Source organism: Caretta caretta, chromosome 4 (assembly GCF_965140235.1).
Source record: "Caretta caretta isolate rCarCar2 chromosome 4, rCarCar1.hap1, whole genome shotgun sequence".
NCBI lineage: Eukaryota > Metazoa > Chordata > Testudines > Cheloniidae > Caretta > Caretta caretta.
In genome coordinates, this window is record NC_134209.1 from 89,605,638 (window position 1) to 89,677,726 (window position 72,089).

The window sequence follows — 72,089 nt, forward strand, 5'->3', positions numbered from 1 at the left end:
GAAGAAGCTAAGTGAATGACAGAGCATCAGGCTTAGCTTTTTCTTTTATTAGGCATGTCTACACTGCAATTAGACACCTGTGGCTGGCCCATGCCAGCTGACTTAGGCTGTGTGTGGCTCAGGCTGCTTCACTGTAGACCAGCAGTGTAGGGTAGTGTAGACTTCTGGGCCCCAGCTGAAGCCCTGGCTCTGTGACCCTGGGTCCTAGACATATACTATAGCCCAAAGCTACAGGTATCACCACTAGCCACCCGTAATCACTTGTGAAAGATTCAAGTCACAATTGAGTCTGAGCCACTCCAAAGCCATTTTTTGAGGCTGGAATCGGGAGCAGCCTAACATCCATCATGGACTGATGCCTGAAACACTGAATGGGAAGCTCTGACTGGTAGAGTAGGCCAAAAAAAAAAAAAAAAGCTGGGGAACTCTGCCAGAAACTGTAACACCACCTGCAGAACCATTGTGGTGAGGTTTGTACATACAAGACTAGGGAGGGGTTAGAGAGGCAGATAACAGAAGTGGTACAATGTCATAGTTGTTTCATGTAAATGTGTGTACAGAGCTTTTAAGAATGTAGATTATTTACCTGCTAAAAATTAATGAGCCTATTAATCCCTCTTTAAGTGCTTGTCTTTGGTACGTTATCCTAACATTTACCATCCATGATACAGAGGTTGCTGCCAAGCATGAATGCCAGCATGCTCTAAATCTGTATGAAATGTATATTGGAAATTCATTATTTACTTGACATACTCAGCAATGCTATTGAAAAGTGATTTGAGTATTTTATAAAACAGTTAAAATGCATCAAAGCTCTGACCATCACGATGCTCCCTTGAGACATTTTTCATCACCACGTCATGATACTGCATCGTGACTCAGCAGCACCAGGCTGTGAGACTCACAAAATTGCATTTTAACACAGGTCAGATATTTACAAATGTAAACCTTAGCACTGATCCTAGTACTACATTTTAGAAAGAGTTTAAAAGGGTATTTTAAACATACAGTTGTTCAGTTCTCGGCTCATACTTACTGCTGGCTGAAGTTAGGCGCTTTAAGTTTTTAATACAGCAGAGTTACAAACCCTTGAAAATAGGGGAGTACAGTGGAAACACTGATAACATTAATTGTAGCAGTGATGAGGCACCATTGTATGAAACAAGATATTTTATGCAAATACTTCTGCTAACCTAACCAAAATTATACAGTTGCTTAGGCAAGTATTGTACCAGTTTGTAGGAATCTATCTGTACCACTGCTCTCTGTTAGACACAAGGAGAAAACCCTCAAACGTTTGTTAATTTTAAGCATGTTGCCCTGTGATGAATCAGACTTTAAAGATGAAGAAAACTGACCTACATTGGGTCATCCAGACCATCTCTTTATCAATATGGGGTTGCTTCCTAACACTATATTTAAGGAAAAAAGCAAGAACAATTTTTCTAGTTTAATTTTAAATAAAAATAATGGAGGTGGCCACCATAGAGATTATTTCATATTCAAATCAATTTCACTCTCAGCTAATTTTCCTGATATTCATTCTAATTGTTCCCTTCCTAGCTATAACCCTCTTAACCAAATAGTTCCTCTCCTCATCTTTGAATACTTTTTGGCAATTCTATGTTTGGGTTGCCAACCCTCCAGGATTGTCCTGGAGTCTCCAGGAATTAAAGATTATTTCTCAATTAAATATATGTCATGTGATGAAACCTCCAGGAATACGTCCAACCAAAATTGGCAACCCTATTCTATGTCTCTGCTTTGTCATTGTTTACACCAGTTACAGTTTTAGCCTTTTCCTCATAAGGTCTCTAGCATCCTAACCATTTTTTATGCTGTTTTCTAAATGGCCTATAACAATGTCTGTCTTGTATGGAGGTAGCTAGAAGTGGATTCAACAGAATCACCAGCGGCATATAGAGGATGACAACTCCAGGATTGCATACTATGACTTTTGGCCTTTTCAGTGGAAACGTCTCTTGAGCTTGCTATCCTCATTACTGTTTTCCAAATTTTTCAATCCCAGCGGATCTCTGTGTTTCAGATTACTTTTCCTCAGATGCATTAGTTTGTTCCCCCTCCCCTTCCCAAAATAATCCCACTTTCTTATTTCTTTACCAGAACTTTATTCTTTCTAGATCCCTTTATATTCTCTCCCTCTCCCCAGCAATGGTCACAACTCCCTTTCATTTTAGTATCACCGTGAATTTCATTAACCTTCTATTACTCTCTCTTACAGATAATTAATGAGCATGCTAAATAAGACTGGACCTCATACAGATCCTTGAGAAACCCAACCTTGTTTCAGGATGTAAATCAATCACTAGCTGCCTGCAGTTAGGGAAAAATGTTTCCGATAAATTTTATTACATAATTATTCATTACACCTTCACCTGAAGCTGCCCACCACTGGAAACAGGACACTTGACTAGACAGATCATTAGTATGCTTAGCACACCTGATTAGGTGGGACAATTCTTGTTCCCAGAAAACTCACCTAAAGTAGACCTGGCCTATGGAGTGGATAAAAGTCCCAACAGTACCAATAGCTAGTGGCAATTCCCCTTTACTTCAAGCAATGCCTGTGTTTTTGGAGGAGAAAGTCACTGAGGCTTTGTCTACACTTCTGTTTTGTCGGTAAGGGAATGTGGAAAGAAGAAAACCCCACACCCCTGAGCAACATAAGTTTAGCCGACAAAAGTGCTGGCGTGGACTGTGCTATGTCAGCACGAGAAACTCTCCTGCTGGCAAAGAGCAGCAACACAGGAGACCTTTCAGCTGTACAGCTTGTGCCACTGTAAGATCCAGTGTAGACATAGCTTGAGTCTTCTTTTCCACATTTTGAGCTGGTCGTTGAGCATCCAATGGGTCTCTCTCTAATCACAGCCATTTATTTTCTTGTTCACCTTCCCATTATTTTTAAAGGTTTTTTTCCAGTTGAGACTGGTTATTAAATTTATTCTGATGAGAGAAATACCACTCTTAATAGGGTGTAGCTATAAATGTAACGGACAGCTTGGATCATGCACACATTACCAGGCGGATTATGCATTCCAAGGGTAGTTAGAAGGTAGCAGTGGAAGAGGTTCTCCAGGTTTCCAAAATAGTGAAGAAAGTTATAAAAAGAAGTGTATTCGGCATGGAATAAAATGTGTTCCAGATATGCCCTTTGTCAAGAGATGGGTCTTGTAAATATACAGTGGGAATTTGCCATCTACAAGAGAGGCTGTAACAACCTATGCTTCCACTCAGGGTTACACTGACAATGTATAAGCCAGAAATATCAGATAGGAAGCCCATCTGGAGCAATGAATCTTCAGTCTTGACTGAGCAGACATGAAAACTGAAATATCATCCCAGTTCAGTAGAGGGTGATGCTTTAAACTCTGCATTAAAATGTGCGGGCAAAAGGTCAGATAGCACGTATTGTACCTGCCCATATCAATTCAGATTTATTCAGTAACTGGGAAATGCATTCACCTCTGATGTGCAGAGGGAGGTGACTTCACTTAGCACAATGATGGCTCAGAAGGCTAATTCTCTATTTAGTTTGATAAACTATTTTGCTGAGCAAGCAGTTTTCCCTCTTGCTGGTGGGTAATGAGCTTGCATGCATGGATCTGTGCTGACATTAGGTCTTTCAACTAGTCTTGAAAGCCGCTTCTGCTTTGTACAAGATGCAAACTACTGACATGTTGGGCGTGGGAGGGGTTATAGTACTAGTATAGCCAGTTAATCAGGGCTGTGCATTTAAATCAACACTGAAGTTAATGGGAATTACTCTATTGTACATAACTGACACTTGTCTCAGCTGTGAGTACAATCCCCCTTCTCAAGTTGAGCCCCGAGAGAGAGATTTAGGACTGCAGTGTATTTACTGACTTGGCAGGGATGGAAGGCTTAGAAACAATGTGGCACATATTGCCTATGTCCAATCTTTGACAAACAACTCACCTGTCCCTGACTAGGAGCCGGATGGGGGAGGCCATGGAGCTCTGTGCACTGCCCCTGCCCCAAGCACCAGCTCCACACTCCCATTGGCCAGGAACGGGCCAATGGGAGCTGGGGAGACAGTGCCTGTGGGCAAGAAAAGCGCACAGAGCCTACTAGCACTGGACCTGCTGGCGTGCGTGCAAAGCAGCGTCAGGACAGGTAGGCAGCCTGTCTTAGCCCTGCTGCACCACTGACTGGGAGCCGTGCAAGGTAAGCCCGTGCCCCAACCCCCTACCTTAAGCCCCCCCCCCCCAACCCAGAGCCCCCTCCTGCATCCCAAAGCCCTCATCCCTGTCCCAGAGCCCATACCCCCTCCAGCACCCTAACCCCTGTCTCAGCCCTGAGCCCCCCAAAACCTGGAGCCCCCTCCTATACTCCAAAGACCTCATCCCTGGCCCCAGCCCAGAGCCCTCACCCCCTCCCCATGCCCCAGCCCAGTGAAAGTGAGTGAGGGTAGCGGAGAACGACCTACTGAGGGAGGGGAAATGTAGTGAATGGGGGGGAGGGCCTCGGGAATGAGGGCTTTGGGATGCAGGAGGGGGCTCTGGGTTGGGAGTGGGAGGGGACACAAGGTGTTCTGTTTTGTGTGATTAGGAAATTGGCAACCCGAGTATGGTTGGAAGGACCAGGCCTACTGAAGTCTCAGAAGACTGAGCTAAAGCTGTGATGAACTTGTAACCACAAGGTATCCCACTTAGGTAGGGTGTAACAAGGTACTCCACTCACTGCTTGGCGGCACTTCCTTGTGCCTCACCTAGGGAATTCTCTCATCACTGTCCCTGCCCTGTCCTTCTGTCAGTCAGTCCAGTTGTCTCAATTACTCATTCTGCAGCCCTTCTCGCAGTAGTCAGGAGCTTCAGCACCTCTCCTTCATGGCCTAGCTCTCCAGCCAAGTCACAATCGTACTCCCCTTCTGGAGTCTACAGCATCTCTTTCTACAAAATCTCAGGCAGTCTGCACATTCACTGCCCTGATTGTGCCACTCTTACAGTAGTTCTTAGGGGAACCTGAGTCCATCCCCCACGGTTCCAGTCCAGGTATCCTCAAACCAGCAGTACAGGTCTGTACGCTCTCAGACTTTGCAGCTCCTTTCCTGGACTATTTCCTACACTCCTATTATAGGCTACTACTCTCCCCCACTTGTATCTGGGAGCATGGCTGCAGGCTTCCTCACTGCAGCCCTCTTCCCCTTCTCTGTTGCTAGCTCACTGGCTTTACAGAAGCCCTGCCTGTTTCTACCCAGGTGCGCTTCATCCCCAATTAAGCCTAGCTGCATCCTAGCTCCCCTCCAGGAATAGCCTTTGGCTAATTGGCCTCTCTTTGGCTATGTTAACCCTTCCAGGGCTAGCGTGAGGAATTTGAAGGACTGCTCCTGCCAAAATCCACATGAGAGTTGGGATGAGCTCTGGGAACTTATTAACATGTGTGCAGGTTCTTTTATTGATTTTAATATGTTTTCTCTGTAGAGTTTTTACTTTAAGAATAAAGTAGCCTGCATAGGAAGAACTGAGGTAACTTAGCCTTGATCAACACTAGGAGTTGAGGTAGAATTTAGCAGCATTAAATCTATTTAACACTGCACCCGTCCACATGACGAAGCCCTTTTTTTTTACTTAAAGGGCTCTTAAAATCGATTTCCTTACTCCACCCCCGCCAAGGGGATTAGCACTGAAATCGGCCTTGCCAGGTCGAATTTGGGATACTGTGGAAACAATTAGACGGTATTGGCCTCCGGGAGCTATCCCAGAGTGCTCCATTGTGACCGCTCTGGACAGCACTCTCAACTCAGATGCACTGGCCAGGTAGATAGGAAAAGGCCTGCAAACTTTTGAATTTCAATTTCCTGTTTGGCCAGCGTGGCAAGCTGCAGGTGACTGTACAGAGCTCATCAGTAGAGGTGACCATGATGGAGTCCCAGAATCTCAAAAGAGCTCCAGCATGGACCGAACGGGAGGTACAGGATCTGATCGCTGTATGGGGAGAGGAATCTGTGCTATCAGAACTCCGTTCCAGTTTTCGAAATGCCAAAACATTTGTCAAAATCTCCCAGGGCATGAAGGACAGAGGCCATAACAGGGACCCGAAGCACCGCCACATGAAACTTAAGGAGCTGAGCAAGCCTACCAGAAAACCAGAGAGGCAAATGGCCGCTCCGGGTCAGAGCCCAAAACATGCTGCTTCTATGATGAGCTGCAGACCATTTTAGGGGGTTCAGCCACCACTACCCCAACCGTGTTGTTTGACTCCTTCAATGGAGATAGAGGCAACACGGAAGCAGGTTTTGGGGACGAGGAAGATGATGAGGTTGTAGATAGTTCACAGCAGGCAAGCAGAGAAACCGGTTTTCCCGACAGCCAGGAACTGTTTCTCACCCTGGACCTGGAGCCAGTACCCCCCGAACCCACCCAAGGCTGCCTCCTGGACCCGACAGGCGGAGAAGGGACCTCTGGTGAGTGTACCTTTTAAAATACTATTCATGATTTAAAAGCAAGCATATTTAATGATTAATTTGCTCTGACATTCGCGACTCTCCTGGATGTACTCCCAAAGCCTTTGCAAAAGGTTTCTGGGGAGGGCAGCCTTATTCCATCCACCATGGTAGGACACTTTACCACTCCAGGCCAGTAGCACGTACTCGGGAATCATTGTAGAACAAAGCATTGCAGTGTATGTTTGCTGGCATTGAAACAACATCCGTTCTTTATCTCTCTGTGTTATCCTTAGGAGAGTGATATCATTCATGATCACCTGGTTGAAATAGGGTGCTTTTCTTAAGGGGACATTCAGAGGTGCCTGTTCCTGCTGGGCTATTTGCCTGTAGCTGAACAGAAATGTTCCCTACTATTAGCCACAGGGAGGGGGGAGGGATGAGGGGCTAGCCAAGCGATGGGGAGGAGGCAAAATGCAACCTTGGAATGAAAGCACATGTGCTATGTATGTAATGTTAACAGCAAGGTTTACCATGAAAGAGTGTACCCATTGTTCTATAAAATGTGTCTTTTTAAATACCACCGTCCCTTTTTTATTTCCTCCACCAGCTGCACGTGTTTCAAGGATCACAGGATCTTCTCCTTCCCAGAGGCTAGCGAAGATTAGAAGGCGAAAAAAAGGCACTCACGATGAAATGTTCTCTGAGCTCATGCTGTCCTCCAGCACTGACAGAGCCCAGACGAATGTGTGAAGGCAGACAATGTCAGAGTGCAGGAAAGCACAAAATGACCGGGAGGAGAGGTGGCAGGCTGAAGAGAGTAAGTGACGGGCTGAAGAGAGGGCTGAAGCTGAAAGGTGGCAGCAGTGTGATGAGAGGAGGTAGGATTCAATGCTGAGGCTGCTGGAGGATCAAACTAATATGCTCCAGCATATGGTTGAGCTGCAGGAAAGGCAGCTGGAGCACAGGCCGCTGCTACAGCCCCTGTGTAACCAACCGCCCTCCTCCCCAAGTTCCATAGCCTCCTCACCAAGATGCCCAAGAACGCGGTGGGGGGACCTCCAGGCACCCAGCCACTCCACCCCAGAGGATTGCCCAACCAACAGAAGGCTGGCATTCAATAAATTTTAAAGTTTTAAAAATTTTTAAAGTACTGTGTGGCCTTGTCCTTCTCTCCTCCACCACCCCTCCTGGGCTACCTTGATAGTTATCCCCCTATTTGTGTGATGAATTAATAAAGAATGCATGAATGTGAAGCAACAATTACTTTGATCACCGCTTGCAGAGGCAATAAAGGGAGGAGGGGAGAGTGGTTAGCTTACAGGGAAGTAGAGTGAACCAAGGGGTGGGGGGGTTTCCATCAAGGAGAAACAAACAGAACTTTCACACCGTAGCCTGGCCAGTCATGAAACTGATTTTCAAAGCTTCTCTGATGCGGATTGCGCCCTCCTGTGTTCTTCTAACCGCCCTGGTGTCTGGCTGTGTGTAACCAGTGGCCAGGTGATTTGCCTCAACCTCCCACCCCACCATAAACATCTCCCCCTTACTCTCACAGATATTGTGGAGTGCACAGCAAGCAGTAATAAAAGTAGGAATACTGGTTTCGCGGAGGTCTAACCGAGTCAGTAAACTGCGCCAGCGTGCTTTTATACATCCAAATGCACATTCTACCACCATTCTGCACTTGCTCAGCCTCTAGTTGAACAGCTCCTGACTGTCCAGGCTGCCTGTGTATGGCTTCATGAGCCATGGCATTAAGGGGTATGCTGGGTCCCCAAGTATAACTATAGGCATTTCAATATCCCCAATGGTTATTATCTGGTCTGGGAGTAAAGTCCCTTCCTGCAGCTTTTGAAACAGACCAGAGTTCCTGAAGATGAGAGCGTCATGTACCTTTCCCGGACATCCCACGTTGATGTTGGTGAAACGTCCCTTGTGATCCACCAGTGCTTGCAGCACTACTGAAAAGTGTGGTTGTGGTTTATGTACTCACTGGCTTGGTGCTCCGGTGCCAAGATGGGGATATGGGTTCCGTCTATGGTCCCACCCCAGTTAGGGAATCCCATTGCAGCAAAGCCATCCATTATGGCCTGCAAATTTCCCAGTGTCACTACCCTTGATATCAGCAGATCTTTGATTGCGTTGGCTACTTGCATCACAGCAGCCCCCACAGTAGATTTGCCCACTCCAAATTGATTCCCACTGACCGGTAGCTGTCTGGCGTTGCAAGCTTCCACAGGGCTATTGCCACTTGCTTCTCAACTGTGAGGGCTGCTCTCATCTTGGTATTCTTGAGCCTCAGGGCAGGGGAAAGCAAGGCACAAAGTTCCATGAAAGTGCCCTTATGCATGCAAAATTTTCACAGCCACTGGGAATCGTCCCAGACCTGCAACACTATGCGGTCCCACCAGTCTGTGCTTGTTTCCCGAGCCCAGAATCGGTGTTCCACTGCATGAACCTGCCCCATTAGCACCATGATGCCCACATTACCAGGGCCCGTGCTTTGAGAGAAGTCTGTGTCCATGTCCTGGTCACTCTCGTCACCACGCTGACATCACCTACTCGCCCGGTTTCGCTTTGCTAGGTTCTGGTACTGCATATACTGCTGGATAATGCATATGGTGTTTAATGTGCTCCTAATTGCCAAAGTGATCTGAGCGGGCTCCATGCTTGCCGTGGTATGGCGTCTGCACAGAAAAAAAGCACGGAACGATTGTCTGCCGTTGCTCTGACGGAGGGAGGGGCAACTGACTACATGGCTTACAGGGTTGGCTTACAGGGAATTAAAATCAACAAAAGGGGTGGCTTTGCAAGAAACAGAATGGCCCCCTCAAGGCTAGAATTCAAAACTGGGTTTAGCAGGCCGTTGATTTCACGGAGGGAGGGAGGAGAAAATGAATACAAAACAAATCTGGTCTATTTCTTGTTTTGATCCACTTCATCTATCTTTATACATCTTGATGGCAGCAGACTGTGCAGTACATCCGCTAGCCATCGTCATCTCCTGGGTGCTTGGCAGAAGACAGTGCAGTATGACTGCTGGCCATCGTCTTCTGCTGGCTGCAGATTAAAAGACAGTGCACTGCCAGTAGGACTGAAACGAAACTTAAAAGGGAAATGACTTCGCTGAATCACTCCCATGTTTGCCCAGGCGCCCTTGACCTCATTGAGGTCGGTTAAAAGAGTACCCTGGACTACGTCGACAATGGCTACCAGCCATACTGCACTGTCTGCTGCCAAAAGGCAATAAACTGTTGCTGTGTAGCAATGCAGTACCGCGTCTGCCAGCACCCAGGAGATATATGGTAACGGTTAGCTGAGCGGGCTCCATGCTTGCCGTGGTATGGTGTCTGCATAGGTAACTCAAGAAAAAAGGCACAAAACAATTGTCTGCCCTTGCTTTCATGGAGGGAGGGAAGAAGGGAGGGAGGGAAGGGGGGCCTGACGATATGTACCCAGAACCACCTGAAACAATGTTTTAGCCCCATCAGGCACCGGGATTTCTACCCAGAATTCAAATGGGTGGCGGATACTTCGGGAACTGTGGAATAGCTACCCACAGTGCAACACTCTGGAAGTCGATGGTTGCCTCGGTACTGTGGACACACTCCACCGACTACATGCACTTAGAGCATTTGTGTGGGGAAACACATAATTGCCTGTATAAAAATGCTTTCTGCAGAACTGACTTCTATAAATTTGACCTAATTTCATAGTGTAGACATACCCTTATAACCACAGCAATTACACATGTGAACCATCTCTGAAGAAAGAAAAGGAATACTTGTGGCACCACAGAGACTAACAAATTTATCTGAGCATAAGCTTTTGTGAGCTGCAGCTCACTTCATCAGATGCATGCAGTGGAAAATACAGTGGGGAGATTTAGATACACAGAGAACATGAAACAATGAGCGGGGGGGGGGGGAAGACGACGACGACACACCTTTTGTAGTGATAATCAAGGTGGGCCATTTCCAGCAGTTGACAAGAATGTGTGAGGAACAGTGCTGGGGGGGGGGGGGGGTGGAATAGGAAATAGTTTTACTTTGTGTAATGACACATCCACTTCCAGTCTTTAGTCAAGCCTAAGTTAATTGTATCCAGTTTGCAAATTAATTCCAATTCAGAAGTCTCTTGTTGGAGTCTGTTTTTGAAGTTTTTTTGGTGGAGAATTGCCACTTGTAGGTCTGTAATCGAGTGACCAAAGAGATTGAAGTGTTCTCCAACAGGTTTTTGAATGTTATAATTCTTAACGTCTGATTTGTGTCCATTTATTCTTTTACGTAGAGAGTGTCCAGTTTGGCCAATGTACATAGCAGAGGGGCATTGCTGGCACATGAAGGCGTATAACACATTGGTAGATATGGAGGTGAACGAGGCTCTGATAGTGTGGCTGATGTGACTAGGCCCGATGATGGTGTCCCCTGAATAGATATGTGGACAGAGTTGGCAACGGGCTTTGTTGCAAGGATAGGTTCCTGGGTTAGTGGTTTTGTTGTGTGGTTGGTGGTAAGTATTTGCTTCAGGTTGGGGGGCCGTCTGTAAGCAAGGACTGGCCTGTCTCCCAAGATCTGTGAGAGTGATAGGTCATCCTTCAGGATAGGTTGTAGATCCTTGATGATGTGCTGGAGAGGTTTTAGTTGGGGGCTGAAGGTGATGGCTAGTGGAGTCTGTTATTTTCTTTGTTGGGCCTGTCCTGTAGTAGGTAACTTCTAGGTACTCTTCTGGCTCTGTCAGTCTGTTTCTTCACTTCAGCAGGTGGGTATTGTAGTTGTAAGAATGCTTGATAGAGATCTTGTAGGTGTTTGTCTCTGTCTGAGGGGTTGGAGCAAACGCGGTTGTATCGTAGAGCTTGGCTGTAGACAACGGATCGTGTGGTGTGGTCTGGATGAAAGCTGGAGGCATGTAGGTAAGCATAGAGGTCAGTAGGTTTCTGGTATAGGGTGGTGTTTGTGTGACCATCGCTTATTAGCACCGTAGTGTCCAGGAAGTGGATCTCTTGTGTGGACGGTCCAGGCTGAGGTTGATGGTGGGATGGAAATTGTTGAAATCATGCTGGAATTCCTCCAGGGTTTCTTTTCCATGGGTCCAGATGATGAAGATGTCATCAATGTAGCTCAAGTAGAGTAGGGGCATTAGGGGACGAGAGCAGAGGAAGCGATGTTCTAAGTCAGCCATAAAAATGTTGGCATACTGTGGGGCCATGCGAATACCCATAGCAGTGCTGCTGATTTGAAGGTATACATTCTCCCCAAATGTGAAATAGTTATGGGTGAGGACAAAGTCACAAAGTTCAGCCACCAGGTTTGCCGTGACATTATTGGCGATACTGTTCCTGATGGCTTGTAGTCCATCTTTGTGTGGAATGTTGGTGAAGAGAGCTTCTACATCCATAGTGACTAGACATCCATAGTGTTTTCAGGAAGATCACCGATGGATTGTAGTTTCCTCAGGAAGTCAGTGGTGTCTCGAAGATAGCTCGGAGTGCTGGTAGCGTAGGACCTGAGGAGGGAGTCTACATAGCCAGACAATCCTGCTGTCAGGATGCCAATGCCTGAGATGATGGGGCGTCCAGGATTTCCAGGTTTATGGATCTTGGGTAGCAGAAAGAATACCCCTGGTCGGGGTTCTAGGGGGTGTGTCTGTGCGGATTTGTTCTTGTGCTTTTTCAGGGAGTTTCTTGAGCAGATGTATAGTTTCTTTTGGTAACCCTCAGTGGGATCAGAGGGTAATGGCTTGTAGAAGCAAGCAGGTGTCCTTGGGCAGCTTGTCTGTGCTGGGAATAATAGTGAAGGCAGCCTAGGATACCCCCATTAGAAGAGAGAAAAATACACATCTCCACCCAAGTGAGGTGATGGCCAGGGGAAGTAGGAGCCTGACAATGAGTGCCCTTGCTGGATGAACTGAGGGGAAATACATGTGTAGTGGCACTGAACTGTGACACACATGTCTAGAGGAGGGGGAATAAGGGAGACAAACGATCAACTAACTTCTTTATTCTTCAGCTGTGCTTTTGAGCAACTGTGTAAACCAGTGGTCACCAACCAGTAGATCGTGATCAACTGGTTGATCCTGGAGCCTCGGACAGTCAATCACGATCTCCGGCCGCTAAAACTCCAGTGGTACAGCCACTAAGACAGACTCTCTGCCTGCCCCAGCGTCACGCTGCTCCTGGAAGTGGCTGGGAATGGGGAACTGTGGCCAATGGGAGCTGCAGGAGTAGTGCTTGCAAACAGGAGCAGTGCACAGAGACCTCGGCCCCCTCCCCAGGGGCCGCAGGGGTGTGCTGGCTGCTTACAGGAGTGGCATGGGGCTGGGGCAGGCAGGGAGCCTACCTTAGCCCCGCTGCACTGCTGCCTGGGAGCTGTCCGAGGTAAGTGCCACCTGGTGGGAGCCTAAACCCCTCCCGCACCTCAACCCCCCAGCCCTGAGCCCCTTCCCAGAACCAGCACTGCATACCCGCTCCTGCACCCCAACATTCTGCCCCACCTGGAGCCCCCTCTTGGACCCAAACTCCCTCCCAGAACTTGCCCCCAACCCCCTACCCCAGGCTCAGCCTGGAGCCCCCTCCCACACTCCAAACCCCTCAGCCCCAGCCCAAAAGCCCGCACCCCCTCCTGAACCCCAAACCCCTGCCCTAGCCCGGTGAAAGTGAGTGGGGGGAGTGGAAGGGGGAAAGGGAGTGAACAAAGCAGGGCCTTTGGGAATTGGGGGGCAGATCCTGGGTTGCACTTAAATTCAAAAAGTGATCTTGTGAGTAAAAAGGTTGGAGACCACTGGTGTAAGCAAAGCCCAAAGCCTTACCTGGCAGATTGATCCCTCCCCCACACATTATTTACCCCATCCTCCTTCCTTCACAGCCCTAGTCATCTAAGATTCAATGCTTTTACTGCCCATGGTCTTTGAAATATCTTCCGCTCCTCAAGAGCAGAACTTGGTCTTAAAAGGTTGGTTGTTTTTGTTACCTTCTAAAGGGTATTAATTTGTTGTTTTTAAGCCTATCCCTATAGCTTGTTAATTTAGAGTCTTAAATGGTGGTTCTAATCATTTAAAATATATTCAATTTTTTCTCTTTAAGAAAAGCTCTCTTGCTCTTAGGTAAATAGCCTAGCAGCAAAGAGAGACAGAATACAACTTCTCTAGTGAGGAAGAGGGAAATAATGTGTTTAGGATGATGCTAAAGTTAAAATGTTTGTACTTGGCACATTAATATCTGAGTGATTTATGCAATGTATAATTCATATAATAATAATAGATATAACTATAATAATAATGGATATTAACTATAATAATATTCATATAATAATAATGGATATAACTATTCTGACCTCACTAGTGAAGCTGGCAGGAGGAACCACAGCCTCAGAGAATAGAGGAACCTTGATGTCGTTTCTAGACAACCCTTAATGGATACAGTGGAACTTTGGGCATCCCACAGAGATTCACGCTGACTCATAAATATGAAACCGACATAGTTCTACAGCCTTTTTCACAATACAATCTCAAAGGTGGGGAAGGATCCTATTTTACAGGGAAGAAAGCAAGTGCAGAGGTCAAGAAACTTGACCAGTCAGAGTCAGTAGCAGAGTGGTGAAGAGAACCCCAGTCTTCAGAGTTCTAGTCTGATATTCTAACCACTAGGCTACTCTGACTTCCCAACTGCTAAATGGACACAGTGAAGACATTTAAATCGGGGGCACTAGAAGCATCTCCTTCACTATGCTCCTTCCAGTCCTCTCAATTTAATTCTCTGAGCTTCTTCCATATTGCTCTGTGTAGTTGAAGAGCCTCCCACTTCTGTCTGCTAATCACCCCCTCCTTCAAATCCCCCACTCTTTCCGTGTTTGTGTTATAGCATGCTAGCTCTTCTGGTCTGATCATTTTGCGAAGTATGTGTAGAGCTACAGTGTTAGATAAATAATACATAATAATGAGCCCATACAAAATTATACTTTTACAAACATTTTAACTTAACTTATTTTAAGCATTCAAGAAAGAATCTTTCCCTCAATCATTATTCCCAAATCAGGATTCTGTGACTTAAGAATTAGTTTCAGGACTGCGTTTTTCACCCATAGGCGGCACTAGCAAATTCTACATTAACTATGATTAAACTTATTTGGCTAGCGCACATTATGCTGAAACATCTCTTCAATTACACTTGGTAACTGAAGTAACATTTGTCTGCCATCAACAAAAAGGCTCATTAAGCTCAGCATCATTCCCTCCCCCCTTGCTTTTACTCCTCCCTCACAGCGCTCAATACCATGGTAAAAGGGTAGCCACATCAAAACCTAGCTATAACTTGCAGGCTCCTGCACTGTGATGAGATTCACTAGCTGAGAAGGGTTGGACACTATTAAAACAGCCAGAAGGGAAAGGGATTAAGTTTCCACACCCTCACTCATGGCATGGAAGACTCAGTGTGAATATCACGCTCAGATCCCACAAGTAGGAGCATGTTGTGCTACTAATAGTCTGCAGCGCTGGGCCACAAGAATACTAAGAAATGTGGTGTAATTTTGTAATCTCCACCTAGATGAATTTGAAAACCTGGATTTAGGTTCTATGTATAGCTTTCCACAGCTCCTCTTCTTTCCTCTATTCTTCAGTACACGTAACTTTATCTTTAGGGTAGATATAAGCTGTATTTGTTAAAGATTTGAACTTCTTGAAGTCTGAGAATGCCCCCCCAAATAAAGTCTCAATCTGCTTTCCTTAAATATAGCTCTTGGCTCTTTTTAGAGGCTTCCTTTCCAGACACTAGGCTCTGCTGCAGCTTTCCAAGTTTTCCCCCCCAAATTGGAACAGACAACCCATATAGGTTGACATGCTTTTGCAATGCTTGCTGCTCACATCAGAACATAACTAGCCAAAACTGCCTAGATTCTGAGTCTATACAGCCACCGAGTGGAGGAAAAGGGAGGTGTCGGTGGTACAAGCATGCACCTTAGACAGGACCATTTTGACAGGTATCAGTAAAGTGTGGGGAGGGGGGTGGAGGAGAAAACAGCAGGTTTACACGTTTATAGGCACCAAGACTGAAAGGTCTTAACACAGAAACACATGAGGAAACATAAAATACTTCAGAATGTAATTTGCTTTAATATAAGGAAATGCAAAGACACATTTGTGTCTGTGTGTTCTGTTCTATCCCAATGAATAAGATTCCATCATTCACATTAATGGGAGTTAGGTCTGTCTTTTCTACACTGGGCTAAAACAAGTTAAATTTGCCAGCCCAATGGAGATCGCTATGCCTTATCTTTAAAAGGTAGTGTTTTGGGTTTAAAAAGAAAACAAAATGCTTTTCTAGACTAGGAGGTTAGTTTAAACAATAAAACCCACTACACTGCTAAGGTCTCGATGCTGAACACAGTCCCTCTGACTTTTCTGAGAATCTACATATGGGGCACGATCATGAGCTAAAACAACTGTGGCTTTTTCCCTTAGGTAAACAATGCCTTAGCCATGTTAGCCTGCGCTAATTTTTAGAGCGCATTTAAAACCAGTTTAGGAAATACTCTTAGCCCCAGCATGTGGAAAGGGCCTTGAATCAGAACATGCTACAATATTGCTAAAACATCACTGCTTTGGAGTGAAGGTGGTTATAATTATTCTTTTCATAGCTAGTATCTTTTGGGGGCAAGAAGGAATTTAGCTTCCATCTCTGTATAGGCCCTAATTCAGGAATGCACTTGAACACTGCTTAATTTTAAGCATTTGCTTAAGTCCCATTGACTTCAATCAGACTTTGGCACATACTTAAGTGCTGTCCTGAATAGGGGCATAAAATATTGCACAATCCCTCTGTTATAAGGTGCTTATTCACTTTGGTTTACAGGGAACTAACTTATTATGGAGGAAGGCTGGGATTGGTTTTCTACTAAGCAGTATACTACACACTACTGTCAAAGGCAGGAGACTGGACAAAAATGAATAGTTGTAGCATAGAACATCCTACTATATATTTTTTATAATCAACACACAAAAACCATTCTTTTGGTTAGCTTTAAGCCTAACAAGAGCCACCACAGATTCCAGTAATCTTTCTGTAAACAAAGAATCATATCCCATTATCAGTCAGATGTGATTTAAAGACCAGAAAGGACAAAGACATAAAGCCAGATTTTCAGGATTTATAGTAGAAACTCATTTTTCCCCACACTGGCATTCCAACTACTGGCCAACAGTCAATTATGTAGTAAGAGCCAATACTATAATATGCCATTATCCAAACGTAACTGTCTAAATGCAGTCTTTTTTAAAAGGAAATATGTGGATTAACCCTGGATTCTGACTGTGGAGTTCTCTCTAGTCACATTTGACAGCTCTTCCAAGAAATATGAAAACACCTCATTATATAAGTTCATCATTATTAGGTTCTTTATTTCTTGTACTGTTATTAAAATGCCATAGTGTAAACACAGAATTACAATTGTAATCTTAATCAGTACTGGGTAGCCAGCGGTCTGCTGATTAGTGGTAACAGCTGATTAAATATTTCAGGGAAAAGACCACGCTACAGAAAGGCTTTCACACAAGCTGACAGAAGAGCTACCTGAGTTATGACTGAGATCAGCTAAAACGTGTGTTTGAGTCTTTTTGTCAAATAAGTTGTAATATATTAAAGTGGTGGCTTGAATATACTCTATTTCCCTTCCTTTGGTGTGTTGAGACCTTTTGAACCCATGGATGAAGGGAATGGAATACACATTGTCTTAAAAAGGGAGGTGGGGTGGGACGATCATGAGTAAGGTATCCCAGGAAGCAATATTTGGTAGTCTCTTTTTATTATCCATATTCTGCTGATTGGGCACATTATTCTTGTTCTGTTTAGGACTTTGTTTTATTCTAATTAAGGTGCAAAGAGAAGCATAGAGTAAACTATACAAACAACCAGGAAGCAGCTGCAGGCTTCCCATTTTGATTGTCTTGTGTCTCACTTTTGTGGGGAGTAAACAGTGGGAATACACTGGCTGAGACCAGGTTTTCTATGAGTCCTTAAACACACACAAAATATTTGGCAGCTGTCCACTCACATCCCCACTCTTGCCTTCCCCCTGAAAATCTAGCACAAGCACAAAACAAGTCAGTGTAATTAAACTGCTCTCTTCCTTGTGTTTTCCTTTTCAATGCTACCCCACTGCTGAACAGTTCACAGAAAGATGGTGTCCTTATTGTTACTTATTGGTGATGACAGGCAGCAACAGTGCTCTCAGATATAGTCCCATTATGACACAATTATCTAGTCATGCCTTAAAGGCACAAAGCTACTCAAGACTTCTTCCTTCTGGAATACTTCCCCTAAAGGCAACCAGTTCAAAGTATACCCCCTATTAACTGGAACACTGACATCTTCAAAACATTTCTGGACAGCATAATTCCACTCCTCCTGCAGATCAGTACCCTTAGGAACTAAGCTACTATGAATAAGCTCCTACCACAGCAAAAATCAAACATTTCGTTTTTACATATGTTGATTAAACCATATGCTTCATTAAAGCCTTCACCACCATTTAACAAAATAGCTGCAAATGCCAAGGAGATATTGTTTCTCTGAATAAAACTGTAATACATAGACAACTCACCACAAGCTCCTCTTACAACCCTTCTCCCCAATTCCCCTGAGCTTGATGAGTGGAAAAAAAAACAACAAAAAACCCCTCAGCTCGTACAAAAGGACATATTAATTGAAACCATAACTAGAGTTACTACTGCAATGAGAATCTATCTTCCTCATGCCCCACTGACACCCACCTTTCAGTAACTGAGTGTGAGATCTTAGAACAGATTTGGAGAAAAAAAATACTTGACCAAAAGCAGATTTTACCTCCATTCTGAGTTTGCAGGGGGGAGATTTGCATTAAGCTCATCATTACACCTGACTTTCAAAGGGAGTGGAATTCTAGAAACCCACCAGAATAGGCTCCTGTAAAATAAACCTTCTGGATCATCACCCCCAGAAAGAAAAACAAGACACTAATTGTGTAGAAGCCTGTTCCTACCTGTAAGATGATGAAAAGAGACTGTAGCAAGCTAGAAGGTTCTCACCAGCTGTGGTAATCTTCCAGGCTTTATTCTTGAGTCTTATTATGGGTACCCATAACAGAAGAAAACAGAAAAACCCATTTGGGTTAACAAAACAATCTTCTAGCAACTGAGTACAGCACTCTACCTCTTCAGAGACCTCTGGGTGCTTGCCAGCCAGATGGGTTTTTTTCCTTAATTTCCTGTATTCTGGATGTCTGCTTCAGTCCTCAGTCCCCACCCTGTACACCTGTGTGAGATCAAGTAGGGAATTAACCTGCTGTTTACTGGTGATCAGATAGGGACTCTGCACCTGGTCTCATTCCCCTTAAGAAAGACACCACCACACACTACTTTAAGGACTGAGTCCAACAGCTACAGCTCTTCTTTTCTGGCCTGTTCTTGTTACCTTAGAACCCTTGGCAAGATGCAGTTGATTAGTGGCTGTCACAGGGTTAGAGCATTCATTCTGAGCATTGTACCTGAGGACCCTCTAAAATAGGCCTTTCCAACCTTTTCCTGCAATGACAATGGTCATTTTGGTGCCAACAGCGCTCTCAAGGGTGTTTATAAAGTCTTTCTAATATACAAAGTAATAAAGTGATATTACTGCACAACCAAAGTTACTTATATGAAGATTATTGCCGCTGTACAACAAGCCATATTATGAAAAACCACCACCCTCCCCTTTCTTGATGAGACTAAGAATAGGATATTGCTGGTTTCTTAGATTTTTTTTTTTCCAGTTTCACAGTGTGCATGTCAGGGCAGTATCTAGAATGAAAACTTAAGTGGGGCAGGATTAAATTTAAGGTAGTTTTAATCTATATGCCCAAAATGCATTGAATCCTATTCACTTGAATGACTACCTCACTTTCCAGCCAACACTGTTGAAGCTACTATTAGCTAAGGCGGAGTGGCCAAACTGTGGCTCTTTTACAGTGAAAGTGCAGCTCACGGAGGCCCCCCCCGACCCATTCTCTCCCTTCCAGACCATTTAGGGGAGCTCAGGGCTTCTGTCCTGTGGCAGGATGGTGGGGTTAGGGGCTTCTGCCCAGCAGGGAGAGGTGGGGAGGGGCTAGGGGCTTCAGCCACACTGGCGGCACCTGCTGGGGCTCAGGACTTCAGCCCTGCCCCTACTGAAGCCCTGAGACCCCCAGACCCTGCTGAGCAGAAGCCCCTAGCCCCAGCTCTTGGACTTCTGAAGATTGCCATATGCAGCACAGAGAGTCAGTAAGTTTAGCTATCTCTGAGCTAAGGTGCTCGAAGTAACAGCTCCCATGGCTTAGATGGGGAGGGGTTGGCAGAAGGGAGAGTCCTTGGCTTTGGAACTTGCTTGCTATTTTGGCTTCCTGAACCTAGGTTTGGCAACCTTCATGATACACTACAGGACTTCATTACAGGACATACTATTAGGACTTACCGGTTGCACCAGGTTTTTCCAGGGGGACTTGGTAGTAAGAGGAGGCAGGTTACAGAGTCTTGCTCTTGGTCAGGAAGGTATCTAACAAGTTGTATTTTTTGGCATAATATGCACTGAAAGTTTTAGACAGGTGCAAATGGAAAAGTAAATAAATAAAATGATCAAGTGTGGGGTTGTAAAGTGCAGTCTGACTAAAGCTAGGGCTTGTGTAAAAAAGGAGCAATGAGACTGGAAAAAAAACACTCAAAGGATTCACTGTCTTCTGAAAGAGAAATGTGTGATTCTCCTCAGCTGTGAAATGTTACACCTGTTGTAATAATTACCCACTCTAAAGCTGAAAAGTTCCTTTACTCGCATTTCATGTAACAGCCTCACAGTTCTACAGATGCTTGGACCAAGAATCAAGAACTCTGATTTCACATCTTCCAATGACTTGTTCTCTGGCTTAATTTAGGTCACGTTATGTATCTCTGCATTTCCACTGAATGCATCTGATGAAGTGAGCTGTAGCTCACAAAAGCTGATGCTCAAATAAATTTGTTAGTCTCTAAGGTGCCACAAGTACTCCTTTTCTTTTTGCGAATACAGACTAACACAGCTGCTACTCTGAAACCTGTCTTTATGTAATTCAGTTCCCCAACAGCAGAATAGGGATAATACTTCCTAACTCACAGGATTATTGTGAGAATTAAGTTTTATTCAGCACTTTGAAGATGGAAAATTCTGCTATGGATTGTGCCTTGTTGGAATATTAGTGCTAATGTGCTGCACCTGGAATAAAGATACTGATTTTAAGAAAGTTTCCACTGGTTCAGATCATAGCCATTCTATCTCGTAACAGCCAAGTTTCTTTGAAACAAAGGAACTATCAACATCAGAGCAAGACTTGTTAAGCAGAGAGAGAGAACCTTAAGCTGCCTTTGCACCTCCACCCTCTGATCCTAGGCTACTCTGGGAGTTGGAGTGGCCCCTGGCATACTGCATACTGCCCTGGGGGCATGTCTAAGCTACTGCACTTTCCCTGGGTTGCAGCACTGCATGAATCATAGAGTATCAGGGTTGAAACGGACCTCAGGAGGTCATCTAGTCCAACCCTCAAAGCAGGACCAATCCCCAATTTTTGCCCCAGATTCCTAAATGGCTCCCTCAAGGATTGAACTCACAACCCTGGGTTTAGCAGGCCAATGCTCAAACCACTGAGCTATCCCTCCCCCCTGGGCCCTCCATGCCAGGCACACTGCAATAGCAAGTGAGAAGGACAGAATCTCAGACACACTCCCAGAACCACCCGCGTGGCCCCCCCGCCCCCGGTGGTGATTTACATCTCTCCCACTGCTCCTGATGCCCAAAACTATTTGCCCATTCAGGACTGCTGCCAGGGAGGGGCACATGACCCCTCTCATGGCTTCCCCGTCAGAATCTATTATTCTGTGGTGAAACAAAAAAATCTGCAGGGTACATGAATTCTGCACCTGCGCAGAATTCCCTCAGGAGTATATGATTTACAATAAGCACAACTATTGTTTATTTGGAAGTCAAAGTCATGTAGTGTTTACAAATGTATTTTCTTCTGGATTAAAGGACTGCAAGCAAGTATCCATCCTACTCTAAACAGGATATAAAAGCTTGATATGGTCTAAATGCCTCTTTAGGGTTTGCCTCTACTGTTGAACAGCACATTAACTTCTCAGACTAAGCTCTCTCTTCAGCTTGGCTTTGGTAGCATACCATATGTTACAATGTAAGACTTCCAATCTGCCCTTTGCTTTTTCTATCCCCTTTTATATGGAGCTGGCTTGGAGCTCATAGGACCTACCTATCAACATGAGTAAGCTGAAATTACTCTGCAAGCTTTACACAGGGTTCTAAGATCTTACATTACAGTGACTCAGCAGAAGAGGCCTATTCTCCTACAGAGGTCCCAAGAACTTCCCATCCTGTTACATGGTGATTCAGAGTCAAATGTTTTGAGAAATGCACTATGAAAAACTAATCTATTCCTAGACTAAAAATTTCGTCATGTCAAAATGTTGTTTTAAAAATGGAGGGATGAACTGATGTAACAGCAGATACTGTAAAAGATGTGCAAGAGAAAAGTCATTCTTCAGACCATTTATTCACTCTGAAATGGAGCTCAATTTTTTTTTTAAGATCATGTTGTCAGTATTATGTCTTTTCTGTTTGACATGATCCAGACACTGTAGAACAATAAATATGTTGTTCATAAGATATAGAGAACTCCTTGTGATATTTGCAACAATTGCATTTTAAAATCCAAAAATTCATTGTTGCAGTAACTACAAGAGATTTTCCCCCAATGATCAACCCAGGATAATTTGACATACCTCTTTACATTTCATCTCTTACAGACATACTGAAATAAACATGGAGCTCCTAGTACAAGCCGTTTGAGAACTGAGGTGGGGGTAGGAAAATTAGAAAGTAATTTTTAGATGCTCAAATAGTCAGTCCAATCTACCTCAAAATTAGCACATAAAAAAAACCTCTTGATTTCAGACCAAATTTCAGGTGAGAAACAATTATGGAAGTTGGAGGGAGTAAGGGAAAAGGTCACAAATAACTGACATCTTACCATTACACCATAATGTCCCTTTAGGAGCCAAGTGGTTTTTGAACATTACACTTTATGTAATGACATCACAAATGTACAAAATATGCTTTGCATATGATTGCAAAAACAGCAGCACTCTGGAGTCTAGCACATGTTGTAATATTATAATAATGAGTCTACTTCAGCATAGCAGATTTTAATAATACTTAATAGTACTGGTAGGAAGCCAAATTACATAATGTCCCAAAATATGGAACAGAAAGCCTTTACAGAAAAAAATAAAAGCTTACTGAAATATAACCATATTTAAAAAAAATATGATTACCTCTGGGATAAAAAAAATCTTCTAAACAAAGCCATTAGGCATATTTAATTTAAAAAAAATCAAATTAAAGAAAAGGCACTCAAATCTATTCCCAAACCTCAAAATAAAATTAAAAAGGACATTATTTTAGGCAACATTTGTGAAAATGAAGGCACTGTGCCAGCATTAAGAAACAAGCTAAAACCACAATTACTACTTTTGGCATAGACAACCTCAACATGGGTTGAATATCTCGTTTCTCTCTGAGGACAAGAAATTATTCAGTTACCTTACAGGTTAATTCTGAGATGGAACTGTATTGGATTGTCTAGTAGAAACTTAGACCAATAAACTAACTTCCTTTTAGGCAAGAAAATCAACTCCAAATAAGGTCCCATAGGTGAAAGTCCAATGATTTATTCACTTAGCCCCCATTAAGTTCTTGGGAAAAAGAATTTAAAGCCCCTCTAAACCGAATCCAACACAGAAAATTCTCCAAACATATCTAAAACACACACACACACACCCCATATATTACAATGTAAGACAGCAATTAAAAGAAAAATCACTATCACATCTGCAAATAAAAGTACATTGCAACACTATAGTTTGACACCACAATATTTTAATCTAATTGTTGTAACTTTTTAACAAGAATATTCTAGTAATTCTGTAGATTGAATATCAATATTTGCATGGACATCTCCTCTTACACTTCATGTGGATTAGCTATTTTGATCCCTGTGTCCAATAAGGACAGATCCATATATGTAAGTGAGGTTTTCCAGCATGCTATTGCCTACAATAAATACTACTGTTAGACTGTCTTCAATGATTCTGACTCCATTTAATAGAGCAGATGATGGACACAATAAGAATTAAAACCATTTTCTTGCAGTACATATGCAGTACTATGTTTCTTCTATATAGTTCTAGATTTTAAAGCAGGCTTGAAAAAAATGCAGCAACCAAAAGTTTAGATGTAGATTCTGTACGACAAGGCTGACAGAGAAAAATTTCAGGCCTTACATTCTTCAGATGTCTACTTTGGCTGTAGTGGCTATTAAAAAGTTATGTGTGACTTCAAGATGAAAGGCATTAGCAGCTTCTCAGAAAAGGATAATCACAATCTTCTAGAGATTTAATGAGACGTAACTCACAGAGGCTTTTGACTCGGTCTGCCGTTAATTGAATCAAAGTCAATGATGATCTTATTGCACTTTGGTTTGAATTTCCTGAAAATAAGAAAAAATATGGATAGATATTAGCCAGTTAGTAGTTAAATATTTTGTTTGCTTTGGCGCCAACTAAATTTTTTTTTGAAGAAAATTTCCTTGGATTCACTTAGCGTTTTTTCTCTATAGGAGCCAATTATAGTGCACTATACAGAGAGAAACCCGGACAAGAAAGACTAAGACAAAAAGACACATGGGGTTGTTTAATCTGTATATTCTTCAGCTATTGGAGTTCATAAATTACCCAGGAGTCAAAGGATTTCTAACAACTTAGCTGCAGGAGGTGGCATCATGTTACAAGTTTTTCTGCAAAATTTTATCTCTTTTCTTTCCTGCCAAGTTTTCACAGCAAACTTTAAAAATACACTTCAATAGTTTTTGAGCAAAGGGAATAGATTGCATTATGCATCATACAAGAAATAACTAAACTGGTTAAGAAGGAATCATTTAAAAATTATAACTTTAGAATTGTAAAATTAATATTGCAACAAAATGCATCCTTTTACACCATTAGAGCATCTGCTACTGCAGTTAGTAAGGAAGGTATTTGGGGACTAAATATATAATTTACAATCTACGAATAAACAAAAGGATTATGCAAATAGTGTGAATTTAGTGTCTCATTAGGCTCCACAATTCAGTTCCAGAGATTCGTTAAGTACAACTTGTATCCTTAATAATCAATACAACAGGTGAAAACAGTAAACACAGTAAAGGATATGTTGTTGACTACAGAAACCTTGAAGGATTATGATACCCATTTTGTCCAGACCAGCAGTCTGAAAAGCAAGTAACAACACTCACCATGGGGAAACTGTAGTAAGATTTCACTTGTAAAGGAATGATTTATGCCTTACTTAGCCAAGTAGCTTTAGGGGAAGGAAATACACTGACTTTAAAAGTGAATTTCAAATACTGCTGCACTGGTTCATGGGTGTTTCTTAGCCCAGCAGGTAGCTTTCATCGTAAAATTTTCTCTGTCAGAATTGCTGTACTTGTAAAATTTAAGAAGGTTTTATATTAATATTGTAAAACTTTTTGGAATTTTAAAGTCTCCCCATGATTGCGTAATTAGTCTCACCCATAGCATGTTATTTGTATCAAACTAGCTGTCAGACAGATTGTCTTGAGATATCTCCGTCACTACTCTTAACAGATCATTCAGATCCTCATTACTTCAGGACAGATATTTCAGGTTTTATTCTTTTCTTTTAAGAAAGCACACTGCGGAAGACCAGATGGTGATAGGGACTGATAAATGATTATACAAGAACGTCTTACCCTATGTGGCTGTGTGGTGGAGCAGCTGCCCCACAAAGCTAGATGGAAGGTTAAAGCAGTCCTCAGGGAGGCTGCGCAAAACCCAACCAATGGGAGGCGGGCATGTAGAGAGCCAATCAGCAGAAGATTTGTTGGAGCAGCCAATCAGGGCCAGGGAGGCCATATAAGAAGAGCTGCTCAACAGAGCAGGGGTAGTCTCTCCCTGGACTGCAAGAGAATGACTGGTTGCCTTAGAGGTGTACCTTAGCTAGAGCAGAGCTGGGCAGGGTCAGGGGGGCAATAGGGAGCTCCAGCCTGAGGACTGCCAGAGCGAGGCCCCTGATAAAAAGGGCCAGGAAGGTGCTAGGGCTACGGGGAAGTGGCCCAGGGAAATAGGCGGTAGGAATTAGAGGAGCAGCAGCACGTGGTCGCCAGCTAAAGGGTCCCTGGGTCAGGGCCCGGAGTAGTGAGTGGACCCAGACCCCCCTCGCTCCCAGTACCCTCACTTGTCACAGAGGGGGTGGCCAGTATTCAGACTGCAGTTATCTTGAGGTGAGGGACTAGACTGAAGGCTACAGTAGGCCGCAGCAGCAAGTGGATGGACTAGAGACAGCCAATTCCCCTGAAAGGGGGGAGAAAGTGGAGTGGGGCACAGCCTGAGGGCCATGCCCAGAAGAGGATGCCACGGTCTGGGGAGCGATGCGCATCTTAGAGGTAGAGCAGAAGTGATGGTAGTGAGACACCACTAGAGAAAGGCGCATTGGCAACCAAGAGTTAATTCCCAGCAAAGCCAGCAGGAGGTGCCAAGGTGGTGAGTCCTGCCCTATCACAAGCTGGTTTAACTCCAGCTCAGACTGGTTGCGACGGAAGGTTATTACCCTTCCAACAGGGCTCCACGGTCTACATAAAACAAATTGGTGGTTCCAGTCCAGCTCCTATGAGTACACACTCACCAGAAACCACCACCCCAATTGGCAATCTTGATGGCAGTCTCAGGAGAAAGGCCAAGGATTGAATGAATATTGGGGTGAGAAGGTAGGTCACTCCCAAGTCCACGAGATTGGACTTAAAGCACATTGGCAGGGCACAGTACAGAAGCATCTGCTGCTGTTCTCCAGGGAGCACATGGTCAAAGGCTATCAAAGGAGCTGAATTGACTGGTACTAAATCTGCATGAGAGTTTTTGTAAGAGAATTAACTGTACCACAAAAGTTACATAACATAAGGAGAAAATAAAGCTTTTGCCTAAAGGTTGTCTTCCTCATACAGCAATTTCTTCATCTTCACATTTAAAATCAACCACCACCACCAGTCAAGACTATGTCTTACCTGTAAATAATTCCAGCTAAATCAAACAGGCGACGGGCAGCTGTCATTTCAGGGCTATCATGGTATTTGTCAGACATAAAAATAACTTCTTTTATACCTAGAAATATTTTATCAAGAGACATGCTAGAATTACAAGCAGAAATAAATATGGTAGGGAAAAATAATTTAGATGTATACAGGCTAAAAAGGGCACCTATCCATACGCTCTACGTGCCACATCACATGAAAATGTATTATAAATTGTACCCTAAGAGTGGAGCAGTACAATATAGAACTGTTCAGAAAATAGCTTCCCCATGAAAAATTTTTGGTGAAAATAAAAAAATTGAAATTTTCCATGAAAAACTGAAAACCAAGAAATTTCAGCCAAAACCTGAAAAGTATGTTAAAACAACAACAACAACAAAAAACAACAAAGAGCTGAAGTTTTCCATGGAAAGCACACACTTTCTGTGAAAATTTTCATTTAGTTGAAAACACAATTTTCCATCACAAACAATTTTGATGGAAATTTTTCACTTAGCCTTTGTACAAACCAATGTGACTCATCATAGTTAAACCAGGAAGCAATTCCCCATTTTTCAAATACAGGCCCTACATATGGGTAACTGACTGTGCCCCAGCTCTTAATTAACTACTCTTGTCTTAAATATGTCAGAGGAGAAATGAAGAGGCAGAACCAGGAGTGATATTTAAATATTTCAATGGCTACCACGTTTTCTCTGTTAAAATGCTCTCCTAATTAGGATGACTATTAACACTTAACTATTTAACTACTGATCAAAGCACATAAGAAAGAAAATGAACAACTATATTGTGAAGAGCTGCGAACCTTTTATTTTTGTGTCACAAATGAGTACACCTTGGTCTGGATGCAAAACACCATTAGTTCTTTTTCACACCAGTTTCAATCCCTGTAAAGTTCAGAACGCATTAACTATGGATTAAATTTGGTTCTTGTAGAATCCTGGTCATCAATGTCACAGTTACTCTGCCCCCTCCTGGTCTCTCTGTGTGCCCCTCTACCCCTAGGTCTCAGAATGGAATCACGTGATTCTCCTGCTCTCAAACCAAGTACTGGAGCGCAGACTCCTGTGTCAACCATGATCACCTTAGAGGTCTAACACACCCTGCTGTTCTTTTTCCTCCAGGACAATGACAGTGGTAATCAACAATCAAAGCAGAGCATCATTTATTTAGAAGAAAAAGCACTACAGAAAAAAAAGTGTGTCTTAAAAACAATTAGCCAACCTAAATTCTATGCTTGGTTTTCCTTAATGCTTACCATTCCCTAGATCTGGAAAGGCCAATTCCTTTAGACTCCTCCCAGAGTCTGTCTCTACGTGTCAGCAGCTTCTGACAAGTACCCCGACCTTCACAGGAATCAGACTTTTTAACTTTGAAGTCCTTTTATCTGCTAGATCCCAGTATTACCAAACAACATTCACAGCATATGGGACACAAGTTATAGGATCTCTGAAACTAAAATTTGGGTCCTCTTGTCTGTCTAACATATATCTAAATGCACTTATTTAGGAAGCCATTGTATTACTTCCTTGTTCGTTTTTCTAATAGCCCCAATAGAAATCAGATTAATGCATCTAGAATAACTTCTCCTCACTGACCTGGTCAAATGTAGGACTTTGGCTATATGAACACTGAGTTTGCAGAAAGCCTGGTTGTAAATATACTCCACACTAAGCCTGCCATGCACTAAGTATCTGAGGACTTTCCTACTGTGCACTAAAAGTTCCTTAGTGCACTCTAATCTACTCCGGTTTCAAAGCAGGACAGATTAAATCGTATTAGGGGACTTTTAGTGCATGGCAGCAGGATCCACATGAACATTTAGTGTCACTGGTATATGGGGTGTTCACTTCTCCGCAGGGCTAATCCACAAAATTTTCCCCAGAGCCAAATTCCATTCTCTGCCCTGCCCCCAAGTGTGCCAGGGGTCCTAGTCCCCTTAGGCAATTCCTCACCATGGAATCCAGGGTGAGGCAGTGGACTGCATCCTTGCCCCCTGGGTTTGCACTCTATGATGACTGTGGAGTGCCTCTTTTCCCCGCATGTGTTGGGGTGAGGCAACCAGCACTTCCTCCCATCTGCCTCAGGTCCATTTACATTTTTATAAATCATTGCAGTTATAGATGAAGGAACAAATATCTTTCCCTCTCCCTCCTGCTCTGGTGGGTACCATATTGTTAGGAACATTCTTTACCAGTCAAAGTGTCCCTTCTCTCAGTGAAGTTTGGACGTACAGTACCTTTCACCCACTTCTACTTGTGACTGGCTACAGCAATGTTCAGCTCTGTCTCAGTTTCCTTGGTAAGGATAGGCAGTGAGCTAGCTTCCCTAGTCACAGAGTCAGGCTTCAGAGAATTTACATGTGGGCCTGTGTGACTGTCATCTCCCATGCAGAAATGGATAGAGGTCCTTCTCCACCCTCCACTTTATACACTTGTTCATAAATGCTGCACATGTAGCTTCACTTTAAGAACCTATCCCTATTGTCACAAGTAGGTGTAATTATACCCCCCCTCCATCCTAGCTTCTCCATTCAGATTTTGGATGACACCTTCACTCACTCTTATGGCCAACTGGCAGCACCTGATACCAGTCTTTTGTTTGTACAGGGAAAAGAGCAGGATTTTGGCTTAAGCATACAATATATCATACCCAAGTAATACATCAAAACGTGTATCTTCTAGCATCCCAAATACCAACATTCCCTAACCTTCCTGGGTATGTATAGGAAGGTGGACCAAAGGCAGGACAAAGGGCTCTACCTTGGGTATCCTCCCAGAATTTGATGAGATTTCACTACATGAGGTCTGACTATAGTTCAGTGAGTCCCGGAATCCCTATACCCGGTAAATGTCTCCCCATTAACTTTCACCTTTTGCTCTCTCAAGAGATAACTCCTTTATAAATACATTTTGCTAACTCAGAGTTTTAGGAACTTAGGGAGGGAGTTTTATGGAACCAAAGTCTACTGCAGTTACACCAAATAATCTGAAAAAAGGCAAAACATTCAGGCACTTGCTGTAGTGGTCTAGATTTATAACAATTGTAATGAAAGATATAATTAAAGTAGGATCATAGAAGTCTTATGACATTTATGAGCAAAGATATTTTAAAATCTTAAAATATCTACCATGTATTACATTAAAATTAAAATTTCATGTATATACTCCCAACAGACCTCGTGTCAGGCAGAAGTTTATTTCTTTTCCCCATACTCTATTCTGTGTGTCAGAGCACAGTAAACTGACAGTAATGATATGCAGCTCCTGGTCTAAGAAGTTGTAAACCTAAATTAAAAACATGCTAAGAATCACACAGGATGCAATTAGCACTGGAAAAGCTTGGCACCACTCAAATGCAAAAACACAAGAAGTATCTTATGAAGCTGATAGTGCAATTAATTTAGATCTAAACAGCAGCAATTTAAAATCAAATAAATCTGTTATAAGGTGCTGATGAGCAAGCAGTGCTGCAACTCTGACAAATCAAGCTGGTATCTTTGCTCCTTACCTGCCTGGATGATGAGCTTTGCACATTCATTACACGGAAACAAGGCAACATACATGCTGCAGCCTTTCACATCAGCTGAGTTTTTGTTCATAATGGCATTCAATTCAGCATGGCACACTGGATTTTAAAAAAGTAGAAGAAAAATATTCATAATACTGTTCATTAAAATGAGTCAATCTAAAATTAACTAAGTGTTAAAAGGTAACTGCTTGTATTCTTTCAAAGTCAAAAAACCTGACTTATTCATTATAGAGGGAAAAGAAAAAAAATTAAACCAGAAATACCAAGATTAATGAAGGTCAATTGTTCTGACCAGGCTGCTGATTAGGAATGAAATCATTAAGCACATTAGCATTGCCATTTCCTAGCACCTATAGTAGGCAACGAAGCTCTAGGGCTGAAACTACTTAGTCTTCAACCACCTTAAGTATGGCAATATCTCACAGCTTCACAACTCTCTAGAGTATCTAATTGCCAATATAAAACAGCTCATTTATTGTTTACATGCACAGATAGGAACATTCTTATGGCTATACACGTGCCATGTACACTCTTAAGGGCAGGAGAATCATGAAGTAAAACTGAGCAGTTTTGTCCTCAGGGTGTCAGAACTGCTCAGCTTTGCTGCATGATTCTCTCACCCTGAGAATACACAAGAGACACTCATAACCACAAGAATGTTCTTATCTTTAATGTTAAGTGAGCATACTGATCATGAAAAGATGCCAGACTTCCTGAATGAAAAAACAAAGTCCTCTATTTCTCTACAGCACAAATATAGCAAAGGCAGCAGCTTCACTGTACCATTCCACCAACGTGCCTCAGCTCTTAAGAACAAGCCACATCTATAGGTCTAAATTCTCATACTGGACACACCAAGATGGTATTTAATGTCTTGCAAACTGGAGTATATTTCAGTCTCCCTAGACATTCAATCATTCAAGGCCCCTGGGCAGTGCAGTGATGTGTGCAATATAAAATACTGGATAGATGAATTAGATGGCAGTTCTAGCAGAGTACCCTCTGCTAAGTAATTTCGAGAACAACGTGGATTTTGTGATTCGGATACCTGATGACTAGGAAAAGGACAGAGACCACCAACTTATTATAGAGATAGAATTCCAGGAATGCCACTCTGTGGGTCTGAAGCCTATTATGACTGTAGAGTCAGCATGAAGTGATGGAAACAGCTATAAGCAGGGTTAAGAGATCCTTTTGTTCAGAATGTCACCAGGCTCAATCATCTCTGGGTTCTGCAGTCTGTTACTGTCCAGTTTTAAGTCCTCAGCCATTTTGATGTTCCAAAATTACACTGGATAGCGTACAGCTACAGTAATGAGGCATTTATTTATGCCATGCCAAGAATCTCAGGCCTGGTCTACGCTACACAGTTAGGTTGACATAAAACATCTTAAATCAACCTAATTAGGTCAGCGTACACACTACAGCTAATGATGTAAGTGCCTCACTATATTGTCCCACTGATGTAAGTGCCTCACTGTATTGACATAACTCCATCTCTGCAAGAGGCATAGGGCTTATGTTGGTGTGGTTAGGGCAATGCAATGTGTATGTGGACACTGCATTCCTTACACTGGTTGTTGTCCGTCTTATCAATTTCATGGCACTGTTTCTCAAACTATTGGGAGGTGCGAGCTGTATTTTTCTTTTCTTTTCTTTTTTTTTTTAAGGGCTCCAGCTGTCAGCCCTGGGTGATTGAGGCTAGTGCAGAAGGGTTGTGCACATCTGAGAGGCAGGGGGGAAGAGGATAAAAGGGACAGCCAGACCCCACCACGGCTGATAGTCTGAGCCCCACCACCCTGGCTTGGACTCTCCTCCTCTGCTCCCAGTCACTCATGGGGAGGCAGCCCGTACTCTCCTTCTGCTCCTCCCTCGGTCAGTCAGCTGGAGGTGGCAGTGGGGCTCCGACTGAGAGCCTTAAGGCTGCAGCAGCAGCACAAAAGTAAGTGTGGCAAAGTGGTGCTAAGTTTGCGTAAAAAGTGATATTGATACTTTTTAACATGGGCATAGTTTGAGGGGACAGGAGATAGCGTTTCCCCCCCAAACTGCAAGTTTTGGGCAGGGGTGCCGCCACTCCATGCCTGCCAAGGCTTGAAGTATGTGGGGGGGGGGGGTGAAGGGGCACGGAGGGAAAGAATGCTGCCACAAAGCTCATCCCCTGCAGGTGCCTCGCTGCTCATCCCCCAAACTACACCCACATTAAAAAATGGGGGGCATAGCCCCTAGGCCCCTAGTTCTGGTACCAGTGGGCCCCCCCACCACACACTTCTACAATGGTTCCGGCACCCTTGCCTCCATGCCATGATAAGACACTGGAAGGTGAACAGTCTGGTTAATGTGAAATTCAGAAGGCACCTTAGGGATGAATTTGAGATGTAGGTGCAAAAACACTTTGTCCTTGTGAAAAACTGTGCATGTCAGGACTGCCACAAAGACCCCAAGCTCCCCCACTCTCCTAGTGGAGGTAATTGGCTGTCAGGAAGGGAACATTCATAGACAGGTGAAGAAGGGAACAGGAGGCCAAAGGCTCAAATGGTGCTCTTATAAGCACAGAGGTAGAACCCTACAAATCCACGGATACCTGCTTTATAGGATCTCAGAGGTAGGAAAGCAGCTGTCTGCAGCTCAAAGCCTATAAGCTGCTTCCCCACCTTCCAGATCCTATACTCCCTCTCCCCATACTTATTTACTTTGCAGAAGCAGCTGCCTCCTTCTCCAACTGACCTGATATGGCAATGACATCAGAAGAGGTTTCCTAAATTGCTTGGCTGCTTACACCACCAGGATCGGAGCATGGGGGATTTTGTTCCCTGTCTTGACCTGTGATCACCCCTTTCTCTCTATACAGGGGAGAGAGAATACAGGATCTCAAAGGTGGGGAAGCAGCTACATAGGCTATGAGCTGCAGACAGCTGCTTCCCCACCTTTGAGATCCTATATACAGTACACACGCATGCACACAGATGCTCCTCCTGAGAGGCACTGAGAGATAGTGTGCTGCTGCAGATGCAGTGCACATGTAGATACAGATAAAAGATAGGGTGTGGATCCCAAGTTGAATACAAGCTGATTCTTGCAGATGTGGATTGGATGCGGAGCCACATTTTTGTATCTGTGCAAGGCTCTACAAAGAGGACAAGGTTCAGATGCCATGTAGGGACTGGTTTAGAACTGGAAGGAATGTCCTTATGATATCTTCAGGAACCTTGCAGTAGTGGGATGTGTAAAGACTAAGCATCCCTCCACACATGGCCTTCTAACATTCCCCCAACCTCACCAAGCTCTTCATCAGAGGCAAGGTCCCCACAGACCAGAGCAAAAACTCAAATCAGCACCAGACCCTACCAGAACAACAGATGCAAAACCTGCATACATATCTCCACTACTATAATGATCAATACCCCCCCGCCCCAACACACCTTTCAAGATTCATGGGTTCTAGAGATGCCTATGATGGCATGTGGTGTACATCATCCAATGTAGCAAATGCCTCAACAACTGAAATCAGATAATCATTATGCTCTCGAATGAACGTGCACAGGAAAATTATAAGAGACAAAAACACTAATCACCCGTAGGCAAACAATCACTCCTTATCTGACCTCTCAGTACTCATCCTCAAAAGGAAACCTGCATAAACCCTGCATAACAAGTGATCCCGGGAACTTAAAACATAACTCTGCTGGACACTAAAAACCATGGACTCAGAGACCATGGTTTTATGACTCCTTACATCAGTTTGTAAACAAATCCCACTGCTTGCTAACCCCTAGTTGCCCGCTTCATTTTAAGTGATCCCCCCTACAAAATGTGTTAACCCTTTATGCTTAACAATCTGTCCCAAATTGTATTTAGTTCAGACACACTGATTTCATTCTTGAAACCTGAGGAAGAACTCTGTGATGCTCGCAAGCTTGTACTTTCCAACAGAAGTTGGTCCAAGAGATGATATTACCTCACCTGCCTTGTCTCACTTATATAATAGATGGTAAAAATATTGTCTGATTTGACCTGAATGTGCGTAGACCAGACAGTAAGTAGAAATGTTTTGAATGCCTTGTGGACTGCTCAAAGCTCAAGCAGGTTGACACGCAGCCTGGATTCCTGCGGGAACCAGGAACCCTGGGCTCTCTGGTCATCCAGATGCGCTCCCCGTCCTAGAGATATATTTGTGATGAGTGCCTTTGTAGGTAACGAAGGAATAAAGAGAACTCTCCCAAATACTTTGAATTCCCATGTGAAGGATGTCAGTATGTTCTATGGAAGTGAGACCTTGCTGTTCAAGGAGCCCCTGTTCAAAGTGAATGCCGTGCTGAACCAGATCTGGAGGCACCATAAATGCAGACGTAGGTGACGTGCATGTAGTGGTCATGTGACTGACATGCAGCTCAAACACCCAGAACTGTAAGCCACTGTGTTACCCCAGAGCCTCATCAAAAGTGAGCTTTGCTGGAGATTACACTGTGTGTCAGCCACACCTGTCTGTCTGATTCACCAGCAAACTCCTTGAGATTCTTCCAGGCCAACACTTGCTTTGCAAGTAACAATCAGTGAACCCCATTTCCCAAGATCCCCAGATGTCTCCCTGTGGCATCCACTCCCTCTCACTGGACACTTACAGAAGTTACGTTTGCTGCCTCCAAAGAGACAGCGCACACACCAGCTTGTTAGTTTAGTTGAGGACTCACACTTATATTGAAAAGTAACAGCACTAAGATAAACTTAATCTTCAGGAAAACTAAGACTATTAACAAAGAACAGAGATTTCAGTAACACTAAGCAAGAGGAAAGAAAGGTGTGGTTACAAACAAAACAAATACAAAAAACATTTTCTAGTGATAAACTTAATTTTAGCAAATTACAATCTTTGTCTAATCTTTCTTACATCAAGTTAACAGCATCTCTAGCCCACAAGGCTAAGGGATCCAACTTTCACAGGCTCAGAAAGTGCTGTCCCCTAAGTGACAAATATTTAAAAATTTGTATTTGGTCCCCTTGTGTTGCCCAAAGTCCATAGTCTCGGCCTCAAGAGCCAGAAAGACTTCCTAGGATGCAGTCTGTGTCTTGCTTTGTTTACTTCATATGTAAATGCACTTTCATTGTCCTCTGGCTTCACCTTGTTAATTTACACTGGAGACACAGGAACAAAACATTTTTTTGTTTAGCACAGGCTGGGTTTATGCACTGCCTCCCAAACATTTCCAGAATGCATATGTAAGTTTTTGTACACAACTCATACACTCATCACACAAAAAATGACAAAGGTGTAATGTGGAGGTAGTTGCGGCTTGCACCTCCTGGTATAATTGACCTGTGAGCAGTCAATCATCCAAGTAGGGAAATATCAGATTGCCCTGTCTGCAAAGGTACACAGACGCCACCACCACAAGCATCTTCGTAAAGGCCCTTGGGGCCATCAAGAGGCCAAAGGGGTGCACTTAGTAGTGAAAGAGCTCTGGGCCTATGGTGAAATGCAGGAATCCCCTGTGAATGTCCATATGAAAACGTGTCCTTCAAACGGAGGGCCTCAAATCAGTCACCTTTGCTGAGGAAGGGTATTATTGAGCCAAGGGTAGTCATCCTGAACTTCGAGTGACATATAGAGATTTAGCTGTCTGAGATCCAGGATTGGTCTCCAGCCTCCCTTTCTTCTTGGGGGAGAGGAAGTATCTTGAGTAAAAGCCATTCCCCTCATGACAAAGAAGGACAGGCTCTATTGCCCCCAGCTGGAGAAAGGAATCCATCTCTGCTTGAGAATCCTCTAATGCAGGGGTCATCAACCTTTCAGAAGTGGTGTGCCGAGTCTTCATCTATTCACTCTAATTTATGGTTTTGCATGCCAGTAATACATTTTAATGTTTTTAGAAGATCTTTCTATAAGTCTAGAATATATAACTGAACTATTGTTGTATGTAAAGTAAATAAGGTTTTAAAAATGTTTAAGAAGCTTAATTTAAAATTAAATAAAAATGCAGAGCCCCCCCGGGACCCGGGCAGTGTGAGTGCCACTGAAAAATCAGCTCATGTGCCGCCTTTGGCATGCGTGCCATAGGTTGCCTACCCCTGCTCTAATGAGAGGGATTCCTGAAAAGGGACAGGGAGGGGGCAGACAGTAACTCTCACATAAACCCATTTGATATAATATCCAGGATCCATCTGTCCAGTATGATAAGGTGCCTCATTGGCAGAAAATGTGCCAGGCAGCCACTGAATGGGATGGCAATAAGCAGTGTGGAGACCGGTTGGCGGTTCTGATGCATCTCATCAAAATGACTTTCTGGGACTGAAGAGAAGGGACCAGTTGGGCTGGGTGCCTATCACACAGGAGACCTTTTCTGGAAAAATGGATAGAGGTGCTGGGAGGAAGCTCAGAGGAGGCCTAGAATATTTTCTCCAGGGTACAGAGAGAGTGAGTGAGTGAGTGTGTGTATTTATTATGTATATCCCCAGAGAGCGGAGGGTAGACCAAGAGTCCTTAAGCGTAGGCAGGGAGTCATCTGTTTTCTCACTGAAAAGGGGAGGGCCTTTACAGTTGTTTGAACCTCTTTGGGGAACACAGGCCTGGAGTCAATCTCATGACAAGGGAGTCATGGAGCATGATGCCATCTCCACCATAACAAGGGACACTTTGAGGGAAAGATCTGGTGACTAGCTTGTTATGAGGAGTAGGCTTGAGCTGGTGCAAACAACCTAGATCCCTAAGGAGTTTGGGTGAGAAAACAAATATTCTGCCCCTCTGGAAGGAACAAAGTACCTCTTCTCAGCCCTCTTAGGGGATAGGGTGCAAGTGGCAGATGTATGTCAGATTGCTTTAGTAGGCTCCACTATGGCTTTGTTAAATCATAAGTGCCACTCAAGAGAAAACCACAGCCTACAGAATGTCCAAGAGCTTATGTTTGAGATCCTGAACCACCTCAGATGGTATCTGAAGAGATTCTGTAATCCTTCTGAGAAGGTCCTGGTACTGCTTATAATCACCCAGCAGCAAGGGAGAGGCTCATGACACTGCCTCATCTATTTTTACAGACAGAAAGAGACTCAAGGGATTGAACTGATTTTACAAAAACTGTCAAAATAAAAATATTCATTTAGGTGAAGCTCAAGCAAGAAAGCTTTCATTCCAAAAGCAATGTGTTTGAGAAAGTCTTGAGCAACTGAAAAAGCGAGGAAAGAGCTAGAGCAAAATATTTTGCTTTGGCTGATCTGAAATTGCATTGATTTAAAGGATCTGCATCCCTCTCAGGTGGTATCAGTTTACCCCCTTTATACACAGTTAGCCTATCTGTGCCTTAATTTACCTATGTGACTGGTTTAATTTCATGTGACATGTCAGTGGAAGAGCCAGAAATTGAACCCAGGAGTCCTGACTACCCTATGTTAATAGGTAAGTAGTTCTCCCTAGTTTTCTAGCATCTTGATACCAACAGGCTGGGAACGTCCACCATTAACAACAATACATATTGGATTACAAATCCCAGTTTCAAGCAATAAGAGATTAACTCCTCTATTCATATGAATTCTGCACAGGTATATAATACAACATAAGGTTTCCAAAACTGAGACTGTTAGAGCTACCAATTTTACAATATCCTGTGGGGAAAATTCCACCCCCCTTTCCCTCCCTCCGTACACGATAGCAGGGTCAGAAAAACATGTTAAGTTCTCATTACATGGTTATTTCTACTGCTAACCAAGTCTTTGGAGAATATTTTCCAAGCCACTTTTTCAGAATGGAAGCCAACATTGGAACCTTATCTACAGTGTTGACTATTTGTGAATGCTTTAATAAAAAAAAGTGTGTGTGGGGGGGGGGGAACTAACCTCACTACTCTTTAGCAAGAATATATTTCTTACTACTATCTTATTGCCTACCATATCACATTTCTACTACTTTTCACCTTGCACCATATTGTCCCATGTTGAAGGTCTGATCTAGTGTTAGGATCTAATATTTAACCCAAAGTCTTTCCTACAGTACATCAAACAAAAGAGGCCTTTCTTCACACTATTCCTGTTGCTTTCTGCATATCCTCTATCCTGCCATGAAAATGTCCTCAGTGTATTGTAATGTCAAAACTACTCTTCCCACCTAATAAAAAAGTGTTTGGCCCAAACAACACTAATAAAAAGAACCATATGAGCATTAATACGTTGTTTACTTGCTTGACCAAGAAGTTTGATAACAGATCACTACAAAATTTCACGTAGTAAGTAGCAGTCACAAAGGAAATCTGGTGCAAAGTTTGACTTTTCTATGTTACCATGCATTAACAATTACCTTTTGAAACAGACACTAAAGTGTTTTGAAATATTATGCACTAGAAATGGAACTGTATATATATAAAATGCATTATGTTATAAACTTTTGTTTTACTATAAAATAGAGTTAAATAGTAACACTTGCTTTATTAACAACAAAAAGAAAAATGAGTACTTGTGGCATCTTAGAGACTAACCAATTTATTTGAGCATAAGCTTTCGTGAGCTACAGCTCACTTCATCGGATGCATTCAGTCAGACTAACACGGCTGCTACTCTGAAACCTTTTATTAACAACGTGGTTAGTTGGGCAGTATGAGAGTTTATGAACTGTGTGATCCTTATATGTACCTTAAGTGAATGTATTGCCAACTTTTGTGGTTTTAAAGCAAGTGTCATATTTGGTGCGCTTCCTGAAAGTCCCAGCTCCTGGAGTTGTGAATGTGTGACAATCTCAGCTCTCATTAAAATAAAGTAAGTTTCTAGCTCTCCTGGTTCTGTAGAAAAGCTTGAAAATGTAACTTGAGTGTACCCTAGAAGTTCAAAAAAATCAGAAGGCAAATAAATTCTTAATAATTCATTACTGGGCACAGCAAAGAGAGAGGGAGGTGGCGCTAACAGTTTTTGAATGCTTACAGTTGTAAATACAGAAATATAATTAACAACATCAAATCAGGTTTTACCTTGTCAGCTTGTTAGGGGATCTGGGGGTCATAGTGGATCACAAGCTAAACATTAGTCAACAGTGTAACACTGTTGCAAAAAAAAAAAAAAACGCAAACATCATTCTGGGATGTTGTCAAGGTTCCTTCCCCACTCTGAACTCTAGGGTACAGATGTGGGGACCTGCATGCTTACTTTTACCAGCTTAAGTTAAAATTTCTCCAAGGCACAAACTATTTTACCCTTTGTCCTTGGACTTCCACTGCCACCACCAAACTTTATCTGGGTTCCTGAAAAAACGGAGTTTGGAAACGTCTTTCCCCCCCAAAATCCTCCCAACTCTTGCACTCCACTTCCTGGGGAAGGTTTGGTAAAAATCCTCACCAATTTGCATAGGTGACCACAGACCCAAACCCTTGATCTTAGAACAATGAAAAAGCATTCAGTTTTCTTACAAGAAGACTTTTAATAGAAGTAAAAAAGAATCACCTCTGTAAAATCAGGATGGTAAATACCTTACAGGGTAATTAGATTCAAAACATAGAGAATCCGTCTAGGCAAAACCTTAAGTTACAAAAAAGACACACAGACAGGAACATTCATTCTATTCAGCACAGCTATTTTCTCAGCCATTCAAAGAAATCATAATTTAACGCATATCTAGCTAAATTACTTACTAAATTCTAAGACTCCATTCCTGTTCTGTCCCCGGCAAAAGCATCACACAGACAGACACAGACCCTTTGTTTTTCTCCCTCCTCCCAGCTTTTGAAAGTATCTTGTCTCCTCATTGGTCATTTTGGTCAGGTGCCACCGAGGTTACCTTTAGCTTCTTAACCCTTTACAGGTGAAAGGATTTTTCCTCTGGCCAGGAGGGATTTTAAAGGGGATTACCCTTTCCTTTATATTTATGACAGATGTATTAGCAGGAGTGTTGAGAAGCAATTCATCGAACTCTACTCCACAATAATTAGGCCTAAAGCGGAGTATTGTGTCTAGTTCAGGGCGCCACAATTGAGGAAAGATGTGGACAAATTAGAGAAAGTCCAGAGCAGAGTAACAAAAATGATTATAGCTCTAGAAAACATGGCCTATGAGGAATATTGAAAAAATTGGGCTTGTTTAGTCTGTAGAAAAGAAGGCTGAGGGAGGACATAAAAGGTTGTTACAAGCAGGAGAGAGAAAAATTGTTTTCTTTAACCTCTGAGATCAGACAAGAAGCAGTAGGCTTAAATTGCAGCAAGGGTGGTTTAGGTTGGACATTAGGAAAAACTTCCTAACAAACTGTCAGGGTAGTTAAGCATGGGAAAAAATTGCCTACGGAGGTTTTAGAATCTCTGTCATTGGAAATTTTTAAGAGCAAGTTAGACAAATACCTGTCAGGGATGGTCTAGACAATACTTAGTCCTGGCTGAGTGCAGGGGACTGGACTAGAAGACCTCTTGAGGTCCCTTCAAGTCCTATGATTCTATGAAAATAATGAACCCTTAACTATATATTTTTAAAACACTTGCTTAAAATATTTTTCAGAGGTTAGTATCTGAGATTATTTACAAAAGAGCCCATCCGCCCTAACAAAATTATAATGCCGATACTTCAAACATAAAGACAGTTTGTTTCATTTTACAAAGCACATACAGTGGAATGAATGCACATTTGTGTTTTATACCATGCACATTAAATCTGAATCTGTAAATATTTGAAAATAGGTTTGCTCAATTTATTCTTTATATTATGGCACAAAGGTTTCCTATATTTGCAAGTCTTTTTGTCTCTAATTAAATTGTTTGTCACACAAATATTCCTAGATTACTGTGGAGACAGAGGACTTTAAGGGAATAATCAACAAGCATTAGTATAAAGACATATGCTGATGTGAGAAAAATGGAGTACTTTAGGTTTGAAGTGAGAGGACATAGTAAGTCATCAAATCCATAGATTTGTTTAAAAAAAAAAAAAAAAAAAACCACAACACACACCAGAGGGCATTCAGTTTCAACCCCAATTGAAAGCAAAAGTTTTATCTAATTATGAAGAAGCTTCTGCATGTTGTACTGAACATATAGCTTTAGGTTCAGCTTTCAGCAAACTCTTAATAAATCAGCCATTCAAGACTAACCACTCTCACTCACACTCACACACAAAAGCATTCACTGGCTGAGAGCCTCAAACACCTGAATTGGCAAAAGTCCGAAGGGTAAAGTGCCTCCCTGTGGGATACTGAACACCCTCCTCTGGAAGAGTGGAGGGCACCCAACAGCTTGCAGTCCCAGGCCCTATTAAACCACTAAATGTTTCTCTGTTTAAAGACATGGCTACTGAAAGGAGATTCATAGTATCCAACTTCAAGAATCACTGCAACACATTATCCAGGTACTATGGTGCTCCACCACAATCACTATCGTATCCGAGTGCCTCGCAACCTTTAACATATTTATCCACACACCACCCGTCAGGTAAAGCAACTACAAATTATCCCAATTTTACCATCTCTCATTGTACAGATTGTACCACTATACAACCCAGTTCATTTAGTGACACTACAATATAGTGCTTGTGACATGGAGATAAGCACCTCCACAATGAGGAATTGTAATGTAGCAAGCACTGGGATTTTATCATATTTGAACAAATGAGTCAGGAGGAGCAGCAAGCAGCCAAGGATGAAAGGAGAAAGTTTTAGTTTACACACAAACACTGTCATGATCACCAAAAATAAAAAAAAAGGGGGAGGGATTTCAGGCATACTAGTTCAGCTGTTTCAAACAAAGTTAGGGGGGAAAACACTGTTTTGCCTAAGTTACAAAATTCTGGTGAAACTTTTCTTTGAGAAATTCTAATGCCCCCTTACTTAGAGCAGGGCCCTGACATTTGACAGGGTGTGGCCTTTGTGCTTTTTGCTGTCCTTCTTAAAGTTCTCCCAAGTTGTAAGCCTGCGGGGGAAAAACATGCAGTGGAAAAAAGTAGTATGTGATGAGGCAATTAAACACTGTAAAGACGAACATGAGAAAAACAGCACCACTTACACCTACTGTAACCATGTGCTATAATAATGGAAGTTTAGTTGACTTGTTTACTTTACTGAGTCAAAATTAGAAATGTGGAAAATTGTTAAGAATCTTAAGCGTTTATTAAAAAAAACCCACCATCAGTGCATTACTAGGAAGTTGTAAAATACAAGATGATGCTGTTTGCCCCTCCTACCAGCTCTGCAGAAAGAGAGCTAATAAACACTATTTCTAGAGCTGTGATTTCATAGTGGTATACTACCTGCATATCTGTTAAAGTCAGCCAGGCTGAGGGGAAGTGGATCAATATTTACCACGCTGGGACATCATTTGGACTCTCATATTTAAATGCTGAATGCTCTAATTTGCAACACATAGGAGGCCTTGCTTAGAAAGTGTTCCTTACCATAAGGATATTTTGTGTCTAGCTTACTCTGTGCTGTTCTTGTCCAGGGCAACAAATCATCACTGCAACCATTAGGCATCCCATTATATCCAATTCCAACAATCTTGTTTTCTGAATTCACAATGCAAGCACCAACCTATATAAAACAGAGATTTACTATCATTTATGGGTGTCACACAATTAAAAAAAAAAAAATAGCAGCAATTATTCATGAGATTTAAAAAATAGTCATGATTAATCACGGTTTTAATTGCACTGTCGAACAATAATAGAATACCAATTGTAAAGTATTTTTGGATGTTTTTCTATAATTTTCAAATATATTTATTTCAATTCCAGCACAGAATACAATATTTTTTATTACAAATATTTACACTGTAAAAAAAATACTATTTTTCAATTCACTTCATACAAGCACTGTAGTGCAATCTTTTTATTGTGAAAGTGCAACTGACAAATGTAGATTTTTTTTTTTAACGTAACTGCACTCAAAAATAAAACCATGTAAAACTTTAGCATCTACAAGCCCATTCAGTCCTATTTCTCATTCAGCCAATCGCTAAGACTAACAAGTTTGTTTATATTTGTGGGAGATAATGTTGCCCGCTTCTTATTTACACTGTCACCTGAAAGTGAGAACAGGCATTAGCATGGCACTGTTGTAGCCAGCATTGCAAGGTATTTACATGCCAGATGTGCTAAACATTTATATGCCCTTTCATTCTTCAGCATAAGCGCTGAAGTTTTACATTGCACTCAAAAACAAAACAATGTAAAACTTCAGCGCCTATGCTGAAGAATGAAAGGGCATATAAATGTTTAGCACATCTGGCATGTAAATACCTTGCAATGCTGGCTACAACAGTGCCATGCTAATGCCTGTTCTCACTTTCAGGTGACAGTGTAAATAAGAAGCGGGCAACATTATCTCCCACAAATATAAACAAACTTGTTAGTCTTAGCGATTGGCTGAATGAGAAATAGGACTGAATGGGCTTGTAGATGCTAAAGTTTTACATGGTTTTGTTTTTTGAGTGCAGTTATGTTAAAAAAAATTTAAATCTACATTTGTAAGTTGCATTTTCATGATAGAGCTTGCACTACATTACTTGTATGAGGAACTGAAAAATAGTATTTCTTTTGTTTTTTTTACAGTGCAAATATTTGTAATAAAATATAAAGTGAGCACCGGACACTTTGTATGTATTCTGTGTTGTAATCGAAATCAATATTTTAAATTGTAGAAAAACATCCGAAATATTTATAATTTAAATTGGTATTCTATGATTGTTTAACAGTGTGATTAAAACCACAATTAATTGTGACTATTTTTTTAATCTAGTTAATCTGTTTTGAGTTAAATCGCTTGCCTTAACTGCAATTAATTGACAGCTCTACTATTATTTAATATATGCACCAGGAGTATGCAAGCCAGTTTACAGACAACAAGAGAAACTTCATAAAACTTACAATTGAAGGGCCTGGTCCTGCAAACCCTTAATCATGTAAGATTGCAGGCAGAGAGCCTAAGGGACCGATCCTAATCTGTTATAAATCGGTTTAGTTCTAGCGATTTAGGTCTGTTCTACACACAAATTTGCACCAAAATACTAGACACCTGTTTTAATTCTCATCTTTTATTATATCACTCCAACTGTGCATGCTGGACTTATTTTGGCATAAAAAAATGTCCTATTTCGATTAAACCCAAGTCTCTAAACGTACAAATTAAAAACAATTTTGTTATTTTTATGCAAGTTAAACACAGATGAGCTCTTAGATAAGACCAGTTGAGGATTTGGGGCTAAAAAGAACATTAAGCAGAGTAAGGAGGTCCGGGATACAAACAAAAAAAAGTAACTGAGTAGTGATGGTTATTGGGCATCTTCTCATCTCTGTATTTTTGTTGGGATTTCACTCTCCCATCTTCCCCCTTTTCTCTCAGCTGTTCTGTTAACAGCAGGTTGCAGGGAGGACTATAGAAGAAGGCAAAGGGTGGGAATACTAGTCAGGAGTCCTGTGCAGAGCAAAAAAACCACCAAACCCATGCAACCCAAGAGTAAAATAAGTTGCAGTGCCTCGAAGAGGAGGAGAAGAAACTTCAGTTAGATATGGAAACAAATTTGAGCTAGCCATCTGTCATAAATATAAAGGGAAGGGTAACCACCTTTCTGTATACAGTGCTATAAAATGCCTCCTGGCCAGAGGCAAAACCCTTTCACCTGTAAAGGGTTAAGAAGCTAAGGTAACCTCGCTGGCACCTGACCCAAAATGACCGATGAGGGGACAAGATACTTTCAAATCTGGAGGGGGCGGGGGAAACAAACGGTTCTGTCTGTGTGTGTGATGCTTTTGCCGGGAACAGATCAGGAATGCAGCCTTACAATTCCTGTTAAGTTAGTAAGTAATCTAGCTAGAAATATGTTAGATTTCCTTTTGTTTAATGGCTGGTAAAATAAGCTGTGCTGGATGGAATGTATATTCCTGGTTGTGTGTCTTTTTGTAACTTAAAGTTTTTGCCTAGAGGGATTCTCTATGTTTTGAATCTGATTACCCTGTAAGGTATTTACCATCCTGATTTTACAGAGGTGATTCTTTTATCTTTTCTTTAATTAAAATTCTTCTTTTCAGAACCTGATTGATTTTTCATTGTTCTTAAAATCCAAAGGTTTGGGTCTGTGTTCACTTATGCAAATTGGTGAGGATTCTTATCAAGCCTTCCCCAGGAAAGGGGGTGTAGGGCTTAGGGGGATATTTTGGGGGGAAGACGTCCCCAAGTGGTCTCTTTCCCTGTTCTTTGTTTAAAACGCTTGGTGGTGGCAGCATATGGTTCAAGGATAAGGCAAAGTTTGTACCTTGGGGAAGTATTAACCTAAGCTTAGGGGGATCTTTCATGCAGGTCCCCACATCTGTACCCTAGAGTTCAGAGTGGGGAAGGAACCTTGACACCATCTAACATCAAATTTTTGACAAATTATCTCAAAACTGTCTACACTTATTCCCATTTTCCCCCTGTCCCTCTTTCCTTAACATGTACATACCCTACAAGGAAGGCCTTGCAATGGGAGAAAAAAAAATGTGTGTTGCCAATACCACTGCTAGCTCTTACTCTGCCTGCACCTGTGAGAGCCCTGGCAGACAGGCATCCTGATCCTCAAGGCTTCCACCCAAGCCCTAGTCTTGACTTGCTGGATATGTGGCTTGCATGTGCCTGCTATCGAAACCAAGGCTCAGGAACCACACAGTGTGAGAGGTTGCTGTTGATGGAATCTCCCAGGAAGAAGGTAAGAGAGCTGCACGAGGGGCTGGCTCTTCTGCCTAGCATCTGGGAGTACGAGGACTTCATTGACAGGATAAAAGTGGAAACATATGGGATGAAGGATGCTAGTCGACTATAGTGGCACCAGAATAGGAAGGAGAACAGGCTATTCTACAGGAAAGAGATTGGCTGCTGGCCACCTCAGACAGTAGACAGTGTTCCATCCCCACCCAGGTCCCCGATCCATTCTGGTCAAGAACTTGTATGCAATACCTGAAACAGGCAGTGAGGACCAGACCCAAATGGCCGAGGAGGAAATGTCACATTTCCCCCAGGCAGGGAGGCTCACAGACACCAGACCCAAGAGGAGGCAGCTTAGAATGTTGGTTGTCAGGGACTCCCTTCTGAGGGGAATGGGAGAAAACCATCTGCAAACCTGACATGATGTCCTAGGACCTGTGCTGTCTGCCTGGAGACTGCATCCGAGAAATACAGAAAGGTTTCCGAGGTTCTTCTGACCATTACCACATGCTGATGATTCACGTGGGCACTAATGATACTACCAGTTCTGACCTGAGCAGATCAGCAGTGACGACTACTGTGGGCTCTGGGAGTGAGGGTGAAGGAGTTGGGGGCACGTGTTCTCATCCATGCTCTCAGTTGAGAGAAAGGATCCAGGCAGCGACAAGTACATTCTGGAGGTTAATGCATGGCTGTGTAGATGGTATCAATAGGAGGGCTTCAGCTTCTTCAACCATGATGATAAAGTTCATAGTAACGTAAGTAACAACAGAGCTATATCTGAGGTCAAACTCATGAACAAAATTCCTGTAGCAAAAGCGCCCACTGTGCTGTAACTTGGGTAGCCCTATACTGAAATAGCTTCTAATGAAAATCCACTGTATATAAACTGGGTGTGTGACATATAGTGCAATACAACCTATACAACATTACTCCTGCATGCTGCTTTCTTACCTGAGAATTTGGATCCTTGCTTCTTTGTGCTGATAAGAAAGCTACTGCCATAAAATATTCAGGCCATTCCAAATAGTCCTCCCGTTTTTTACAGAGCATTTCACTGCCAAACCTACAAAAATCAAATAAAACAGGCAGTCAATAAAGAGGCTATAGCTGCATTTCCTGATTTTTTTTTTTTTAAAGAGATAAAGTAAAGCCCTTTATTGCTTGCTTTCAAAACACACTGGGGGACCAGATTCTGTTCCTGGTTACACGGATATAAAATTCAGTGGAGTTACTCTGGATTTACGCCACTGTAGCCAACAGCAGAATCTGTCCCTGAATGTTATGGATTCACATCAGAAGTTTAATGATAAAGCATATCAGTATTTTGCTCTGAACCTATAAGCAACACTTCCCTTCAAACAAAAGGCGATCATAAATTACAGCTTTAGATGAAATAATTCAGTCTCTGAATAGTTCAATGCCAGGTATTATCTATCCCTCAAAGATAACCGCCTGCATATTTCTCAGAAAAGATATGTTCCGTATTCCTGTCTTACCAAAACTCTTTCCACTCAGGCAATGTAATCTCTCATGTCCATTGTTCTAATTGCAAACATCTGATTCAGGCTATTTGTTATGGCCAATAATAAAGACTTAAGCAGACCTGTGTTTGGAATCGCTCTTTGTGATTAAACACCTCTCTTGCTGCCACTACAGCCATAAGTTGCCTTCACTTACAACACCTACAAGCAATATTCCTGGTGTGTACATTTAGGTTACAAATGGTTCAATCATGCACTCACTGCACTTATCATGCACTCACTGCAGAACAAATCTGCCACACACAGAAGCAGCTGCAAACTGCCAGTCCCACCTCCACCCCCCATCTTGTTCCCTAACATATCACTCAACAGATCTCATCAAGCATAACAGGTAAATAGGGCTTTAAATGATGCATTTAGGATGGTGGGAGCATGTGTCCAGCTTTAAAGTAAGCCTTCCACCCTCTTCCCTGAACTGGAAAAAAAAAAGAGTTTCCACGCATCAAGTTATGTTGAGATTAAAGAACAAAAAACACAGAAAGAGAACTGATCTGCATAACCCAATCCACCCCACCACACCACACAGAGACTATTATCTATCAAAAGGATGACCATAATCAGTCATAAGGATTGTTCTGGTCAGATAATGAAGATAGAGGAAAAAACTACAAATATGAATAAGGTGGCCAGGGACCTAGGGCCCAATTTTCCTCAGGCTGTACTTTACAACTTCATTGACCTCAGTTTACTCTGGTTTGAGAGCAGAGCCAGGGTCATAGTCTATTTCAGGATTCTCCACTAAATCTTTCATAATTTCTTTCGTAAATTCTTTTGCAAAAAAGTGAAAGGAGCAAAATGGATTTGTGCTCCTTTCTCCACACCCTTTTATATATAAGGCAGCTGAAAGGTAGTAGTTTTTTCCCCTGCTTGCTTTTTAATTTAATATATAAAAATCTTATCTTCCCTATTTTTAGCTGAAGGACTGTTGGGAAGACTGGAGAACTGTACTGAGTACTTCCATATCCCACAATTGAAGGAGTGGGTGCAAGGAATCTCTCACAAAAACATTTTCTCTCAGCTGTAACGTATTTGAGTTAAGCAGACATGTCAAAACAGAAAGAGCTTGAAACTACAACTGACCATAAACTCTTCCTTTCCCAACTGAACTTAAAAAACCCAAAAAACAAAAACAAAAAAACCCCACTTGTTATCTCATAATCCCATCAGTTCTCCAATCATCCACAGAGTATTCTATATAAAACATGGTAGATAACCTGTAAAAACATAAAGGAACAAAGTTCTTTTCTTTTTTAATCTAGAGTTGCTGTTACTAAGGATCCCAGTTAAAAATATCAGAAGGATAGGAAGAGAAGAAAGTTGTGAATCTAGTTAAGAGCTCCAAGACAATGGAGAATGCCCTGCAAGAGAGGACATCAGAGGCACTTTTCAGCAGCTGATGGCCTCCCATCAGACAGCAGGACACCTCACAGCAATGCAGAGTCAGGAGCCCTCTGCATACAAAAGTACATTAGGAAGGAGATTTAACAGCAAGGAAGGAAGAATTTACGAAAGAAATTATGAAAGATTTAGTGGAGAATCCCTGGAGAATCCTGAAATAGTCTATGACCCTGGCTCTGCTCTCAAACCAGAGTAAACTGAGGTCAATGGAGTTGTAAAGTACAGTCTGAGGAAAATTGGGCCCTAGATCCCTGGCCGCCTTATTCATATTTGTAGTTTTTTCCTCTATCTTCATTGTCTGACCAGAACAATCCTTATGACTGATTATGGTCATCCTTTTGTTTTAGGATACTTGCGCTATATTGATGACATCTTCATCATCTGGACCCATGGAAAAGAAGCCCTTGAGGAATTCCACCATGATTTCAACAATTTACATCCCACCATCAACCTCAGCCTGGTCCAGTCCACACAAGAGATCCACTTCCTGGACACTACAGTGCTAATAAACGATGGTCACATAAACACCACCCTATACCAGAAACTTACTGACCGCTATTCCTACCTACTTGCCTCCAGCTTTCACCCTGACCACACCACACGATCCATCGTCTACAGCCAAGCTCTGCAATACAACCGCATTTGCTCCAATCCCTCAGACAGAGACAAACACCTACAAGATCTCTATCAAGCATTCTTACAACTACAATACCCACCTGCTGAAGTGAAGAAACAGATTGATAGAGCCAGAAGAGTTCCCAGAAGTCACCTACTACAGGACAGGCCTAACAAAGAAAATAACAGAATGCCACTAGCCGTCACCTTCAGCCCCCAACTAAAACCCCTCCAACGCATTATGAAGGATCTACAACCTATCCTAAAGGATGACCCAACACTCTCACAAATCTTGGGAGACAGGTCAGTCCTTGCCTACGGACAGCCCCCCAACCTGAAGCAAATACTCACCAGCAACCACATTCCACACAACAAAACCACTAACCCAGGAACCTATCCTTGCCACAAAGCCCGTTGCCAACTGTGCCCACATATCTATTCAGGGGACACCATCACAGGGCCTAATAACATCAGCCACACTATCAGAGGCTCGTTCACCTGCACATCCACCAATGTGATATATGCCATCATGTGCCAGCAATGCCCCTCTGCCATGTACATTGGTCAAACTGGACAGTCTCTACGTAAAAGAATAAATGGACACAAATCAGATGTCAATAATTATAACATTCATAAACCAGTCGGAGAACACTTCAATCTCTCTGGTCACGCAATTACAGACATGAAAGTTGCTATATTACAACAAAAAAAACTTCAAATCCAGACTCCAGCGAGTTGAATTGGAATTCATTTGCAAATTGGATACAATTAACTTAGGCTTGAATAGAGACTGGGAGTGGCTAAGTCATTATGCAAGGTAGCCTATTTCCCCTTGTTTTTTCCTCCCCCCTCCCCCCAGACGTTCTTGTTAAACCCTGGATTTGTGCTGGAAATGGCCCACCTTGATTATCATACACATTGTAAGGAGAGTGGTCACTTTAGATAAGCTATTACCAGCAGGAGAGTGGCTTTGTGGGGGGGGGGGGGGGTGAGAAAACCATATATATCCATTGTGTCTGAGGCTAAACATGTTAGCAGCATTGATGACCTCAGAGGTGGGGCAGGCACCCCGCAAGACAACAAATAGGAGATAACAATGGGAAGCCTGACAATAACCATCAAATGACAACAGCAGAAAACTCCAAGATTAACACCACTTAAGGACTAATGATTCCAGGATGACATTTCAAAATGCATGGACTCAAATGGGAATTTACAACTATAAAAATGGGGTGTTTTGCCATGGAACTCTGGGTTCAGTCCTGAAAAACCTCGGAGGATCCGATCGCGACCGACAGAACCCAGCTCCTCACTTGTGTTCAATTTAACTGGCCATTAGATTGACTCGAGCTACAACAGACTGGTAACTATAAAAACCAACTGGCAAGACTCTCTGCATGATGTGTATCTGTGTGTGACTGAAAAAACATATGCTAACTGTTGTAATTTCAATAGATATGGCGGATTTGCCTTCACTCTTATATAAGATCCCGTGTGCTTTGTATAGCATAACACTTGGGTGACGCTCCACCTCCCCGAGAGGCACAAGGAACATGTGGACTTGACCTCTGGCTATTAACTTTCCTCCCCATACCCCTAATTGTTTTATTTATAGCCTCTAGTCAAGAAAATTAGTTGATTCCTTTATTTTAATTAGATTTTCTTCCCTCCCCCATATGGTTATTGAGGGGTGATATTTATATATATATAAATATCTATTTTCCAGCAAAGAATAAAGAGCATTCCTTAAAATTGAATGTTACCCCCCACATAGAAGATTGGCTATAATCAAAATCTTTACAGAAGATAATACTGTTTATGTTTACAATTTCCAGGCCTTTTGGCAATAATCAGTCCCTCTTGAATACTCTGTAAGAGTGAATAATGTTTCCACAAGTCACACAGTATTTTGCATTCACAGATGTCTGAAGAAGTAAGGTTTTTACCCACAAAAGGAAGAAGTGAGGTTTTTACCCACAAAAGCTTATGCTCAAATAAATCTGTTAGTCTTTAAGGTGCCACCGGACTCCTTGTTGTTTTTGTGGATACAGACTAACACGGCTACCCCCTGATAATTACAGGACAAGGGCTTAAGTCCACAAGAGAGCCAATATACAATCACCGTGGCAAATTTGTGACAGTTTTCAAAATGATTACTTGTGATAAGTAACCCCAGAATCCTCCAATCTTTGCCTGAAACTTGGAATTGTTGTCATAATAAAGCAATACAGCTGGCACAGATGGACAAGACTGTATATACATTCTGCCACAACCTACCCCAGTTAGAGTGTGCAACCATTTTAAAAAACTCCAAACAATTATTATATCAAGATATGTTAAAACCCATTTTTCAATGGGGTTTGAAGTTTTTAGAGTGTCTAGAGGATAACCAGTGATGGTAAAGTTACTTTTACATTACACACTTAATCTCAACGACCTTGCAAAATATGTAGTATTTTCATACAAACAGCTACACTGATTTACTGCCATATCTTGGGTTGGGGAGCAGCAATTAATTAGCACGCTGCAGGAAGGGTCTGTGCATGGAAATTTTGGCCAAGGGCACAGGAGCAAATACAAACTATCAGGAAACATGAGAACAGCCATAATGGGTCATACCAAAGGTCCATCCAGTCCAGTATCCTGTCTGCCATCCAGTACCCATCCTGCCATTATGGCGATAGCTATTTATGGACTTAACCTCCATGAATTTATCTAGTTCTCTTTTAAACCCTGTTAAAGTCCTAGCCTTCACAACGTCCTTAGGCAAGGAATTCCACAAGTTGACTGTGAGCTGTGTGAAGAACTTCCTTTTATTTGTTTTAAACCTGCTGTCCATTACGATGCCCACCATTCATTTGGTGGCCCCTAGTTCTTATATTATGGGAACAAGTAAATAACTTTTCCTTATTCACTTTCTTCATTCCACTCAGGATTTTATAAACCTCTATCATATCCCCCCTTAGTCTCCTCTTTTTCAAGATGAATAGTTTCTTTAATCTCTCCTCACATGGGACCTATCCAAACCCCTGCCAAGAGGAGTGTAGCATCCATGAACAGTAAAGGCCTTTTAAAAGATATTTTCAGAAAGATATAGCTGAAGGATGTAAACATCAAAGAGACAGATTATTTAGTGGAACAAAGTAGCATATAACCAGAAATAACTAGATATAAGTGACAGGGGAAATTTGGACTAAATAACAGAAAAAGCTTCCAGACAGTAAAATCTAACAGGTTGTGGAACAGACTCAAGGGAAGAAGCAGAAGCCCTCTTATGAGGAAAGATTTTAAATCAGATTTGGCAAAGCAAGTCTAATAAATGTGAACTTGGGAACACTCTCGCACTGGCAATAAACTACATTTGGACTCAATTTATTTAATTCGGAAGGGATCCACTGACACTGAGGATCTGAACTTGAGGCCTAAGATGCTAACCCCCCCCTGCTGGTGCGTAACACTCACCTAGACCCTAGCGCGATGGACACATTATTAAACCGGCCTCACCCCTAATGCACAGGGCGGCTGCTATTTGAAGGGGCCTGCGGCACAGCTTTCACATCATCGGCCCGTGGTACCGTGCGCTGCCCCATCCACGATGCCAGCCCCAATCCCCCACTCACTGTCCTCCTTTCCATACCATCCACCCACCCACCCCCGGCCCAGGGGGCATCCAGCAGCTGCCTGAGCCGCCCCCGCCCCCCCTTCTGTGGATTCCCTCCCTGCACCGTGGAAGAGCAGCAATGAACCCCGCGCCGCGCTGCTGTCACCCCGCCGGGGCCGGGGCTGCTCCACAGCGTGCGCCTCAGCCGGCGCGGCAAAGCACGGGCAGGGCAGGAGCGCAGCCGGGCCGGGGAGGGTGGGGGCGGCCACGGGAACCAGCGAGACACGCGGCCGGGGCCGAATCCCCCCCGCCTGCGGGATGGAGCCCGGGGGCGCCCGCGGGCTGTACCCGTTGAGCTGGCCGCAGGAGCTGGGCTGATCCCCGTTCATCTCGCTCACGCCAACTCCGCCGCCGCCCGCGCTGCGCCCCTGCTCTTTGGCGCCAAAGCAGGAGAGGGCGGAGCCGCTGTGCCCCGCCCCCGCCGCGTGAGCGCGCCCCGCCGGTCGCGTTGGGGCGCGCGCGGGGATCCGGCAGGGGGCCGGTGGCCGGGCGGGGAGCGCACGGCAGGGGCTGGGGCTGCAGCTCCCAGCACGCCACGCCCCAGCTCGGCGGGGCGGCCCGCGCAGCATGGCGCGCTGGGAGCCGTCGTCCCACGGAGGTGAGGCGGCGCAGGCCCGGCTCCGGTTCATGGCTGTGCAGCGCGGGAGGCTGCGAAGCAGGAACTGGTCCCCGGGCCTCCGCTGCTGGCAGGATGTCCGCGTGGTCCCCTGCCCCGGACTAAGTGCCGGCAGCCCCCTGGGGGTACCCGCATGTGAAGTCACCGAAAAGGCAGCCCCGCACCCCCCCCCCTTAATAGTAGCGTATGATTAAAATATCTTGTCTGCCCTCCAGTGCCCATAGCTCTGCTCACCACAAAAGCCATGGGAGCGGAGGGCAGACTTTGGACACCCATGCGCAGCTTGCAGATGTCCCTCGTTCCCAGGGACATCTCGGATTCTCACCCTCGGTGGCTGGAAATTATTTACATCAGGAGTAAGTGACCCTGGATGGAGCCCTGAGGGGATACAAAATTTGGATCCGCATCCTGTGGTCCGCAGAAATGGTCTAGGGATATAAAGCAGATATCCGCGAGTTTGCAGGGCTCTAACCATGGCACTGGGGTTATAGTTTAAATGAAGGGTTTCAGAGTAGCAGCCCTGTTAGTCTGTATCCACAAAAAGAAAAGGAGGACTTGTGGCACCTTAGAGACTAGCAAATTTAAGGAGATTAAACCAACAGCATTTTAAGTTTCCTGCATGAATAATTTTTGTGTTCCTCATTGAGGGTCTGTCACATATTGCGTCTTACTCTTGGGTCTTTGCATAGACACACACACACTATGTGCATTCCACGCAGATGTTTTACAAGTAAATCTTATTTAGTCAAACCCCAATTATCAAAATATTAGGTTATATAAAATTCATTTTTGTCCCCAGAATATGAAATTAATATAGAAAGTGAATTGCATTTATCCACCACCTAGTCAAAAGTTTTGGCTGTCTCAAAAGATATTCGGACAACTGGAGTATACCTACATATACAGTGTCTAATACAGTGCAAGTTTAAAGATTCAAGATCCAGTGCATAATATAATACTAGTTAAGTGCTCCCTTCTGTGGCTGGCCAGCTCTCCCAGCTCTCCGTGGTCTAATTTCCTGTCTATCCTGTTAGGGTAGCAAGCTGCACTTGTTCTGCAGTCGTGGCACTCAAATGAGTGCAAGAACGAATTGCACTTATGGCTGTCTGCTGCACAGGACTGCGAGGAGGCAGTAGAGAGTATACAAAAGAACTGGCAAAAATCCAATCCTAAGTGTTTGATACTGCTCCCATTGAAGTCAACGGGAGCAGAAGTGGACACTTATAGTAGGCTCAAAACAGAGGTCCTTATCTCTTAAATGTAAAGAGCTTCTTTAGAGTTCTGAATCAGCAACTTATCATTTTTGAGCATGGGAAACTACACGATGGAAGATGTTTCATTTCAGATATATATTCCTGTTCATTTGTAAACCTGAAAAGTCCATCAATGCAGTAGCCAGGCATACAAGAGATCAGTTCTGCAGCCTATACTCAGGCAGAATTTCCATTTACTTTAATGTCTGAGCAAGGACTACATAATCATGTCTCTAACTCTGTTAATTTCATATGTACAGAAAATGTTTTTGCAAAGTTATAGTTAACTGAAACAAAAAAAAATGTAAAAGGAAAAGAAAATTAATGAAATAATTATCTGCAGGGAAAACAGGAGCCTGAAGGTGAAATGAAAGACATGATTATGGTTGGTCATGGAAAGTTAAAGAACACTTACTGAATAAATCTTATTTTCCAGAGAATAATTTAGCAGTTAAACAAGTTTCTGGTATCTGTATGCATATATGTGCCTTCCCTAAGTGTAAAACAGAGAATTAATGCTACAATTATCCATTCTAAATTAGATTTTTTTCCGACTTATTTTTCTTATTTGCAAAGTTTATGGTTCCGAAGATAAACCATAATAAATATTTAACATTTAAAAAGCAGTTTATTTCTTTATGCTACGCACATACAACAAATTATTTTTTTCTCTTCTGTGCCCTGAAGAAATAATATATTTCAGTAAAATTATTAGCAATTGTTTCTTGCAGTATTTTGTTGTTTAGCCAGAATATGGTAGTGCTCCATCCAGTGAATTTTTCATAATCTAAAATGATTAGGTACCTTTGCAAACAATTCCCTCTGTCTACATCCACTACATTTTCCAGCCAAGGAATAATATATAAAATTCCAAAAATAACAGAGAAAAATCTGATCTCTTACTTTGCAAACAGGATCATGTTAAAAAAACCACAAAGAAATGGATACCGTTAGTAAAATAACTATTCAGACTATTCTGTGACAGTTTTAATATAAAAACTGATATTTTAGGACAAAAATTATAATAAAATATATTTTAAAATATAATCGTGAAATTTCTCTGGCATTGTTGTCAAAAGAAGTTTGAGTCCTTCAGCAGAACAGGGACATTCAGCCCTAATTGACAGCGTCACAGGAATATGGTACTTTAAAGTTACCTTTAAAGTAGGCGTGAGCTCTGGAAGAAACGGGTTCAAGCAAAACCTCTTTCATGTAAGTACTTCACCCACTCTTTTTGTTGCCTATGTATTTGACATTTTAGCTGTTTCACCATTCATTTCTCTTTTGTTCCAGAGAAGGAGAAAGTGAAGAAAAGTGTAGTATTTCAGAAAACCTATCATATAAAGATGGAGGTTAAGTTCCTCCTGAGTTTTCTTTTCTTTTTTCTTAAGAGTTTTTAGCAATGCCTACTGCAAGCACATTTGTATAGATGTCAATACATAATATTACATTTAGCCACTTAATTTATCAAGTGGATTACAAACGTTTGAGATGTCCTTGCAATGGAGAAGCCAGTTAGCTGCAAAAAAGACTCATATGCTAAATATTTAACCACTTGGCAACTGTTCATCAATTACTCAGGAAAAGAATCAATGTAGAGAAATCCCAGGAATATGGCTAATTTTTCGCCATATTCTTGGGATTTTCTACATTGATATGGAACTATTTTTGCTAATTTATTTCTTGTAAAGGTGATCTCTTTCCCATACTCAGACTGCTGCCAGCTTGCATAAACTGCTTCCTTATGTTCCCAAGATGTTGCTTCTTTGAACAGCTTGGGTAAAGATGGTGGTATTGAAGGTATGACCAACACTGAATTCAAGTTTTCTACTCTCTCCTCCAAGATCTCTTCTCTTTTTGAACATCTTATTCTCTGTCTTCCAGTCTCAAAATCTCTGTGGTATATCAGCCTCCTAAATCCAGCTTCCTCCTTGGGGGAAGGAGAAAACTCTTTAATATCTTCTCCTTGATTGTTGTCTCTTTTGCAGACTTCACCATCACTGGGGACTTGAATGAGCATATCGATAACATCTTTTTATATGTCTTGTAATTTACTTTCCATTTTTGACGGTCACCGCTTTGTCTCGTTTATCATCTCATTTAAGAATATCCATAGACATATAATATTTCTCCTCATCCCCCATAATTTGCTTATTTTACTCATGCCATCATAAGAACAGCCAATGGGCCATACTGGATCAGACCAAAGGTCCATGTAGCCCAATATCCTGTCTTTCAACAGCGACCAATGCCAGATCTTCGGAGGGAATGAACAGAACTAGTAATCATCAAGTGATCCATCCCCTGTCGCCCATTCCCATCAACACTGACTACTCTGGTTACAGTTGAACATGCTCTCCTTTGCCTTGCTCCTCAGAAAATTACCCTGTCTCACTACTCATTGCTTTGATACCAATAGATTCTCCAGCTGGATTTGCTCGTTCCTTCCTTCTGGCTCATATGTTAATATTTACAGCCCTGACCAGTTTCTGCTTTTAATCACTTGTCTCCATGAAAACCCACACTATTCTTTGCACTTCAAGTCCCCCCGTTACACAGACCAGCTGCACTGAAGGGCACAGACCAGTACCTCAAAAGACAACAGCACAGATTCCATCTCCTTGCCCAGCACAGGAACTGGAAGTTCTCGTCAGACACTTAACCAGGATGCCCATTTGTGATGGGGTGGACTAGGCCATAAGGCCCCTGCTAGAGGCCTCGGGGTTCTGTCACACCCATACCAAGGAAGGAGCAGTGGAGAGGTCCTCCAAGCAGGATAGAGTGGTTGCAGGGGAAGCAACCAATCAGGGCCCAGGAGGGCCATATAAAAGGAGCTGCAGAACAGTATAGTAGTCAGTTGTTGCTTAGAGCAGGAGAAGAAAGGACTGTAGGCCTGGCTGCCTTGAAAAGCAGCAGGGCCTGGGGAGCATTGAGGGAGCCCCTGGCTGGTTGCTAGAACTGTGTAGGGACGGAGCCTGAAGAGGGCTTCAGGAAGATAGTGTCTCCAGGAAGGAAGCTCTGGGGATACAGCCCCATACCAGGGCTTGACTACTTAAAGACCACAGCTCAGGGAGGGCTAGAAAGAGACACCACCAGAGGGGTACTGAAATAGGCCCTGGTGGACCATATACCCCAAAAGGGGTTTGTGCTGGTTAACATGGAGACAGCGTGGCCAGAGTGCTGTGTTACTGACAAACCTGCCTGAGAACCACCAAAAGGGGTTACCAGAACTAAAGAATGTAGACATGCCCAACCAGAAGGGGGCACTTGTGAGAGGTGTGTGCCAACCCTTTTACACCATTGGATTGCAAAGTAAATCTTCGATTCTTATTTCCAATGGTTCTGGTAATACTTGCCCCCTCTCTTCCAGAACATTATCTTCTCCACCCACTCACACCACACGCCAATCCCAGTCATTTCCCAGGCATTTGTTTTCTGTTTTCAGTATAAAGTTGCTTGTTTCATGAGAATATCTCCTCCACCTGCAATACCTGCCCATGCTTTTATAAGCTTCTTTTTCCTCTCCTTACCCTTCCTTGTTCTTTGTGGACGTTTGACATCATCCAGCCCTTTATGAAAATTACCTACTTTCTTGACTCTTTATCTTTTATTGTTAATTCGTGTCTCTTTTCCTTGCTTTCCTATCTTACTCCCATTGTCTGGTACTGTACCTGTTCCCAATGCTTTAAAATCTGCTACTGTCCATAAATTTCTTAAAAACCGTTCTTTAACCATGCAGAGTTGTAGCCATGTGGATCTCAGGATATTAGAGAGACAAGGTGGGTGAGATAATATCTTTTATTGGACCAACTTCTGTTGGGGAAAGAGATAAGCTTTTGAACTTACACAGAGCTCTTCTTCAGGTCTGACCATGACATTCTCTCTTACCACCACTTCAGTTTTAACCTTGCCTTTCTCGGCAAAATTCTTTATAGCCTTTTCTCGTCTCTTCCAGCACATATCAATAGCCTTGAGCATTAGCAATTTGGGGTTTACTTTGGCCATATCAGGGAAACTGTTTTCCTTTTATAGTTATTGACCTTTTTCTGCAGATGTAACTTCCTTCTATCTACTTATTCTCCTTGACCTCAGAAAAGCATTCCATCCTGTGGGACAGCTTCCATTGCTATAGCAAACAATTCTCCTGACAGTTTCATTCTTAGTATACCTATCAAACCTCTGTGTTTGCAGTGATGCCTCCTTATCTGTGCTAAGCCTAAAATTTCTCCTGTATGGAGTCCCACAAGGCTTAATTCTTAGTCTCCTGCTATTTTCTATCTACCTCTCCCTTTCAGTCATCTTAACTCTACCTTTAATCTTAGATATCACGCTGATGATACTCAACTCTCTATATAAAAGAAGCTATACAAAATAGTTGTGTTGTATCTGTATGTAAGCCTTAGAGCTAGAAGGCTTAAAATAGGGGTATCAAAATGTTTCTGTGGTGAGGGCTGAATTACCCTTTCAGCTATAGTCTGTGGACCGAAGTAAAAAACACTGTTAGGAAGCCAATTCTGGAGTCTTCTATGACTTCAGAATACTCCTCTTTAGTTAGCAAAGTTAAACATTGATTTTTTTCCTTTTTTTTTTTAAAGGAAATACACTCATACAATCTCCCTTCCTCTGTTCATTAAGTTACCCCTCCGTACACTCCTCCCATGACCAGTATCCCTCTTGCCTTCCAACACTTTGTGAATTTTCCATCTTTCCCATCTTCCCAGCCCCACCTCGTATGTTTTCCTTTCCCCATAATAATTTGGGCATTTTTCTTTCTCCCCACCCACCCACTTACATTCTGGGATTTCTTCTCTTCTTTATCTCTTCCCCACTACTCCCTTTGAGATTCTCCCCATCCCCTTTGGGATTCTTTTCACCCTCTTGTCTTCTCTTTCCCTTCCCACCACTCTGTGTCTCTAGTCCTTTCACACTTGGGGCATTTTTATCCTGGATCGTGTTTTCTTGTGATGGCAGGAACTGGGGGAAGAAGAGGAGTGGGAAGTAAGTGCTCACCTGAGCCTACTGTGGTAGGGGTCCACAGGGGTAAGTGCTCCTCTGAGCCCAGTGCTACAAGGTTGGTGGCAGAGACATAGCAGGAGAGGCTGAAAAGGAGCCCCCATTTTGAGCCATGGCTGTTGTACTTGGAGCAGATACTTGTGCCCTATCAGGTATGAGGTATGAGCTCTTTTCTCTGTTTCTCCCACTCATGCTCTGTCCCTGTCTCTCTCAGCTTCTTTGAACTAACTACAGAGGAACAGCTGAAAGCTGCTTTGATGTGTCAAAGGTGCACAGTGGGCTGGATCTGGTCCATGAGCAATATATTTAACACCCTAGCTTAAAGGGAACAGGAATTGTCTGCTCACCCTATAGATGTAAGGAGAAAATGTAGCTGTTGGTAGGCTTAATTTATATCATAGGTAGAGCTGGTATCATACTTAAGATTGCCCCACACTTGTATTGTAAGACCCTATTTTCAGTTGCTTCTAGCTGCCAATCTTTAATCATCTGGGCTGAAATTTTCCATGTGGTGTGTCTTCCTCTGTAATTATGTTATTCTTTATTTTCCAGTTTGTGTTGGTATTGAGTTAATGATATTACAGTTCTAAAATCATTATAAATTAAAGCAGCATTTATTCAGCAGGGAAGGGCAACTTTTAGACAGGACAGGTGGAGAATCCTTTCATGGAGCCCAGAGCAGCTCTGTGCTAAGGAGCTGGAGGGGTGATGAAGTCAGTAAGCAGGATGTTGCCTGCCCTCAGGGGGGAACTTTAGGTACTTTTGAAAAGTACTTAGGTGAGGTAGGCCTATGGGCAGTGTTGAAGGAGAGGCATGAGCTGGTTATTCTCTGCTCTTATCCCTCCAATACTAGAGAGGAATATTAGGGTTGTAAGGGTTCAAGTTAATAGAAGTTATTTTTGCTTTGAGGCTACTCTCAGTTTAGAGCTGCAGGGGAAAATAAAGCAATCAAAATAACATAAAATATTAATTTATTTTTCAATATTGATGAAGCAGAGGGAAGTTGAAATGTGACATTAGTCATTTACTGGCAAGTCCACCAAGAAATTCCTTATAGTTGCAACAACAGTCCTGAAGAATCTGTAGAGGCAGCTAACAAGGAAATCTCCAAAGGTCTTCACTGTACATTTGTCTTTGCAGATACATATTTTTCTCCACACAAGCTAAACATTTTATACAAGCACAGTAAGAAATAGTCTAGAAAACATAAAAGCTTTATGGCTTTTTTTGAAAACTTGCTGGTTTTGCTGATACAACTCCCTATGATATGGTTCAATTTTAATAACAATAGAAAGTGTTTCAATTCATAGGGTCTTTTTAATGGATTTTAAGAATCTTTCAAAGGATTTAAGAACTGCTCTTTTGTACAAAGGCTTTCAGCCTTTGGAAAACATTGAGCAGTGCTTCAGGTGAACTACAGTGTGAGAACCTGAAATTATCTAGTGCACTGGAATCAATATCAAGCAATATTTTTTTTCTGAAAGAAATTCAGTCTGACAGAAAAGAGTAAGAGCAATGTAAGGAAACCGAGACTCTGGCTAAAGAGCTGGATATAGAAATTCTCTGTAAACCAGTACAAATTAGTTGATGTTACCAGAACAAGAAAACTGGAGTGACAGAATAAAATGTTATCCAGGTTCCAGAATACTTTATTATTACCACCTTGGGTCACTAAGCTTCACAAGCTATATCCATCAACTTTGATAGCAATTTATAAACTAACAATGGAGGCTAGACGGTGCAGTGCTTTAATGTCCTAACAATTTACACTGAAACACCTGGGTTCAAAATTGGCTAAGACACAAATAAAAAGGGTTTGTTGGTCTCAGCCTGCTCTCTAGTGGACAATTGCACATACACCCAATCCTCTGACAATTTTATCTGAGAAGGAGAATCTAAAGAATGAGATGCATTAAGATACACTTAAGAATAGAGGGGGTGGTGTTCTGTATTTCCTAGCTTACTTTGAAACCCCATGAGAGGTATTTGTGACATTGGCAGAGCAGGTGCCAGGTTATGCTAAGGCCCCTGGGCCTCACTGAACACTGATAAATGCATAGTTGGAAACCAGTCTGGCTTGCTTGTGTGTTAGTATTGTTAAAATAGACATTAGAGTTATAAGAATGTGTTTAGTGTTTAGACTTCATGAAATGCTTGTAGGATGCTGCATGTATTACTTTTACTTATAATATCTGTCCTCATGTTATAAGGTAATATTTAAGTTTTGTAACTATAAAAGTGTTTGCTGAACCCATAAAATCCCACAGTTAGGAGAGAAGCATTACCAAGTGTGGAATACTAGTTTACCACAAGCGGTGGTATATAGACACTAGACAAACCATTGTGCAACATCACTGGGCAAAAGACTATGTTTATTGCTTGCCCCACATCGGTGAAGAGGGTACCTGCACAAGCCCTTGTCCCATCACAGCTTGAGTGCTGGGGGAAGGGAATAAAAATCCCCGTTAAAGAGAAATTGTCATCACTATTCTGCTTAGAATTCAGAGAATGCAATATTTCTGAGCATAAGTAAGGGATCCCCAAGCTGCTTAATTTGGGTTAGCCCTAAAGGACATGTAGCGCTTGCACATATAGTAGCTACTATCATCTTTTGCAATTTAAGATTGTAACTCATTTGTGTGTGTATGTTACCTGCTTTAACCTTGTAAATAACTCTCATTTCTTTTCTTAGCAAATAAACCTTTAGTTAGGTTATTAGAGGATTGGCTACAAGCGTTGTCTTTGGTAAGAGATTTAAGGTACAATTAACTTGGCGTAAGTCCTTTGGAACTGAATATTGTTATGATTTTTGGTGTAAGGGACCATCTCTTACAAAGGCAAGCTTGCCTGGTTGGCAAGATAGACCAGCATGTCCAAGGGCATGTGACTCCAAGTTAAAGCTGTTATAGTGCTTGAGGATTTCACACTTGATACTTGGTTGGGGAAATCTAATTATAGAGCTGTCACGGAGTCCCTGGGCGATGCTCTGGAACTGCTCCCCATGAAGCCAGTCAGGACTCTGGGGTAGTCGCCTTTCTGTGAGCAGCCTGTCTTCAGGACACACAGCTCACACAGCTTCCACCTTCCTGGGTCTGACCTCGGAGCATTCAGCATCCTCTGCCTCTCCGTGTGCTTCCCCCAGCGAGTCCGCTCAGGCGGGGCTCCTAGGGAAGCCAGAGGGTCCTGCACCCCAACTTTGCAGTCAGACGTGACTCTCAGCCAGCCAGTAAAACAGAAGGTTTATTAGACGACAGGAACATGGTCTAAAACAGAGCTTGCAGGTGCAGAGAACGGGACCCCTCAGCTGGGTCCATTTTGGGGGGCAGTGAGCCAGACAACCCCGTCTGCACTTCACTCCATGTCCCAGCCAGCCCCAAACTGAAAACCCCCTCCAGCCCCTCCTCCTCTGGGCTTTGTTCCTTTCCCGGGCCAGGTGGTCACCTGATTCCTTTGTTCTCCAACCCTTCAGCTCTCACCTTGCAGGGGGGGAAGGGCCCAGGCCATCAGTTGCCAGGAAACAGGGTGTCGGCCATTCTCTGTGTCCAGACTCCTGCACACACCTGCCCTCTAGGGCTCTGCAATGATCATACACCCTTACCCCACCCCCTAGATACTTCAGAACTGCCTAGGGGAAACTGAGGCACCCCCACACTATTCAGAGGAAACATTAAGAACAGTCCCACTTCGTCACATCTCTCCCCCCTTCGAGATCGAACTGAGCGGGGTCACTTTAGCCGGTGACCTGGGGAAGTTCGAAGCCACCAACGTTCCCATGGATGCCCCAGCATCTCTCCCATTCCTTGGTAGGAGTTACACCAGGCCCTTCCAGTTTCACACCCTCCCTTAGGTCAGGGGTGGTCGATAGCACTCGCAGGCCGCATGTGGGAAGGTTTATGCAGCCCATGCCCTTTGGCCACCCCAAGAATGTCTCCCCATTGACCATCACCTTCTGCTCCCACTGGAGGTCCGAGGGGCCTGGCCCCAGGAAACTCCACACAGACATATAGGTTGGGGTCAGGAGTGGGAGCCTGTCCACATCCCCAACCATCTGGCTGATGGAGTCTATGGCCTTGGGACCCAGCAAGGGAGCTAGACACCGGGGCTTTTCCGCAGGGTCCCCTTGGTTCAAATCGCCAGCCTGCTCAAAGGCAGTGAGGTGGGCATCCACACACACCCCTCCTTAACCAGGGGCAGCAATTTAGTCTCGAGGTTCCCTGTGGAACTGGCCCCCCGGGATCTATCCCCACTCACCCCGGGGAGGTCCCCTAGGCCTCTCCGCCCCACCACCGCCAGTTCATGCTGCTGCTGCTTCTGCAGCTCTTTCTCGGGCTTTCGCTGTCTCCCACGGTCCTCTTGCTCTCTCAGACTCAGCTCCAATCCCGTCCATCTCCGATCCCTAGATGGGGAACCCGATCGTGAAGACCCCCGTCTGGTCGGGGACAGGAGTCTTGGCGATGCCTGGCTCCCGCTCCAGCTGCTCCCAGATCCTGCTATAGCCCCAGTTGGGGTCAGGAATCTGCTCCTTAGAGCGGTCATCCTCCTCCAGCTGCACGATTAACTCTGCTTTGGTGAACTTTCCAACACTCAACCCTCTCTTTTTGCACAGGGTTACAATGTCCTTCTTAAGGAGACGGTGACAGGCCATCACTCCGCTCCTCCCAAGTTGTTGTGGACTCACAGGCCCGTATGTTCTCAGCTCCCCACGGTTTCCAGGGAGAACCCCTAATGTGCCAGCCCTTCTCGAGGTCACCACCTCTTTGCCAGGGTCGAGCTGCAGACTCCTCCGCCCCTGAGACTGCTCACTGCAGTCCCCAGGGGGACCCCATTACTGCACAGTCCTTCTCGCTGGTCACACACTCCCAGGGGTTAACCGCCCCCCGAAACCGCTCCTTTCTGAGCCTTCAGCAGGCCTGGTCCTCGGCAATCCCCCTTCGTGTTACTGCTCCCAAGTCACTTACTGCAGGAAGTGCCATCCACGGGGTGCAGTACATCCCACCGCTGCCACTAGTTGTCACGGAGTCCCTGGGCGATGCTCTGGAACTGCTCCCCATGAAGCCAGTCAGGACTCTGGGGTAGTCGCCTTTCTGTGAGCAGCCTGTCTTCAGGACACACAGCTCACACAGCTTCCACCTTCCTGGGTCTGACCTCGGAGCATTCAGCATCCTCTGCCCCTCCGTGCGCTTCCCCGCAGCGAGTCCGCTCAGGCGGGGCTCCTAGGGAAGCCAGAGGGTCCTGCACCCCAACTTTGCAGTCAGACGTGACTCTCAGCCAGCCAGTAAAACAGAAGGTTTATTAGACGACAGGAACATGGTCTAAAACAGAGCTTGCAGGTGCAGAGAACGGGACCCCTCAGCTGGGTCCATTTTGGGGGGCAGTGAGCCAGACAACCCCGTCTGCACTTCACTCCATGTCCCAGCCAGCCCCAAACTGAAAACCCCCCTCCAGCCCCTCCTCCTCTGGGCTTTGTTCCTTTCCCGGGCCAGGTGGTCACCTGATTCCTTTGTTCTCCAACCCTTCAGCTCTCACCTTGCAGGGGGGGAAGGGCCCAGGCCATCAGTTGCCAGGAAACAGGGTGTCGGCCATTCTCTGTGTCCAGACTCCTGCACACACCTGCCCTCTAGGGCTCTGCAATGATCATACACCCTTACCCCACCCCCTAGATACTTCAGAACTGCCTAGGGGAAACTGAGGCACCCCCACACTATTCAGAGGAAACATTAAGAACAGTCCCACTTCGTCACAAGAGCACGCAACCAGCCATAGATGTGGGAACTAGGCATGCGGGGGGTGCTGCAGCACCCCCAGGTTTTGCATGGGGTCCTGGTTGCTGGCCCCACGCCCGGGGGCTCTGCTGTCAGCATCATGCCTGGCTGCCGGCCCCAGTCCCAGGGTCCCAGCTGCCAGCCCCGCACTCATTGTGGCCCCAGCCTCAGCCCCCTTATCCATTCCCCTGCACCGGCCCCAGATCTAGGGGATGGTGAGCGGTGCAGGCAGGGGTAAAGGGGAGTGCAGCTGCAGCACTCTAAAAACTTCCAGCGCCACTGCAACCAGCTTGGGGTTTGTACCCTGGTTAATAACAGTCTGCCCTGAAGTTGGCACCCACATTCGTGAACCACTCCAGACAGCCTGACAGTACTGATGGAACATTATCCTCATAAATACTGCATTCCTTTCTTGGACATCCCAGCTCAAAAAGTACACAGTAGAATTGGAAAAAGCCGAAAGAAGGACAACAAAGGTGATCAGAAGCTTCCATATGAGGGGAGATTCTAAAAGATAAGAACTATTTACTTTAGAGAGAAGATAAATAAGTAATGCCATAATAGAGGTATGTAAAATAATAAATGATACAGAGAAAGTAAATTGGGTGCACCTACTTACCCTCTCTCCTAATGCAAGGACAAGAGATACCTACTGAAATTAAAAGGAGACAAATTTAATACTGACAAAAGGAAGTCATTTCAGAAGTCATAATTAACCTGTGACATTCATTCCTAGAAGACAACATGCAGATGAAGAGTTTAGCAGGACTTATATGTAAGTGCCTAATACTTTTTTACCTGGGCATCTAAATCCAGACTTAGGTACCTTAGTCCCAGCTGTAGGGTCCACTGTGGTCCACAAAACTCCCACCAAAGCCTGTAAATGCCTAAACTCATTCAAAGCCTAAGTTTTCAGGGTAAAAGTTCCCTTGGTGCCTATGTTTCTGCCTCTGGGCATGCACACTGTTGCCTCACTCTGGGTGTCTGGATACCAATCTCACATCCACAAACTGGGGAAGATGAATGTTTGCTCGCTTATCTTGCATGCAGGGTCTGATCTGGTTAGTAAGAATGACTGAGAATGTAGTCTGGTGGTAAGGCTGCCCACCAGGGAAGTATGAGACCCAGGGTCCAAGGTCCTTGCTCCAGTCACTGTTTCATTATTTAGCCACTTTAGAACAACTTCAACAGGAGAGCCTAAGGCACCTCTCGCTCTCTCTCTCTCCATTCATTGTATAGGGAGTCTAGGCACCCAGCTCAGGCTTTGTAGATCACAGTGATTTTTTAGGCATCTAACGGTTAAGTGTTGTGATGCTGAGCATTGCAACACTTTGTGGATCTGGGCCTAAGTGGCTGGGGCATAGGGAAAAACTTCTCCCATAGACATCTTATTGCATGACTGTCCACGACAGAGGTTTTACTCCATCTTCAGAACTGGACACTCTTGGAGACAGGTGCTGGACTAGAAGTCATTCTGGAATGACTATGAAGTAAGTTCCTTAAAGAGCCATTGCAAAAGTCAGCAGTAAAAAGTTCTGTGAAGAACTCTGTGACCTAACTTTAATACAGCTTTACATTATTTAATCTTCTGTAAGTGAGGGGAGAATTTTGCTCAGGGGTAGCTGACTGTTTATGATTACAATCATATGTGTCATAAATATAAAGGGAAGGGTAAACCCCTTTGAAATCCCTCCTGGCCAGGGGAAAGCTCCTCTCACCTGTAAAGGGTTAAGAAGCTAAAGGTAACCTCGCTGGCACCTGACCAAAATGACCAATGAGGAGACAAGATACTTTCAAAAGCTGGGAGGAGGGAGACAAACAAAGGGTTTGTGTCTGTCTGTGTGCTGCTCTTGCCAGAGACAGAACAGGAATGGAGTCTTAGAACTTTTAGTAAGTAATCTAGCTAGGTATGTGTTAGATTATGATTTCTTTAAATGGCTGAGAAAAGAATTGTGCTGAATAGAATAACTATTTCTGTCTGTATATCTTTTTTGTAACTTAAGGTTTTGCCTAGAGGGGTTCTCTATGTTTTGAATCTAATTACCCTGTAAGATATCTACCATCCTGATTTTACAGGGGGGATTTCTTTATTTCTATTTACTTCTATTTTTTATTAAAAGTCTTCTTGTAAAAACTGAATGCTTTTTCATTGTTCTCAGATCCAAGGGTTTGGGTCTGTGGTCACCTATGCAAATTGGTGAGGCTTTTTATCCAACATTTCCCAGGAAAGGGGGGGTGCAAGTGTTGGGAGGATTGTTCATTGTTCTTAAGATCCAAGGGTCTGGGTCTGTAGTCACCTAGGCAAATTGGTGAGGCTTTTTACCAAACCTTGTCCAGGAAGTGGGGTGCAAGGTTTTGGGAAGTATTTTGGGGGGAAAGACGCGTCCAAACAGCTCTTCCCCAGTAACCAGTATTAGTTTGGTGGTGGTAGCGGCCATTCCAAGGATAACGGGTGTAATATTTTGTACCTTGGGGAAGTTTTGACCTAAGCTGGTAAAGATAAGCTTAGGGGGTTTTTTCATGCAGGTCCCCACATCTGTACCCTAGAGTTCAGAGTGGGGGAGGAACCTTGACAATATGCTAACTGCAGTTGCAGGGTGCAAACTTTATCAACTTAAAGTCTTTTGTTAAATGTTTTCAGTTTTTAAAAATATAATATCAGTCAGCATTACCTTGTAATCTACCATTCATTTATTAACACAGGAGGTTGTGAAGGCTAGAACTGTAACAGAGGTGAAAAGAGAACTAGATAAATTCATGGAGGTTAAGTCCATGTTTGTCAGTCTCTGTTTGTCAGAGGGTGGAGATGGATGGCAGGAGAGAGATCACTTGATCCTTACCTGTTCGGTTCACTCCCTCTGGGGCACCTGGCATTGGCCACTGTTGGTAGACAGGATACTGGGCTGGATGGACCTTTGGTCTGACCCAGTATGGCCATTCTTAACTTGTTAACATCCATTGTAAATAACTGACATGATTTGTCCTGGTGTAGAATGATCACTAAATCATGGTGAGCATCATGTCATCTAATTCATTTGTTCACAATCACAATTGTGTTCAGCCAGATAGTTTTATCTTAACATTGCCTCCTGGAATAGGTACTTTCCATGCCATCCTTGGAATGCTAGTTTTATGGATTGTATTAAATTTAAAAGAAAAGTCTCCTGGGATGAATGAAATAGTAGTGTTAATCCTATTAAACAGGAATCTCACTTTCCACCAGCAAATATTTTTGTCATCATTTTTGGTAGGGTGGCAGAAGGATGCTCAAACATTAATTTAATCTTTTTAAAATGTACTCCATTCTCTCTCAATCACTATTTATACCTGCAGGTAGAACTGACCACAGTCCTCCTTCCCAGTTCTTCCCAGTATGCTTCCACAGCGTGACCAACTGTCATGACCTGCCCTTTCTTGGACACACCTTATTCAACACTGGTGTTTCTAGGTCACTAGAACAGCCTTTTGACCCCTCTAATCTCCTGCTCAGGATCACCTGCCTGTAAATATCAAGAAAGCCTTTTCCAAACTTTGTTTCAAAACCTCTGCAGATCTCTTCAAAACCCACCAACTGATGACACCTCTAAACTCCTGGATTTGAGAAAACACTACACTTTTATTTAACCCAAGTAAGCAGAACATAAAACAAAACAACACCATTCAGTGACCTTCCTACTTCTTACTTATAGGGACAGCCTAATCTCATAAGAGCCTAGCAGTGCTTCCCCTCCTGCCACACTCTAGCTCTCTAACCCCTTTTTTGAGCCTGGTCCATCTCTCCAGGAGCTGACAGACAATTCTTCAAATTCATCCCCTGCAAAAGTCCAAACATGCAGTCTGTGTGGAGCTCTTGTCCCGGTGTCCAAGCCTCTGTGTCTCAGTGCACTGAGTGGGATGTGTTCTTTTTTTGATCTTCATCCCACAACATACCATCAGAGAGTTTCATTTAATGCTTATCCTATGCCAGCATCTCATATCAAACAATTTTCAAATCAACACAGCTCCTTCTCCACTTTTATGAGTATCACAATATTTGATGTTTTATTTAAAGGCTGACAACTACTTATGTGAGAACCTCAGCTATCATTTATTTAACATCGCCCCTTCCCCCAAAAAAATTTCTAGCCCTTGTGGTTGTAGAATAAACCTTGAAAATGTGACCCAAGTGCATCATGAAGGCTCAAAAATCAGAACCCAAATAAAAACAGCCCCCAGTTTATTTTATTTTTTAAAAGCTCATGATTTGGATGGTCCTGGCTCATGACTTTTGAACATTTGAGGATGACAGTACTGCTTCCATGGGCAAAATATTGCAGCAAAAATATGTATTTATTGGGGAAATTTGAGCTGTACTATTCCTTATGCATGAGGGAAAATGTAATTATTAATGTTAAATAGGAGCTAATTTTATCAAACATGATGCAGAGGGATGAGGGAGCCAAGAGTCCTACAACTTCAAAAGAATGTGAATTATACATTTAAATTCAGATATGTGGACTGAGATAATTACTAAGAAAGTATCAGCTTGTGCAGTCAATAACAGACATTGCACAGAGTTTGTCAATTTCTGAGCTGACAAATGAAAGATGATATCCGCTGAAATGAGTTACAGATTATATGTGAACTGCTATGGCTCATGTGAGCTCATACTTTTAGTCTCAAAGCCAGAAGCCGTAAAGAATATTAATAAAGCTATATACGTTTTTTGCTAGTTGCAATATAACAGATGTCCTCTGACGTAAGAAGCTTTTTGATAGATGTACTGTTCTGTTTCCAACTGGCACCAAACATAGCTCTTTAAAAATATTTGTCCTCACTATTCTCCTGATAGTTTTAGAATAGTAGTAAGAAAATTCTATTGGAGATATAAACTGCTTGTGCAGAATTTCTCTTGTAGATTGTGTGCTGGCAACTACTAACTTATATAACTAAAATGAAGAAAAAATAAGTGGCAGCTAGAAAAGGTGTACTGTATATCTCAAAATGAATGGTGCTGGTGGAAAGGAATATAACAATGGCAAAGAAGTAAATCCTGCTTCTCCCAGCATTGCCACACAGGTAGGGGACAAATGATCAAAACCAATATGTTTATGCTGTACGAGGGCTTGGATCTAGATTTGTGATCCTGTACAAGGGCTATAGATCCCTTGCACTGTGCAGAGCAGAGCTTCATTCATGCCAGGGGAAGAGCAGACTGGAACCATCACTGTGCAGATACCACAGACAAGGAACCCCACAGAGTGACAGCTAAGGAGCAGTAATGATTATTGAAGATTCAAGAGTGCTTCTCCCTAGCTCGTGTGAGCCCCCCATGTGAGAAGCTTGTCTCTTTAGACTTGGCATATGGATGTGTGTGGGAGTTAGTGTTTATTTTTACAACACATAGTGGGTTTTGTTTTGTACTAAAATAGTCCCCAATACCATAGCTCTGAATTTTCCTAAAGGTTTCCATCTCTCATGATTTTATTGCAAGCATCACTATATTTGGTGTTTTTCTTAAAGCTCCAAGCTCCTGGACTCATGTGATTCCATGAGAATTTCAGCTTTTGTTTATTAAAAAAATGCTAGTTTCTGCTGGTGCAGTGAAACATGAACCTAAAGACTCTGACCAGAAGGCAAATAAAAAGAACCCCAAATATATTATTATTTTAACATCACATGATTTTTAAAACCAAACTGGTGATTTTGGGGCGTCTGAATCATAATAGTTGAACACATGGGGTTGGCAGTACTGTCAATTCAAGAAAATGGTAATAGGGATGATGAAGCCTTTCACCTGCAGTTAATTGGTTCAAGTCCAGTCTAGGTTAGTAGTGTCCAAAACTGATACTGTTAGAAGGCTCTTTGGTGATCTGTGTGAAATTATTTGATGGTGTTATTATCAGGGCTGGATTACCCAATAGGCAGACTAAGCACATGCTTAGGGCACCAGCAAAGAAGGGGGCACCAAAAAAAAGGAGATTTTTTTTGAAAAAAATTGATATTTGATATTTCAAAAAAAGCATCAAAGTAGTCATCAGAAAAATCAGAACTTTGTTAGACTTCCTTACACTTCACTACATACTCTTCTCCCGTTTTTCTGTTCTCTTTTTATTACTTATCCGCACCTAAACCAGGGGGGTGTCCTACCTAGGATGAAATAATGTGAGAAAATCAGATCTTGTCATGTATTGCAATAAATTTATGTTTTATTATTGATATATTCTTCTGAGTTATACGTAGTTGATTCTTTTTTTCTTTCTTATATATATATATTATATATATATACATAAAAATAGTGTACGTTGTGTAATTTGGTTTTTTTTAAGTTCAGATAACTGAGATAAGGGGCAGGATGAAACGTAAACTGGAGGAAGAAAAGAAACAAAAAACTAGTGAAATTTTCCAAAATCTTCCAAAGCTGACATCATTTTTCAAAGCGAATCCATCAGAAGCAACATCTTCTCTCAGTAGCACAGACATCGTTCCAAAAC

General features: G+C 43.0%; 1 protein-coding gene across 1 annotated transcript; it reads right to left on the reverse strand.

Moving 5' to 3' along the window:
* Positions 1-23,361: 23,361 nt before the first annotated feature.
* On the reverse strand, positions 23,362-53,402 carry DCTD (dCMP deaminase). The gene is made up of 6 exons (XM_048847884.2): positions 53,261-53,402; positions 46,709-46,820; positions 42,475-42,610; positions 30,118-30,234; positions 26,581-26,677; positions 23,362-23,991 (listed from the first exon to the last, which is right to left on the reverse strand). Exons 1-6 carry the CDS (start codon positions 53,299-53,301, stop codon positions 23,913-23,915), a joined length of 582 nt encoding a protein of 193 aa, XP_048703841.1. The 5' UTR covers positions 53,302-53,402; the 3' UTR covers positions 23,362-23,912.
* Between the last annotated feature and the right edge of the window lie 18,687 nt (positions 53,403-72,089).

What these genes read in the sequence shown, in the direction of transcription:
- DCTD (XM_048847884.2), bottom strand. Translation starts at nt 53,301, where the DNA reads ATGAACGGGGATCAGCCCAGCTCCTGCGGCCAGCTCAACGG. An exon ending in AGACACAAAATATCCTTATG is followed by an intron (nt 30,235 to 42,474) that starts GTAAGGAACACT and finishes TTTAAAATCCAG; the next exon opens with TGTGCCATGCTGAATTGAAT. An exon ending in TTAGCTGGAATTATTTACAG is followed by an intron (nt 23,992 to 26,580) that starts GTAAGACATAGT and finishes TCTTATTTTCAG; the next exon opens with GAAATTCAAACCAAAGTGCA.